At 50.8% G+C, this 60,948-nt stretch overlaps 1 protein-coding gene and 1 long non-coding RNA gene across 2 annotated transcripts; one reads left to right on the top strand and one right to left on the bottom strand.

Annotated features, from left to right (window-relative positions):
- Positions 1–2,661: 2,661 nt before the first annotated feature.
- Positions 2,662–58,988, bottom strand: LOC102921577 (uncharacterized). The gene is made up of 3 exons (XM_016008864.3): positions 58,048–58,988; positions 26,516–26,594; positions 2,662–3,404 (listed from the first exon to the last, which is right to left on the bottom strand). Exons 1-3 carry the CDS (start codon positions 58,986–58,988, stop codon positions 3,312–3,314), a joined length of 1,113 nt encoding a protein of 370 aa, XP_015864350.2. The 3' UTR covers positions 2,662–3,311.
- LOC143274186 (uncharacterized) lies at positions 12,036–14,976 on the top strand. The gene is made up of 2 exons (XR_013052626.1): positions 12,036–12,138; positions 14,176–14,976. It is a non-coding gene; the product is annotated as an uncharacterized LOC143274186 (long non-coding RNA).
- Positions 58,989–60,948: the final 1,960 nt, after the last annotated feature.

Below are 60,948 nucleotides of genomic sequence, written 5' to 3'. Positions count from 1 at the left end.
CCCTGCCACTGCAGTGTGACTCAGTTTCCTGGAGTGCTGGGCCCTGCCACTGCAGTGAGACTCAGTTTCCTGGAGTGCTGGGCCTGCCACTGCAGTGTGACTCAGTTTCCTGGACTCGTGGGCCCTGCCACTGCAGTGTGACTCAGTTTCCTGGACTCGTGGGCCCTGCCACTGCAGTGTGACGTGGTTTCCCGACCACCTAGCCTCTTTGATAAAGATGAGCACTTACATCAGATAACTGTGTGAAAAGAAAATGTGTTAGTACAAGTGAGGTGGGGGTGCTGTGATTTATGAGGCTGTCATTAACACTACTGTCATTCAATCATCACACCCACCCTGAGACAGGGTGACCACCACTATCACTGTCCCCACAGGCCATGACTCAGGCTCCAGCAGCACAGCTGGCGTGAGAACTCAGGTCCACCCTAAAACCTCGCTTTCCACTAGATGTTTCATCTCCCTAGAATGTTCTAGCAACTGCTCACAGAGAAACCAAGGCACAGTGTGCTCACACAGCCCTGTAGATGGCTAAGGACTAAATGCAGACCAGGCCACCAGGCCAGGCAGGCCTTGTTCTTCTGGTGGGAAGGCTGCTCTGGCCATGTCCGTTAATGTTGTGAAACCATGCAGGGCAGGGCTTGGTGGCTGGGTCAGGGTGCCCCAGTGGGTGAGGGACACACACTCACACCATGCAGACACGGCCCCACGTGGAAAGTTTAAGGGGGGAGGGAGAATGGAGAGAAAGAGGAAAGGAAAGAGAGGAAAGGAGAGAAGGGAAGGGAGGTGCACAAAGCCTCATGAAGAGGGAAAAGAGGAAGAAGAAAAAGGAGGGGAGAAGTTTTTTCTTACAGAGGGCTTTTACATAAAATGATGTCAGGAAGCTGGGCGGCCGGCCCCAAGGGGCAGTTCAGAATGTTAGCAATGTCTTCAAGACATCTACTCTAGGAGCGAAGAACCTGCCTGACTCCATTTTAAAGGCAGGAGCCCTTACGCTGTATTTTTAAAAATAAGTTTCTATTTACCAGGAGAGTTGAGTTGCTCTCTGTTTCCTGGAACCTGACCTTCCCCAACCCAGGACCTTGATTTGTTTTTGAGAATACCCTGACCCTCCATGACCCCTCCTAATCACATGGTGGGTGATCACATGATTTAAGTGTTTTGTTTTTTAATTTCCTTATTGCCCCCCATTTTCTCCCTTCTGTAAAACTATTCATAATTTTACTCTTTAAAGGGGTCCAAGAGATGGATTCAGGACTGCTTTCTTAAACCCAACTTAGGAGGCAGTCGCTGGCCGGCTCTTGAGTGCACCCCAATACAAAATCAAGGTTGATTCAAATTCAGCTCTAATTGTGGTAGTGGTTGTTAGAACTCTGCCCTTACTCCAGCTACACATGCACAGTTCAGGGTCTTGCATGTTACCTCATCAGTGTGCGCTGGCAACTACATGCACATGGCCTGGTCATGCAGTCAGCGCATGTATGATGTAGCACCGTAAGCCCGCTTCACGGGGAGCCCTTAAAAAGCCGGATACAGACCCCACCCTCTCTGCTCTGCTCTCCCCCGACCCCACCATCTTTCCCTCTGTTCTCTGCGAGTGCTCCTTCCCAGGCCTGGTTCTCTTGTACCCCGCCCCCTCCTCCTAATAAAGCTCTCTGTAACCAGGTAGTCGTGGCCGTGGCGCATGACCTTTCCACGAGGAAGCCAGTGCCGCCACCAGCACCGCTTATCATTCATTACAGTGGTTTTATTGGGATTAAACAGGAGGAGGGGACAGCCAGCAGCTTGGTGTCACCGTGGAAAACAGGAAATGGCTACAGGACCTCCCTCCCACTCCTGGTTGAGCAGGGCCTTGGGGCCAGGCACTGAGGCTCAAAACAGAACCCTAGTTCCCCCCACTTGAGAGCTTTTAGTCACACACTCTGCCAACCTCACACCTGACGACTGTTGAAGCAAATCTCTACACAGGGCCACTGACACTTGGGGCAGGGGGTGGCATCAAGCCCCTCACCCACATAGGCACGTCCAGATCTCAGCTGGAGTCTTTCATTTTCTCTCCTGGAAAGGCTCCCTCCAGTAGTCTCCAAATATCCAGTAACATCTGTGCTGTCAGCTCGTCATTAGCCACTGATAGTAGGAAAGCCCTTCCCTCCTTGCAAATCTCTCTGTAATCAGCCAAGAGACACCCGTGGAACAGTTACCAGGGATCTGACTTCCAAAGAGGCAGCTCCATCAGGCACCAGGACCTGGGAAGCCCGCTGCTGGAATAAAATGAGGCTCAGCCAATTTGCATTTAAAACTCGGTTGGAATGCCAAGAGCCTGCATCCATCAGCTAAGAACAAAAGCTAGCCTGACCTTTTACCACTCAGAATTAGGGTGTGTTGCCATTTGCAAATATAGCATCCAGCAGGAAATGCTAACCAGCCAGAAAGTGTGTGTGGTCATATGCCAAGGAGAACTCTCACTTTGCTAAAGAGGTCAGTTAGCACTCACTTTGCCCCTAGTCTCTAGACTTCCTTCTCAGGCTTACAAAGACCCAGTCAAAAGACATCATTTTCCTGCAAGTGTAGAAGAGGAGCAAGTGAAGGGGGAGGTGGAAACAGCCCCAGGCAAGGGGAAAGAGACAAGGCCCGAGCAAGGGACACAACTAGATAAATACCCAGTTTAAGACTATTATCTCCTTTATTCAAAAAATAAATATTTCACTTTGAGTTAACATATTTCAAATCCCATCAAGCACAGAGAAGAAATGCTGTCCCCTGTAGTTGTGAATGGGAGCAGGAAAGCATGTTGCAGGAATGGGAGGGCGGTGCTGATTCCAACAGCCTCACCCAGAGAGTCCTCCACTCCCCGGGTGCAGCTCTGCATCGATTTCAGGGGGAAAGAAACACACGCACACACATGCACGCACGCACACGCACACGCACACACACACACACACACACACACACACTCGGCTTTGAAGTCTGAAAGGCACATGAAGTGGACCATCAGGTGTATGGCACATTCACTGATAAAATGTTCCCTATTCCCTCCCCCAAACAAGTAGAGAAATTTTAGTCAAGTCAAAGACCAGAGAAGACAGGGCACTCCTGCTTGGAGCTCGGCACTGTAGACATCTCTAGAGGAGAGCTGGAAGGGAGGTGCTCACTCGGTGACGGCCGGGCGCGTGGCCACGTACACAAACACTACGATCAGGAGCACCACCACAGCCACGGTGGGCAGCACCACCGTGGTGATCTGCTGCCGGGCCTCCTGCATGGCCTGCTTGCGCTCCTTCTTGTCCTTGGACGTCTCCTTCTTTGGCTTCCCCTTAAGCTGACGCATCTTTGCTGGAGGATGCTGGGAAGATACGTCCAGAGAGGTCTCGAGGGAGGGCCGCAATCCTCTGTCCAGGCAGGGACCTCTGTAAGGAGAACAACTGTGATCAGGGAGGAACGGAACAAAGGAAATACAGGAAATCTTAGAGCCGGGGAGATGGCTCAGGGGGTGAGTGATAACACCACATAGGTGAGGACTTGTGTTCAGGTCCCCAGTACCCCACGTGTCAGGCCGGGAATGGCTACACATGCCGCATCCCCAGCACTGGGGAAAAGAGACAGGCAGCGTAGTCAAACAGTAAGCTCCTGGATTGGTGAGAGACACTGGCTCAAGGCAGGAGGAGAGCAGCAGATAAGGACACCCTGCTCTTGCTCTGGATCCTTCTGTGCAGCAAACATCCCCCCGCCCCCCCCCAGGGAAGTGCTGTGGGATGTCCTGCATGTCTGCATGTTAAATGTGTTGCTCTGATTGGTTAATAAATAAAACACTGATTGGCCAATAGCCAGGCAGGAAGTATAGGCGGGACAAGGAGAGGAGAATTCTGGGAAGTGGAAGGCTGAGGCTGAGAGATACTGCCAGCCGCCGCCATGAAAAGTGAGATGTAAGGTACCAGTAAGCCACAAGCCACATGGCAACTTAGAGACTAATAGATATGGGTTAATTTAAGATATAAGAATTAGATAACAAGAAGCCTGCCACGGCCGTACAGTTTGTAAGCAATATAAGTCTCTGCGTGTTTACTTGGTTGGGTCTAAGTGGCTGCGGGACTGGTGGGTGAGAGAGATTTGTTCTGACCGTGGGCCAGGCAGGACTGGAGAAAACTCCAACTACAGGGAAGCTCCTTAAGACTCAGGAAGTTCTAAGGGAGATCCATGAAGACTTGGTCAGGAAGTCCCCCAAACCGACCAGATGCACAAGGCTATATTCCAAGGCGCTATAAGCAGTAAGGACTTCTGGGGAGACCCAGAGGAGCTGAACTGCCTGAAGAGACTGATTGACCTTAATTGTGGCAAGTTGGCAAAATAAAACAACTCAGCACTCATAGGGAGGCACTGTGTCCCAGGGGAAGCAAAAGGGGAATGCTCTAGTCGGTGGTGGGTGTCAGGATTCTGTATGTGCACAGCTCGATACCCACCATACCAGACTGGGGTCCTAGAGCGGAAAGGAAAAGTGAATACATGCCACCATCCCTAACCCAGAAGTTATCTCAAATTGATAATCCCTTTAAAATGAAGTTGGTTTCTTCAAGGGAATCTCACTGGAGAGACAAACTACTCTTAAGCATGTAGGCTGCATTCCAGCAGTAGATGGCCAGCAGAAAACAAATTCAACGGCACCTTTGTTTCTTGTCTCTTAACGTGTCTAGGGCTTTAAGTTTTCATCACTTTTTTATTTATATATTTTTCTCTCTTCTTAACCCTATAGGTCCTTTGTGTATATATTACGGCTTTCAGTTTAGTATTTTTACGGGATTCCTGAGTGTGCAAACAAATATTTTTCTGCATCTATATCTGTTTCTTCACATCTTTTCCTTTCATTTGTTTGTTTTGTCTTATTCTTATGTGTTAGTTTTTGATATTATAATCATTTTTTAGAAGCCTGTTTATTTCTAATGAAAGATAGAAAATGGGTGGACCTGGATGGGAGAAGTAGCGAGGATCTGGGAGGATTAGATAGAGGGAAACCATAATCGCGATATATTATGTGAGAGCAGGATCCTAACAGTGGGTTCGTGGATGTGGGGCAGTCAACACGAGGAATAGGCTGCATTTGCTTGCCAGAAGTCCAATGGCTAGGCCTTATTGGCATATCAGATGTGGCCGGTGAGGACCTGGCAGAGACAATGAGGAGGACCCCATGGTCTGGAGACACTGGGTGGACCACCAGCTGGCTAGTGACATTATCATGAGAGAACTGACCAGAGGAAGGCCCAGTCTTTGGAAGAACAGATCCTAGGAAGATATTACAGCTCTGTTCACACCTGCCCATGTGTAAGGATGCCCACTGGGTGTTTCTGTGGAAATATCCACGAGACAGCTGAGAGTCTGGAACTGAGTCTGCCCACAGATCTTCACTGGGACTAGGGGAGGTCACTACAGCATAGAAGACAGAGAAGAGGACCTGGGACCGATCCTTGCTCACACACCTGCACCCTGGAAGCTGTGGGTCAGTAGATATGGAGAAGAGAAAAAGAAACTGAAGAGAATGCTCATCACAGGGCTCAGGAAAGCCAAGGTCACTGCTGAGAAGACCACTGAGACAGATATAAGCTGTGCCCATTAGTCACTGCACTGTGTCTGCTGTGGAGGATTTCAGTAGGCATGAGATGGGTTGAGACCAACAGTTGCATGTGGCTGCTGATGTCCCAAACTTTTTCTTACTTGTCTAATTAATATTATATTTCGGAATATAATTGAGCATGCTGATTCCTTCCCTGAGGGGATTTTGCCATCAAAAAAAAAAAAATTGGCTAAACACATTCAATGCATAGCTGATGTCCATGTTAGTATGAACACTTTTATAGTCTCCCAAACTGTAAAGAGAGATGGCAAACATTTTGAAAAGCAAAGGGCAGACAGCTACCTTGAAGTTCTGCTAGAAGACTGTGTGGCCAAAAAGGTTTTCTGATTTTATTTTAATAATGAGGGTGACCAGAGGGCGTTTTGGGGTCTAGCAGAATGGAAGGGAGTCCTCTTGCTAAAGATAGGTATGGGAAGGAGCAGAAATGAGAACACACTTGCAAGGGGAGGGGAAAAAGCAGAGTAAAGAGCACAGGGAAGAGCTGATAAAGAGAAACAGGATCAAGGGTCTGCCCTGGGAGCACAGGAGGGCCAGGTCTACACAGGAGGAGTGAGTCCACACTGGAGGACAGGAGGGTGAGTCCACACTGGAGGACAGGAGGGTGGGTCCACACTGGAGGACAGGAGGGTGAGTCCACACTGGAGGACAGGAGGGTGAGTCCACACTGGAGGACACAGGAGGGTGAATCCACACTGGAGGACACAGGAGGGTGAGTCCACACTGGAGGACAGGAGGGTGGGTCCACACTGGAAGACAGGAGGGTGGGTCCACACTGGAGGACACAGGAGGGTGAGTCCACACTGGAGGACAGGAGGGTGAGTCCACACTGGAGGACACAGGAGGGTGAGTCCACACTGGAGGACAGGAGGGTGGGTCCACACTGGAGGACACAGGAGGGTGAGTCCACACTGGAGGACACAGGACGGTGAGTCCACACTGGAGAACAGGAGAGTGGGTCCACACTGGAGGGACAGGAGGGTGAGTCCACACTGGAGGACAGGAGGGTGGGTCCACACTGGAGGACAAGAGGGTGAGTCCACACTGGAGGACAGGAGGGTGAGTCCACACTGGAGGACACAGGAGGGTGGGTCCACACTGGAGGACAGGAGGGTGAGTCCACACTGGAAGACACAGGAGGGTGAGTCCACACTGGAGGACACAGGAGGGTGAGTCCACACTGGAGGACAGGAGGGTGGGTCCACACTGGAGGACAGGAGGGTGGGTCCACACTGGAGGACAGGAGGGTGGGTCCACACTGGAGGACACAAGAGGGTGAGTCCACACTGGAGGACAGGAGGGTGAGTCCACACTGGAGGACAGGAGGGTGAATCCACACTGGAGGACAGGAGGGTGGGTCCACACTGGAGGACAGGAGGGTGAGTCCACACTGGAGGACACAGGAGGGTGAGTCCACACTGGAGGACACAGGAGGGTGAGTCCACACTGGAGGACAGGAGGGTGGGTCCACACTGGAGGACAGGAGGGTGGGTCCACACTGGAGGACACAGGAGGGTGAGTCCACACTGGAGGACACAGGAGGGTGAGTCCACACTGGAGGACACAGGAGGGTGGGTCCACACTGGAGGACACAGGAGGGTGAGTCCACACTGGAGGACAGGACGGTGGGTCCACACTGGAGGGGACAGGAGGGTGAATCCACACTGGAGGACAGGAGGGTGGGTCCACACTGGAGGACAGGAGGGTGGGTCCACACTGGAGGACAGGAGGGTGGGTCCACACTGGAGGACAGGAGGGTGAGTCCACACTGGAGGGGACAGGAGGGTGAATCCACACTGGAGGACACAGGAGGGTGAGTCCACACTGGAGGACACAGGAGGGTGAATCCACACTGGAGGACACAGGAGGGTGAGTCCACACTGGGGGACAGGAGGGTGGGTCCACACTGGAGGACAGGAGGGTGGATCCACACTGGAGGACAGGAGGGTAAGTCCATACTGGAGGGGACAGGAGGGTGAGTCCACACTGGAGGACACAGGAGGGTGAGTCCACACTGGAGGACACAGGAGGGTGAGTCCACACTGGAGGACACAGGAGGGTGGGTCCACACTGGAGGACAGGACGGTGGGTCCACACTGGAGGACAGGAGGGTGGGTCCACACTGGAGGACAGGAGGGTGAGTCCACACTGGAGGGGACAGGAGGGTGAGTCCACACTGGAGGACACAGGAGGGTGAGTCCACACTGGAGGACAGGAGGGTGGGTCCACACTGGAGGACAGGAGGGTGAGTCCACACTGGAGGACACAGGAGGGTGAGTCCACACTGGAGGACACAGGAGGGTGAGTCCACACTGGAGGGGACAGGAGGGTGAGTCCACACTGGAGGACACAGGAGGGTGAGTCCACACTGGAGGACAGGAGGGTGGGTCCACACTGGAGGACACAGGAGGGTGGGTCCACACTGGAGGACAGGAGGGTGAGTCCACACTGGAGGGGACAGGAGGGTGGGTCCACACTGGAGGACACAGGAGGGTAGGTCCACACTGGAGGACACAGGAGGGTGGGTCCACACTAGAGGACACAGGAGGGTAGGTCCACACTGGAGGGGACAGGAGGGTGGGTCCACACTGGAGGACAGGAGGGTGAGTCCACACTGGAGGACAGGAGGGTGAGTCCACACTGGAGGACAGGAGGGTGAGTCCACACTGGAGGACAGGAGGGTGGGTCCACACTGGAGGACACAGGAGGGTGAATCCACACTGGAGGACAGGAGGGTGGGTCCACACTGGAGGACAGGAGGGTGAGTCCACACTGGAGGACACAGGAGGGTGAGTCCACACTGGAGGACACAGGAGGGTGAGTCCAAACTGGAGGACAGGAGGGTGGGTCCACACTGGAGGACAGGAGGGTGAGTCCACACTGGAGGGGACAGGAGGGTGAGTCCACACTGGAGGACACAGGAGGGTGAGTCCACACTGGAGGACACAGGAGGGTGGGTCCACACTGGAGGGGACAGGAGGGTGGGTCCACACTGGAGGACAGGACGGTGGGTCCACACTGGAGGGGACAGGAGGGTGAATCCACACTGGAGGACAGGAGGGTGGGTCCACACTGGAGGACAGGAGGGTGGGTCCACACTGGAGGACAGGAGGGTGAGTCCACACTGGAGGACAGGAGGGTGAGTCCACACTGGAGGACACAGGAGGGTGAGTCCACACTGGTGGACACAGGAGGGTGAGTCCACACTGGAGGACAGGAGGGTGAGTCCACACTGGAGGACACAGGAGGGTGAGTCCACACTGGAGGACACAGGAGGGTGAGTCCACACTGGAGGACACAGGAGGGTGGGTCCACACTGGAGGACAGGACGGTGGGTCCACACTGGAGGGGACAGGTGGGTGAGTCCACACTGGAGGACAGGAGGGTGAGTCCACACTGGAGGACACAGGAGGGTGGGTCCACACTGGAGGACAGGACGGTGGGTCCACACTGGAGGGGACAGGAGGGTGAGTCCACACTGGAGGACAGGAGGGTGAGTCCACACTGGAGGACAGGAGGGTGAGTTCACACTGGAGGACACAGGAGGGTGACTCCACACTGGAGGGGACAGGAGGGTGAGTCCACACTGGAGGACAGGAGGGTGAGTCCACACTGGAGGACACAGGAGGGTGAGTCCACACTGGAGGACACAGGACGGTGAGTCCACACTGGAGGACACAGGAGGGTGGGTCCACACTGGAGGACAGGAGGGTGGGTCCACACTGGAGGGGACAGGAGGGTGAGTCCACACTGGAGGACAGGAGGGTGGGTCCACACTGGAGGACAGGAGGGTGAGTCCACACTGGAGGACAGTAGGGTGGGTCCACACTGGAGGGGACAGGAGGGTGAGTCCACACTGGAGGACAGGAGGGTGGGTCCACACTGGAGGGGACAGGAGGGTGAGTCCACACTGGAGGACACAGGAGGGTGTGTCCACACTGGAGGACAGGAGGGTGAGTCCACACTGGAGGACAGGAGGGTGAGTCCACACTGGAGGGGACAGGAGGGTGAGTCCACACTGGAGGACACAGGAGGGTGGGTCCACACTGGAGGACAGGAGGGTGAGTCCACACTGGAGGACAGGAGGGTGAGTCCACACTGGAGGACAGGAGGGTGAGTCCACACTGGAGGACACAGGAGGGTGAGTCCACACTGGAGGACACAGGAGGGTGGGTCCACACTGGAGGACAGGAGGGTGAGTCCACACTGGAGGACAGGAGGGTGAGTTCACACTGGAGGACACAGGAGGGTGGTTCCACACTGGAGGACACAGGAGGGTGGGTCCACACTGGAGGACAGGAGGGTGGGTCCACACTGGAGGGGACAGGAGGGTGAGTCCACACTTGAGGACAGGAGGGTGGGTCCACACTGGAGGACAGGAGGGTGAGTCCACACTGGAGGACAGGAGGGTGAGTCCACACTGGAGGGGAAAGGAGGGTGAGTCCACACTGGAGGACAGGAGGGTGAGTCCACACTGGAGGGGACAGGAGGGTGAGTCCACACTGGAGGACAGGAGGGTGAGTCCACACTGGAGGGGACAGGAGGGTGAGTCCACACTGGAGGACACAGGATGGTGGGTCCACACTGGAGGACAGGAGGGTGAGTCCACACTGGAGGACACAGGAGGGTGAGTCCACACTGGAGGACACAGGAGGGTGGGTCCACACTGGAGGACAGGAGGGTAGGTCCACACTGGAGGACAGGAGGGTGAGTCCACACTGGAGGACAGGAGGGTGGGTCCACACTAGGGGGGACAGGAGGGTGGGTCCACACTGGAGGGGACAGGAGGGTGAGTCCACACTGGAGGACACAGGAGGGTTGGTCCACACTGGAGGGGACAGGAGGGTGGGTCCATACTGGAGGACAGGAGGGTGGGTCCATACTGGAGGACACAGGAGGGTGAGTCCACACTGGAGGGGACAGGAGGGTGGGTCCACACTGGAGGGGACAGGAGGGATGGTTCTGCCTGCCCTGAGTGGACACAGGAGGGTTAAAACTGCACTGGAAAGAAACAAGGCTCCTGGGCTTTTTAATGGTTTTATTTTTAAGTAAACTGGAAAAGTTAGCTGCAGTTAGGAGGTAGGTCTAAGGAAAGGAGCCTTGAAATAATTATACTAAAAAGAAAAATAGGAAACATGGAAAAATGGTCCACATGAATGGCATTCTAACCATGTACTTCCTATTCTTTGAGCATACCGAGGAGCCCGAGTGCTAGCCTGAGTGACGGAATCATGTGTTCTGGGCCAAGGCTGTACCTTGCAGACATGGCAAGACTTTGGAAATGGATCGTTTTCTTCATAAAGACGCTGAGCCAGCTGGCCTGCGGTTCTGAACTCTGAGAAGCATGAGGAGCCACTGTGGTTGGACAAGCTTCTGCCTATGAAATGAGTAGCCCCTCCCCTGAGGCACACAGAAGACAGATCTACATACTACTTGGTGTCCCTGTGACACCAACAGGAGCAGAATACGGTGGGGTCAGGAACAGAGGCAGCCTTCACCTCTGGGAGGACCTAACTTTCCCAGGCCTCTGTCCTGAGGTTACTGGTATCTGTTTCCATGGTGATAAATGCCTTTCACCCTGATCTGGCTCTGATGTTCTCTGCACTGAACATGGAATAGCGCCCCAATTTAAATATTCCCCCAGAGCCCCAGCTTACCCAATGAGGGACTAGCACAACCCACTGCCAACCCACAAGCTTTGACTATAAGCCTGCACAGACACCACTCTCTGGACATACTCTCCACACCTTGCTGTCCTCAGCTCTCTTTAGAGCCACGTCTAAAGAGATGGACTCACCAGCCCCTTGCGGAGAAGAAGAGGCTAAGCGTGCCATTTCAGGAGGCTCCCCAGCAGCAGCTCAGGCCTGTCCTCAACCTTCCCCCAGCAGCAGCTCAGGCCTGTCCTCAACCTTCCCCCAGCAGCAGCTCAGGCCTGTCCTCAACCTTCCCCAGCAGCAGCTCAGGCCTGTCCTCAACCTCCCCCTGCCCCCCGCAGCAGCTCAGGCCTGTCCTCAACCTTCCCCACAGCAGCTCAGGCCTGTCCTCACCCTTCCCCAGCAGCAGCTCAGGCCTGTCCTCAACCTCCCCCACCCCCCAGCAGCAGCTCAGGCCTGTCCTCAACCTCCCCCGCCCCCCAGCAGCAGCTCGGGCCTGTCCTCAACCTCCCCCCCCAGCCCCGCCCCCAGCAGCAGCTCGGGCCTGTCCTCACCCATGCTCTTACTAACTGCTTCTCCACTAGGATTCGCTACACACATGCAGTTACGCTCTTTAATCAACTTTCTTTAGCTTGGAGATCACAATGCACATACCTGATGTACGCAGTAAGACAGAAGCTGATGCTCCCAGTTGGTTACCCCACAGCCTCTAGCTCCCCTAACCAAGGAAACGGAAACATCACAAACACTGAGTTCTACCAGATTCTAATGGGACTTCATAGGCTATGTCCCACTCCCACCAATAGAAGCGCATGGCAACTGGCCGACCCTGGGACCTTCTAAGTGGCCAGTGGGAAGAGACTGGAGGTAGGGGTATATGGATTGTTCTCTGATTATAACCATGCAGTCTCCCACACATGTGCACATTGATGGGTAAATACATATATATACACACACACACATAACATATATATATATTTCTAAAATGACCCCTTTTCCCCTCAACCGGAGATCATAATGAATCCTAGTAGAGAAACAGCCGGAAATAAGAGCCTGGTTGAGATTAGGGCCGAGCCTTAATTCTGCCGCATGCAGTTACAAGACCCCTGGCAAGGCACTAGATTTTTCAAGACCTGCCTATCCTCTGTACATGGGTATGAAGGCTGCTTTGCAGAGTTCCTGAAACACCAGAACCAACCTACTACCAGAAGTGTACCCAATGGGCCAAAGCAGCACCCAGAGAGCAGCACACGGAAGCTTACTACCCGGAGGGGCTGTCCTGTCCCTGAGGCTGGGGGAAGCTTACTACCCAGAGGGGACGTCCTGTCCCTGAGGCTGGGGGAAGCTTACTACCCGGAGGGGACGTCCTGTCCCTGACGCTGGGGGAAGCTTACTACCCGGAGGGGCTGTCCTGTCCCTGAGGCCGGGGGAAGCTTACTACCCGGAGGGGACGTCCTGTCCCTGAGGCTGGGGGAAGCTTACTACCCGGAGGGGACGTCCCCGAGGCTGGGGGAAGCTTACTACCCAGAGGGGACGTCCTGTCCCCGAGGCTGACACTGGGAAGAACAGATCACTGCTTTGTTCTGTTTTGTTTTGTTTTGTTTTGTTTTTTAATTCACCACATAACCTATGGGAGACAGAATCCTCAGTGTTTTCTTTCCCCCTTCTCTGACCAGCTGCTGGGCAGATGTGTTCAAAGGCAGGTTCCTGCTATCAAGAGCAGGCTCTGGAGAACACAGGTTACTCCCAACTCCCTCATCCCAGACCTACTAAACCCACTCCGCCTAATACTGAAGCCTGAGCATTTAAAATGCTGCCGAGGGACCAAAGGGAAAGCCCCACAGTTAAGAGTGAGCAATGCTCCTGCAAAGAACCCCAGTTTGGTTCACAGCACCCACATAGGGCAGCTCCAACTGCCTGCAACTCCTTCTCCAGGGAATCTGATGCTCTCTTCTGGCCTCCACACACATGCACACATACCATACAGAGGCACACGCACATAGTTTATAAAACCTTAAATGTGGCAGATCTCCAAAATGAGCTCTGCTGCTTAATACAGACCATATTTTAGTAGATTAGTGCCAAAATAAGGAATGTACTTTCATGTTGAAATGATAACATTTTGGATACCCAGGCTTAGATAAAGTTAACATCACCTGTTTTCTTTCTTAAATTGGCTCCTAGGAACATCTGAATTCCCTCAGTAGCTTGCACAACACTTGTCACAGACACTGCTATGCCTGAAAGATGCTATAAGGAGTCCCATGCTCTACCCCCCTGGAAGTGTCAGTGACAGGGGCTTCACCCACAACAGTGACAGCACCCCAGGGCTTTCACAGCCCAGTGCCATTGGCTCTCCCTGGCCTCCTCATAGCAGCATACCCACGACCGCCGGCACACTACAGCACCTATGCTCACAATTAACTCAGTACTTCCCTTGAGCACCCATGGCTGCCGACACACTAGAGCATCTGTGCTCACAATTAATTCAGTACTTCCCTTGAACACTCATGGCTGCCGACACACTACAGCACCTATCCTCACAATTAATTCAGTACTTCCCTTGAATACCCATGGCTGCTGACATTCTAGAGCAACTATGCTCACAATTAATTCAGTACTTCCCTTGAACACTCATGGCTGCTGACACACTAGAGCATCTGTACTCACAATTAATTCAGTACTTCCCTTGAACACCCATGGCTGCTGACACACTACAGCACCTATGCTCACAATTAATTCAGTACTTTCCTTGAATACCCATGGCTGCCGACACGCTGGGGTACCTATACTCAGAATTAATTCAGTACTTCCCTTGAGCACCCTCTTCTATGCACTGTCAGCTGCTACAGCCCTTCCCACGCTTGGCCAGCTTTTGCTCATAACCTTCCCAACACTCTCTAGGCAGAAGAAATGGCTACTTGTCTGTGAAACCTCAGGACTCAGTTTATGCCTTTATGACAGTACTCGCTGGTGGCCACTGCCTAGCTGGCCAGGCCTCTGTCACTCACCCTGGACGTCTCTGGGACTGCAAATGAATCTTGGTGGCAGTCAGGAAGCCCTGGGTGTAACAGGCACTTAGCAGACACGTGCTGGATGGAGGATCACGGCTGAAGTGACACAGCTCTTCAGCGAGCTATCAGAACGGGAAGAGCTGCAGGAAGGAACTAGGCGCCACTCACAAGCACGTTTTCATAATTACCACAATCCCACAGGATCGCCACTTCTACTATGTTACATGATGAAAGAAATCAGATCAGGACAATGAGTTTTCCAAGTTCAAAGATGACAAGGGAACAAGCACAATGCCAAGTCCAGTGAACACCCACAATAAACATGTATGAAATATTTAATGAGCAGCAACTGACCAAGGATTTGAACTCAGTGTGGGCGCCATGGGCCCTGGCCCCCAACTGTGAGTGGCTGCGGCCTTGCTTGCTGACCTCGATCAGATGTCCTCCCTATTCAGATTCCCTGCCGGTATCCACCCTTCTGAATGCTTAAGGGAAGTTCCTTGTTTGTGTATCCTGCATTTTGGGTGTTACCAACTTAGATGCAAGAATGTAGAACATTGGGTCTGGAATGTAGACCATTGGTAGCGAACTTCTGCCCTCCGGGGGTTCCTCCATTTGTGCTGTAAGCCTGTATTTAAGGTTTCTTCCCTCTTTCAATAAACGGCATTCGACATTCAGTCGTGGCGAATGACTCGCTGTCTCTTGTCTCTATTTTTAATCCGCAGCCCTTTGCTCAGACATGGTGATCGGGTATCGGTAATGCGGGCGTTACCGCTACAACTCAGAACCTATTCAAGGCAGCCAAGCCTCTTTGTTATCCGTGGGGCCACCAAACCACCAACTGAGAACAGTAGGTACTGTTTCCCAGGCACGCCCTCCATATTAGCACTCCACAAACATGCAACTGTACCATGCAGACAGAGAAACTGAGGCTAGGAGCTGCAAGCCCCAGGTGCCAAACAGGCACAGCTGTGTTTCCAACCTAGCTCTTATGGCTCAGGTGCTGCTCCATGTAGCTGCCCCAAAATGGCCAGAAGCATCATCTCCATAAGACCATGGACCACTTTTCCTGTACATCAGATTTCAAATCTGAGGCCACAGGAAGAGTGTGAGACCTGCAGGCTGTCTTACTTGCTACTGACAGAGGCCATCTCAAGGCAGGCTTGCCCTGATGTCTAGAACAATGTACCAGAAAGCTCTTTGCAAGCTTCAGTTTCTAAAGATATATCACTTTACTCATTGCGCGCCCCAGCTTTCCATGTTGGGGCTCAGGCTGCACAGCTGTGCCAGGTAAAAAGCTGGGCCCCATCCTAGGAGAATGAGCATGAGGGCTGGGCAGCCCCAAACCCCTGAGGGTCAGTGCAGCTTTCTCTGCCCATCACTACACTGACAGGGGCCAACAGCATGGAGCCGGCCAAGAGTTGGAGTTGTGCCCACCAAGCCCAGCCTGGCCTGGGGTCTATGTTACGATGCTGAGGACCATGGCAATTGTGTCTGGCCCCTCAACACATGAAGAGTCCAGGAACCAGGCCCGGGGCAGATGGCGAGCCTGTTCTCAGCACAGGTCTCTCGCACCAAGAAGGTCGTTTATGGAGCTGCCTGAGACTAGGGCAGCCTTTTTCTCCTACTGTGACGCTTCACTCCACTCTGCCACAGAGTAGGGGTGAGAGGCCAGCAGGCTACTGGGGAGACTGAGAAAGATGGGGCACCAGACCCCCCCAGCACCTGCTGCTGACAGAAGTGCTTTCCTGGGAACACGCACAAGAACAATGACAGCCATGCAGGTGCCCACTCCTCTGTCCCCTACTGCTAACAGGCCAGAGGTCTGCCAAGCACACCCAGACGGGAGTGTGTGAGTGTGTGTGTGTGTGCGTGTGCGTGCGCGTGCGTGCACACATGTGGAGGGGATCAGAACTACAGACAGAAGCACACCTCACAGTGAGGGCAGAAGGATCAAGGAAACATAAAATTGGACAACACCAAGATCAGTCATGCCTAAAAGCAAATCCCAGAGCACAACAGAACCTGGGGGCGGCTGAACAGAACCAGCATGAAAATCCAGGGTTCTCAATAACTTACGAAGGTAGTATTTCTTAGCAACTGGGGTTTGCAAAATGCTTTCCCATGCATTATTCCTCTCATCCCCACAGGCACTCTGTGTGGCACTTTTAACAAGAAAAGACAGCATACACAGAGCAATTAAGGGTATGGCAGGGTCTCAGCCCTATCCCAGTAATTCCAGGGATGGTGGCCTCTTAGACCTTCAATTACTACATTGTAAATCAGGGATAAAAATGTCTCTCATTCAAAGATTTCTTGAGTTGTACTATACATTGGGACAATGGCAAGGAGCCACCTATGAACCACACAGGCAGAAAGGCTGCCCTAGGTAGGGAAACAGACTTCATTCACGGGAATGTGAGAAGACCAGACAACCAGCTTCCAGGAAGCTGCTAACTTTCCAGTAAATGGTAGCGGAGGGATTCGGAAGAAAGTGACGCTGGACCAGAGCCTGGAAGAAGGCAAGGAATGGTCTGTCGAGATTTCTGGGATGACCTTCCGGGTGGGCAGCAGAGCAGAGTCGGCCCCTCTGGTGGGCATGTCTGGCACACCTTAGCATGACCCAGAGGCCACTCAGGTTGCAGAGGGCAAGAAAGCATCATGCTGAAAGATCAGAAAGTGGGGGCAGGTCAAAGGCAGGATGAGCCCCACGAGCCGTCTGCTAACATTTTATAAGAACTCTGGGGAAAAATTCTCCAGAGGCGGAGAATGGAGCTAGGGCCTCAGCTATGAAACTAATGGAGCCTTCATGCATGGGATGGTGACTCGGTCTAGGGGAAGGGCAGATGTGGTCACATGCTTGGTGCACTTGGAGAGGCCAAGAGATTGGGAAAGTGCATGAAAGACAGAAACGGACCAAAGACTAGTCTGAGCAACAGACCTCAGAAGGGAAGACACAGGAGGTGTGTGGATGCAAAGAAATAGGAACCTGGACGTGTGAGTCAGCTCTGAGATCCTGTTAGACCACACCAAGACTCTGAGTAGGCAGCTGGACAGGGCCAGCCTGCAGTTCAAGAAGCTTTCAGTTCAAGAAGCTGGTCTGGATTCAGAAGATAATGGGAGATGAACTGTGGTTACAGAAAGCTCATGAGTAGGCCAAAACAGGGTCTGGGAATCAAGCCCTGCTGTCAACCAATGCTTGGATCTTGAGGAGTTTAAAGGAACCAGTAAGAGATAAAAGAGGATCAGGAAAAACTGGGTAAGATTAGTGTGCCCTGGAAGTCAACTGAAGAAGGCGTTTGGGGGAGAGGGACTGCTCACTTGATGTGGCCACAGGGGGGTCATCAGAGCCTAAGGGCAGTTGTGGTGGGGGCAGGGCAAGCAGGAAGGAGCAGGGAACATGCAGCCCTTCACAAAACCCTCAGCAGGCAATTACTCAGTGAGGACTCAGGGCACAGCCCGGGTTTTGCCATTTGTTATAAGCTATAACAGGTATAAGCAGGTCACTTGATCTCTCTATGCCCCAAGCTTCTCACCTGAAAAAAATGGGGTGATCAGTTGCACCTGGAGAGCTAAGTGTGCAAACACCACCTGCTGCATATTGAGTACAGTGCAAGCATCCACCAATCGGCTCTCATCATGACAGGGCGCATTGATAAAGCAACTGTGCATGAAAAAATAATATGCATGGAAAAATAATATGGGAGGAAAACAACCAGCCCAGCAGGCAGGGAGAGGAAGTGGGGAAAAGTCACAAACACCTGTTCAGGTAGGGCATGGAATTGCTAGAGGTCTGTGGTGACTGGTGCGCGGCACAGGACTCAGCTGGTTACAGGCCATACATCTCCAAACAAGGTGAGCCAGCTGCTACCAGCTAGAATAGATTCTCAATTCTACTATTCCCACTACGTCACAGTCCTCCCTTTTCAGCTTGAGTTATTGTCCCATTCCCCAGACTAACTTCCAATTGCATGCCTCTCCTGCCCAGGAAAAAATAATCTTGGCTCAGAGGTGTCTGGATATTGAAGGGGACCTCATGAGCACAGGTCTGTCTCATACACACCTCCTATGATCCAAAGCTCTGTGTACTGATGAAGGGTGAGCCGAATGTCAAAGCCGGGGCTCCTGAAGCAATGAGCAGAAGTTACAGGGAGCTAGGCTGGGACCCCAAAGGCAGGGAGCTCTCCATCTCTAGCCGAGGCCTAAGGAAGCAGAGGATGAACAGCAGGCTGCAAAGGAATTCTACAGTTGGGTCGAAGAGATGGCCCCCACAGTTGCTGCTGTCTCCTCTACCCTGGAGCAGTCTCTACTGATAAACAAGCTCCTCGGAGCCAGAAAGGACGTCACGTGTGTGAAGGTGCCCAGGAGTGTGACCAGCTCTTCCACACTGCCATTCTTTAATGACACCCTCAGCTTCACCCACTGCTCAGTTAGACACTCTAAGACGCAGGCACGCCAGGAAGACCGACTCCTCCCTGGCTAGTGACAGCTCAACTCTACAGCAGCTTAGAACCAAGGATCCGGGGAGAATCCATGAAGAGGTGCAGACCAGTCAGCTGCACTCAGTTTAAGACAATGTTTCTCTAATTTCTCCATCTGAAATGGAAGAGAGTCATCATCCTCCTTAAAGGCCAGGTTTGGAGCACAGTCAGCCAACTAACGAAACTTCATTTTGTCTGCTCTATTGTCTTCAGATGTCAAGGAGTCATCTGTAACATTAGCCTTGTTTGTGTAAAGTGTCACGCATCCTGATGAAGCCATCTGTGGCTCTCACTGACCCCTGACAACATCCTCAGGCCTCCAGCTCTTCCTGGGCACCAGGCCCTCATCCCAGAGACAAAAAGCCAATTTAAAGGTTCTAGAATTGGCCCAGGCCCCAGAACACAAGTAGGTAGTGGATCAGTGTCAAACCAGAGCAGTCTGGTTCCATAGCCTCTTCTTCGCTAATAAGCTTGTTAAGTTCTCATCCAGAAACTATCTCCATGTTTAATAGTCTTTATATGTCATTTCCCCCAGATCAAAACATGGTCCTCAAGAGGGCAGGACACATCACCCAGGGCAGATGCACTATGGTGCACCCCAGATAAGAATGTAATTTGATCAGAACCCACCAGCCAATCCCTGCATTTCTATGGACAGATCTGGGCACACTCCACCATCCTTCCTAGACATGAACACAGCCCTCATGTTCTTACAGGCACAGACTTCATCAATAATCAAATGCAAGCATCAGTGTCTATTGAACCTTTAAAATGAAAAATCCATCTCTAAGCTAAAGTACAGTAAGTAAATTACAGGGCCCAGCTGATGGTAGATACATCAAAGAGAGAGGGCTTCCTGCATCGTTCAAAAAAGAGTAGAAACTGCCTGTCCCCAAAACTCTGTATGTGGGCCTTCCTCTCTAAAGAAACCGGGGCTCAATCCCCCTGCAGGGCTGGACCTGAAGTTGAAGACGGAGAAGAAGTCCCATTACATTTCATTTATTCAACAGCTATTTGCCATGCACCACTGTGCTGGGACCCACATGTACAGATTCACTCATAAACTCTATCCATTGTCTGGATGCTACCCAGCAACATCCCTCACGCCTGGTGCTGATTAACTGTGGTGACTGCGATGTCTGCCTGACAAGTCTAGGAAACAGTCACTAGTCAGCAAATACAAAGCAGCCTTGGTATGCAACAGGTCTGATCCTGGTGGTGGGACCCGGTCTCTTGGAACTCCAGTTCTAATTGAGGAAGAAAATAATTAATAACGGTGTGCTGTGTGTGAGAGAGGAACAAGCCATGAGCACAGGAGGAGCAGGAGCAGGCAGTGATGTAGGACTGACTCTGATTACAGAGGAGAAAAGGAGGGAAGAGGGGGTCAGGAAGAAACAGGAGGTAAAGGACCTGAGGCAGGGGGAGTCTGAAATGTGTCAGGTTCAGAAAGATGGCCACAGCAGCCAGGGCAGAGGGGCTGAAGCGGCCAGTGGCCGGGAAAGCAGCAGGACTGGACAGGTGGGTTCAAAAGACTGTGAAAGCTGAGTGTAACATCTTGAGGCCTATTATCTGGCTTCACTGTAGGCCCAGACTCCTGACAAAGTTAAAATATTCTGCAAAAGGCAGGCAGTGAACTGGGTGCTATAAATGTTTACCAGATAGTGTGTGTCCACAGGGGCAGTGGTGTGTGTCCACAGGGGCAGTGGTGTGTGTTCACAGGGTGTCCTAGAGTGGGTCTTGGGCTGGGAGAAGGAAAATGCCCCATCAGGCAATAACCTTGAGCTACTAAAGTTCATCTGTCACTAACAAGTTGATATCTATTTGGTCTTGAACTGAGACACCATCTTTAGGGTTGAACTTGATGCTGACTTTCTGAAGTGGACGTCGAGGGTGGGTGGGAAGTGGCATGAGGAAGCCACACAGAACAAAAGGCTTCCGAGCACCGAAGGTGGGTTCATCTCAGACGTCCCCGTATTCCAGGCTGGCCATGGCCTCGGTCCACTCAGACCTCTGTGGAGTCACTACCAATAAGAACATTCCAGCAGCCTCAGTCAGGGAGCTGTATGGTCGCGGGCCCTGCCACTGCCACCCCACTCACCGCTACACACTAAGCCTGGACTCTGAAGTCACTGCACCCCGGGTTAGGTAAAGCTGCAATCCTCACTGACTTTCAGTGCCTATCTGACCCGCCTCCCTGCCACTCAACTCCCGAATGCCAGGATCTCAATGGAGCAAAGGGCCATCTTCGCACTCAACCAATCAGCCCCTGTGACTCCCACTGCCGGTGCCACATGGTGCTGATGTGGCCCTGGAACAGAGCTCCTCCACAGTCACCTGTCTGCACGGAGTGGGAGAACATTGCTACTTCAAGCTGCCCCATCTGACTGGTGTCGGCCTGCTCCTCTTGTTACCACAGCTGGAGCCAAAAGCATGGGCTACCCTGGCCCCACTTCCTACCTCACTTCCAACACAGAAGTTCTCTTCCGCCGGCTCCGCCCTCCCATACTGCTTTGCATGTCCCCTTCTCTTCTCTATCCCCACAGCCTTGAATTCAGGCCTGAACTTTGTTCCCGAAGGTTGCCGAAACCATTGTGTAACCTGTGTTTTCTCTCAACTCTCAAAGCCCTCGGTATGAAAACATGCCTAACCTCATCTAAAACCACTGCCCATACGGGCAGGGTAAAGCGTGCTATACCTGCCCATCCCCTCACTTCCCCTGACCAACAAAAACATACGGCAAGCTTCAAAATCACTGTGGCAGCAGATATGGAGATGTGAACATCTTCAGTCGAGGGGCACAGATGACTCATCTAAACCTCATGCCTGCTTGAAAGTGCAGTCATTGGAAACTTTTTCAACACAAAAATATTTCTGGCATAAATATCCATTACTCGACATGCAGGGTTAAAAACCAACCTGTCAGACTAATAACAAGAAAGCCAAGTGAGCGGTAACTGATCATTAGACATCTAGATTCCCAGCAGCTAGAAATTGTTACAAATTCAGGATTTTGCTGACACGGCACCATTAGAGTACTGTTTCCAAGACCTGAGGAAACTGGAAGCCAGAACGTCCAGGCGCCGCTGCAGGGCCCTCCCTGGCGAGCAGTGTTGAGAGCAGAAGCTCTCCCATCCTCTGGGCCCTGGCGAGCAGAAGCTCTCCCATCCTCCAGGCCTGACAAGCAGAAGCTCTCCCATCCTCCAGGCCTGACAAGCAGGAGCTCTCCCATCCTCCAGGCCCTCCCTGGCGAGCAGTGAGGAGCACAGGAGCTCTCCCATCCTCCAGCAGGGCACTCACTGGGCCACTGCAGTCCAGCGGCACAGCATCGTCACGGTTAAGTCACTAAACTGGATTTGGGCCTCACAAAGGGGAGTCCAGAACTCTGAGTCTCACACCCACAAGAACAGATGAAATGGCTGGAGAGTCAGCTCAACAGGTAAAGGCGCCTTCCGCCACGCCTTACAACCTGCTTTGACCCCTGAGAACTGCCCAGTGGAAGAGAACTGACTCCCTCACACTGTTCTCTGATCTGCACACATGCCATAGTACACCTCCACCACAAACACACACACACAATAAAATAAATACTTTTCTAAAAAAAGAATGGATTAAATGACACAGGATGGGAATAAGACCTCTGCCTTTAGGGGCAGGGTGGGGGGATTTTAAGAAGGCAGTCATATTCCAAAGAGGAATCTGACCCAGAACTCCCTAGCGCAAATTCTGTAACAATGTTCCTCTAGCTACAGAATTAAACAAGCCAAACTCCTTGTTTAACTCTGTCCCCAAGTAAGGTCCTCCATGATCTAGCTCCTACCCACATGCTGGAGCTCATGCCCCATCCCCAACATGTCCCCAACAACCTACTTTGCCATCAGGACAGCCCTACGGACCTCCTACTGTCTGAAGTGGTTGCCAATGCCCGGTAAGACCCACCATAAAGATCACATTACTTTCTGCTCTGAAGGTGAGGAAGGGCCCATCTCTGACACACACTCCACCATAGCCCGTGGCACCTGTGGATCTCCTGGGAGGCAGCTCACCGTCATTTTTTTGCTATGATTCATCAGTCATATTTCAAATTTAAGATCACAGAGCAGCTGTGTTCCTTAGAGGCCACACTGCACCAAAACTCCAGCTGTAATTTCACTATTCCTGTTCCTTACCTTGATCAGGAAGCCTGTGAGAATGAGGTGTTAGAGCAAGAGATGTGCAGGGAGACGTAAACACCCACCAGAGAAAGTTCAAGGTCAGATAAGACCAGCAAAGCGGCAGGGAAGAGTGTGAACAGGAGGGTTGTATGGCCAGCTCGAATGTTCTTCCTTCCCTGCAGGGCGCTGGTCTTTTCTGCCACAAGCCTAGACATATTCATGAGTTCCTGAGTTACAATGCTGCTCAACATTCCTATGCCAAGAATATTTAGGGGGCAGGACCACTCGGGAGGGAAGGAGGTGTTAAAATATCTTTTCACTATGTATCAGCTGTGAACTTATCAAGGTTCCAAATGAAATAATGATTCACCTCTGAGTTCTAGGAATTGAAATTCTGGGGTTCCTGGGAACAAACCACCCCCTGTTCCATGTCCCATAACACAACAGCCATCCTACTTACACCTTTGAAAGCCTGACAGATACTTTATTGCATTTGGAAAATCAGAGTCATTGCAATCCTCAGCCCACACAGTCCTCTCAAGTCTACAGGCTCCGTCCAAGTTCAGTACTGTTCAAGATACTTCTCAGCACAAGGGAGGACTGGAACAGAGACAGAGGGGTGCCAGGAAGCCAGCTGACAGGCCTTGGCAGGCAGCTAGGAAACAGGAAGCTGGTTTGGATATGGGAAGGTGTAGATGAGGTTGAGACTTACTTTGAGAGAAGCACTGAGACCTTCAGGATTTGAAGGAGAAAAGGTGACCATGACCAGATGACTCTTCAAGTCTTTCTTAGCTTGAAAAGCAAAGCAAGTCAACTACTACACATCTGGATGAGATGGAGGGGAGAGCAGAGATCTGCAAAGAGCTAAACCATGACCACACTGAGTTCGAGGTGCCCTCGCCATACCCACGTTTGCTAACTGTTGAACAAGAAACAGAAAAAGCTATGGAGCACAGAGGCGTCATGGGGAATGATGGGCACCTGGAGGTGGTCTCATTGCCGACCCCTTCCTGTCGTCCTCTCCTCTCACAGTGACTGAGTGTGTCCCTGCCACCATGCCAGCTCAAAATGGAGTGCAACCAGTGAGACCACTTCACCCAGGAGGTGCACAGGCTGCCTGTTACAGCCCCAGCATCACGGGCACCCAAGCTTGAAAGTTAAGAAAACAAAAACCCTTAGCTAGCTAACAACAAGAAGAATGGACAGAGAGAATTCATATGGAATTTCCTTCAACCATAAAGGACAAAATTATGTCATTTGCAAGAAAATGATTGCCACCAAAGATAATCATATTAAGCAAATTAAGTCAGTCTCAGAAAGACAAATTTCAGTTTTCTCTCATTTGTGCTTCCTAGATTTATTTCATAGAGATATTTAAAGTGATGTCATATATATATATGCATGTATGTATATGTGTGTGTGTATATATATATATATATATATATATATATATATATATATGACAAGAAGTAAAATTGTCCATGGGAAGAAAGGGACTAAGGGACTAATGGGTGGAAGGGGACAGTAGAAAGACATGGGGGTGGGGGTGGGGGTTTATATACTCAAAGTACAATACTTGCATGAAAATGCCTCTATGTAACAGTATAATATATGATGGAAACATACAATAAAACCTTTTTAAAATTTGCTTTAGGGCTGGAGAAACGGCTCAGAGGTAAGAGCACTAAGTGCTCTCCCAGAGGTCCTGAGTTCAATTCTCAGCAACCACATGGTGGCTCACAACCATCTATAATTTGATCTGGTGCCCTGTTCTGGCATGCAGGCAGAACGATGTATACATAATAAATAAACAAACCTTAAAAAAAAGGGGGGGGGGCTAGAGAGATGGCTCAGAGGTTAAGAGCACTGACTACTCTTCCAGAGGTCCTGAGTTCAATTCCCAGCAACCACATGGTGGCTCACAACCATCTGTAATGAGATCTGGTGCCCTCTTCTGGCCTGCAGTCACATATGCTGTATACATAATAAATAAATAAATCTTAAAAAAAAAAAAAGTTAAAAAAAAAAAAAAAAAAAAAGCCTTTAATCCCAGCACTCGGGAGGCAGAGCCAGGCGGATCTCTGTGAGTTCGAGGCCAGCCTGGATTATCAAGTGAGTTTCAGGAAAAAAAGGCGCAAAACTACACAGAGAAACCCTGTCTCAAAAAAAACAAAACAAAAAACAAAACAAAACAAAATCTGCTTTATGCTACAACTGGAAGTGTACAGCCTGATACATTCACTATTCAGATACAGCATCATGGAAGGTCTGCTGATTTCTCAAGTACTCCTAGTAACGAGAGTGCTGATCTTGGTCATGGGCCCTGCAACTTACACCTTGCCAGCATGGTCCTGTTTAGAGGACTCCTGTTCAGTCCCATGGGCAACTGGTATCACATACAGAGGAAAGCCTTCCAACAAAAAACCGGAAAGGTCAGCCTATTTCAGGAAACAATGGTTCATTGAAACTGCATCCTGCTCTTAAGCGAATCTGCCTCCTTCTGGACCACAACCTGGCCTCGCACCATGGCATCTGCTTTCCAACTTCCTCATCAAAGGACAAATCAAATGTCAGTTGACAATCTGCTTTCTAATTAAAAGTTGATTCTTTTCTTTTTTTAGAAATTGCATTTAACTAAACAATTCCACATGGCAATTCGGTGTGCAGTGCCACCCTGATTGACAGAACCATTTGCAATTATTTAAAAAAGGAAAAAGAAAACACTGTCAAATGCAGCAGGATCAAGTTGATTGGACACTGACTTCCAGTTGACTTATGAAGTATGACTATGCAGCATTCATACAGAACATCTATACTCCCAGCATTTAAATAAGCCCTATGGGAGAGGGCACTTTCAAGGCTGATTGGAAGGTATCAGGGGGAGGACACTGGCTGTGGAGGAAAGCTCAGGCTGGTGATGAAGAATAACAGGGTTAACAGAAGAGCAACACTCCTTGAAAGGAACCTGAGGCTGGGAAGGGTGGGGCTCCAGGTTTCTTGACACAAGCAGCCTGCCATGGTTTCCAAAGAGAAGACTAAGATGCTCCAGGGAGGGAGAAAACAGACTACATCCACATTGTCTTGTGCCCTGGAGCAAGCTTTGAACTTCTGAGCTTGTTTGCTGTCTTGGATTGAAAGGCTACCATATGCCTGCCTGTCCTCCAAGACTGCTGGGAGAAGGAAACTGCATGCTGTGTGTACAATTACCTGAAGTGGGAAGGCACTTTAGCCCCAAGAGACTGCTGTGATCACCACAGAAGGGCTGGCACTTGTCTATCCGAGGACAGCAAAGATAGGATAAGCCAAAGCCTTCTTTGGAATAATTGCAGATACAGAAACAGTTTGAGAAATGGCACCTACTGGCTGGTTTAAAGTTAAATGTTTGGGTAGGGAGACAGTTACTGCAACTGTCCACTGAGCCACCTAGAGGCTCCCACGGACAAGGTTGGGGTCGGCCAGGCACAACCACAGTGACATTAAAACCTCAATTCAAAACCAGCCTCTGGGCAGACATTTGAGGAAGGGCTTTGATGAGCGAGAAGAGGCCAGGCAGCAAGGAGGCAGGCTTGCCATCTCCCCAAGGATGGGTAGTTTTTACCTTTTCTTCACACTCAGGAGCTGCTGCTTCAGTGATGGCGACAGTCAGCTGACTTCCCGTCAGGGTGACCTTGTGACTCCTGTGGAGAAATCAGAAGTGAAGGAGTAAGAGGTGTGCGGAGGTAGGCCACCCATCCTGACTGCCACCCGTGCTGAGAAGGCAGACGCGTGCTCGCCTCTCCAGCTGCCAGGGGAAGGACGGACAGTCCGCTGTCCTACACGGACACAGCCCAGGTGGGAGCACTCCGTTAGCACTCCCAGCAGACAGCTGCACTCGTCCCCTGCATTCCCGAGAGTCCGCAGCAACCTCCTGCCAACGGCAACGGTGTGAGGGCATTCCTGTTTCCTGCGACCAACACGGTAAAACGAGAGGCCCAGGGCTGGATCCAGGAGAGGGAGTAGAAGTGGACAGTGAAGAAATAGCGGCTTCTGAAATAAAGACATGAAGAGAAGGAAAAAGGAGGGAACAGCATGGGACTCACACCACTGTCCCAAAAGTATTAAAGGAAAAAGATGTCTGGGGACCCAGAGCACAGAGCCGAAAAATAATTCCTGAAATCCAGAGACATGAGACCTCAGGATGGAGGCCCAGACTGCAGGGATGAGGGGCAGTGTCAAGGAGGACCTGTAAAACACCAACCAACGTACGAGTTCCACTGCAAACAGAGTTGGGAGCATCTGAGAAGAGTCTACACAGAAACCTGGAACCACCCTGCCGTCAGCATGCGCTCTCTACAGACACTCATCCTCACTGACCTCAGGAACTCCTAGGAAGCTTTCAGTCTTTGAAACAAACAGACAAGGACTTTGAGACAGAGCAGAACAGGACATCATTTCAAAACAGAAGGCCACTGGTCCCTTGGCAAACTCACACCCCAGCCTTAACTGCACACAACTTCAGAAGACCCGGGAGTGTCTAAACGTTAGCTCTAAAGTGATAGTGTTCCACAGGCCCTCTCATATCTCAGCTGCCAGCAGGAACACGGCAGGTGTGAGTCTTCTGGAAGGCTGCTCACCACACTCTGAGCAGCTGGAAAATCACATACACCCTTTGAAGTCACAGTTCCATTTCCCCAAATCCATGGTAGGGAACTGATCTGAGACAGAACAAAACTAGACAGTCAAGTGTATCCACAGTAGCCTTATGTGTGAGGTAAAAACAAAAAGACAATATTAGATAAATGTGGTAGATCATAAATAAAATTTTATTAAGCCATTAAAATAAAAAATCATGTTATGCAGAATTTTTAATAAAAACAACTGCATTTCTTAAGTGAGCTAGGCATTCCCCTAAGCATGTATTGTATATGTCCTCTCTCTCTCTCTCTCTCTCTCTCTCTCTCTCTCTCTCTCTCTCTCTCTCAACACACACACACAGAGACACACATACACATACACACCATCAAGGGTTAGACCAACTCAGGAATGCAGGTGTTTTATTTCAACTTTACAATCAAAAAATGAGTGGTTGAGAATCAAGATACATGCTCAAGGTTGTCTGGCTTGTAAGAAGGGGCTCTGGGATTCGAACCCACACAGTCCAGCCTCAGAGCCCCTCTTAAGCACTACAGATTGAACAAGAGCCCTAGAGATGGCAGGACCCATCCTGAAAGTTGTGAATGTAACCTTACATGAACAAGCACTCTGAAGATAGCAACAACCTTGGGTTCAAGCTGGGATGGACTCACGGCCAATAGAGGCCACAGAGTGAGCACAAACCCAGTCTGAGTGATTTAGTGATGGCCTAGCTCAAAACTGAAAAACAAGTTTTTGGGGATTTTTTGTTTGTTTGTTTAAAAGAGCACAACCTGGGGATACAGTTCAGAAACAGAGTGCTTGCCTAGGATGCTTGAAGCTCTGGGTGTGGATTCAAATCCTAGTACTACATTTAATTTGCAATAATCTGAGTAAGACCTGAACACCACAGCTAACAGAAGCAAGAGAGCGAGGAATAGAGCCCCATAGCTGGTTGAGGAATCAGTCCGGCCTGCACCGATTTGGCACTCTGTCTCTCGCAACTCCAGGGAATAAACACATACTGTTTAAAGGCCTCCATACACAGGAAGTCATGACAGCAGCTACAAGAAACCCATGCAAACACCTAGACTGTGCTGCCACCAATCAGGAGAGAACACTCATGCGGTATGCAACAAAAAACGAAATCAAAATTGATACACAATGATCTTAATTATGCATACAAAACACAGGCAAATACAACAAATGTTTTTAGTGATTATCCCTGAATAGAAACATGTTCAGCATTATGCTTTTTTTATATTTTTTCCAATTTCTATAATTAGTGTGAGTTATTTTCACAAAGAAAAGAAAGGTTTTTTAATTAGCAATTCATGATCTTTCTGCAAATCTAACTCAAATACAAAGACTAAAAACCAGGAGGTCCAAAATTTCCTGATAATCATCTTAATTCAATCTCAGGCCACCACCTGAAGAAAATCAGCAACTGAGGCCCACCACGCTGTAAGAGAACCACCCAGCCCTCAGTTTCTCAAAATCTAACTTTTCAGACTCTGGTGGGAGCAAAATGTGGCTTTGGATACCAAAGAGAGCAGAGGGTGGCATGTTTTCCTCCATCTATCCAGACTTGTGGTGCCGGGGAAGCCAGGTCAGCCCGAAGTCTGCGGCCACGTGCCAAGAACAGAGAGCATCAGTGAAGGTAAATGTTTAATTCTCCGTAGAAGACGTTCCAGAAGGAGACCTTCAACAGCAGCCTCGCCTCCTCACCCACGCCCCGACTCCAAAGCTGCTGTCACAAGGCTCTCGCTATCAGCTGTGCAAACAGGCACAACAGCCCAGGTCGCTTCCCCGTGTCTACACCTGTGCTTTGATCAGACAGACTCGAAGTGCACACGGTTTCCCCCGGTGTGTAGGCAGTCTGGACCAAAACAGACAGCAGGGTGTGTCTTTCCTACCTGCATGTTCTCACAAGATGGTGGAAACCAAGAGTAGCTGGTTCCCTCTACACTGAGTCAGACCAGTTTCCCAGAATACACTGAGCACGTTACCTGATTTCAGAGCATGGGGACAGAGCAGGAAATGAGACACTGGTGAGGGCATAGGAGATGGGGGGAGCATCCTACAGTCCAGGTGTTCCTAAGTACATTTATGAACTGTCTGATTGGCTAGGGTACATCACCTACGTCACATGCCAAAAAGACAAATTCAACACACTGCCCTAGAAGCTGACTCAGCCTGGCATACAATTGACATCATTATCTGGATCAAAAGGATGCCAGCAGCAGTATCCAGAGAAAGACCTATGGGCAAGGCAGAGCTCTAAAAAACAGGGTAGTTGAGAACAAATAATTTGGTATGGTATACCTCCTTACAAAGCATTCCCCCACCACCTATGTGGTGACTTCAGTGACTAGCCAATGTGTGTTGGGGTCTCCCACTCAGCCATCCACTTCACAGTGTACCAGTACCTAGTAGTATCTAAACCCGTAGGATCAGGCAAGAACAAACCCAGGCAGTCAATTTTATCATCTGCTAAAACGGAAAGGCAGGGCCTAGAGAGACTGTTCTTCCGGGACTGGAGTTTAGTTCCTAGCAACCATATCAGTTCACAGCTACCTGTGACTCCAGCTCCAGGGTATCCAATGTCCTCTTCTGGCCTACATGCTCATAAATAAAATATTTTTTCCCAAATCCTTCTGTGCTTAACACCTGCTGTTATCACATACACCACCCCTCAAAAAAAAAGTGCTAAGAAAACCCTGGAATACCATCCTAAGCTTTTCATCTGTTCAAAAGCCATCTATTCAGGCCTTACCACAAAGATGAGGAGGAGGAGGAGGAGGAGGAGGAGGAGGAGGAGGAGGAGGAGGAAGACATCTACTTTCTCACACAGCCCAGGTTCATTTGCCTGGGGACGATGCCGCTCACAGTGGGCTGCGCCCTCCCACATCAATCTTAGCCAAGACAGTCCCCCACAGACATGCCCACATGGCAATCAGACAGGGTAATTCCTCAGCTGAGGTTCCCTCTCTCCAGGTGTGTCAAGTTGTGGCAACCAAGATGAACCATCACAGGGCAAATGACCACCAGGTGGTCCTGAAACAGGACAAATGAGAAGCCTTGAGACCACAGCAGATTCCAGTCAAACAACCAGGCTCAGTAAGAGACTCTGCCTGAGTAAAGAGTAGAGAGTGATAGAGGAAAAGACCCAGCATCAAGTCTCCACATTCTCTCTCTCTCTCTCTCTCTCTCTCTCTCTCTCTCTCTCTCTCTCTCTCTCTCTCTCCTCTCACACGCATGCACATGCGCACACACACACAGGTGTGCAAACATGCATACACATCATGCAAACACTGCACACACAAAGAATGTCTAGATATTATGAAATCTGCTTATTATTACATTTAACTTAATATTTTTAAGTCATTTCAGATTCTAGTTTATAAAAGTTTCTAGAAATGGTCTGTGTACATGAAAGGTATTCAGATGGCTTAGTTGGGGAAAGGCCTTGAAAACATATGGATCCCCAGAACTCAAGTCAAAGCTGGGTACAGTGGCAATGCGAGCGGCATAGATAAGCAGACCCTGGGAAGTGTGTGGGCCAGCCTGGCCTACAGACTGTCTTAAACAGAAGGCTAACGGGCACCTGAAGAAAAGCCAAGGTCACCCTCAGACCCGTGCACACAGACACTGAATACACAAGCCCTCTGCCGTATACATTCACACACACACACATTCACACACACACACACACACACACACACTCACATTCACACATACATTTACATTCTCAGATTCACACACACATGCACACCTTGTTCAGGAAAATCTCACTAATTTTAAGACACTGGTCTGGTGTTGCGGGGTCAGAGAATGGAGGATGGGGGCTAACACTGGGGTGGGCACTCAGACCTGCCAAAAGGCCAGAGAGAGAGTGCTAACCACCACAACCGCCACTGGCAGACTTGCCTCCGAGCAAGGAACACAGAAGCACTCTGTTCCACAGACATATGATCTAAGAACAAAAATGATGGGAAGTCAAACTGCAGGGCACCGAAGACCCATTATTACATCCTAAAAAATGAAATACAAATTTCTATAAAAGAACAGAAATGGGGAGATATTGAAATTTAATGATGGAAGAAAGAGGAAAAGCCAGGCCTTACAAAGCAGACTTGTATCCAAATAAAATCCTGCAACATGAAGGAAATCACGGCAACAAAGTGCAAGGCTTTAAATCTCTTAAGATGCATTTCAGGCATGTCTGGAAAATAAAATTACAGGAGCCAACAAAGAGCAGTAAACGGCACAGTCCAGACGACAGAGAAGCTCCCAGCTGCTATCCCAACTCTCAAGAGGCTGAGCAGTGGGACCACTGAGAGCTAGAGGCTAGCCTGGGCTACAGAGTGAGCGAGACTGTTTCAAAAAACTAACAGATGACAGGTGGGTATATCAGTATATACACAGACAGACAGACAGAACTGGCCAGAGAAGACAAACAGGAAGAAAAGGCGGTGAGGAGAGGACACTGGCCTCTGCTGAGAGAGCTTGAGTGTGAGCTGCAGCCAATCTCTGCACACTGCACCCCACTGCTGGAGAGGGGAGAGGAGGAACAAAGGGATCCTTTTCAGAGTGAAGAAGAGCGAGCCCTGCAGAGTCAGGTCCAGCTCACCCCCTGAGCAAGTCCATCCCCTGGGAAACATCAGCTTACTCCAACCCGGAGCAAACGCAGCAATCTCGCTCTCCAGCAGCTCACACAGCTATCTGCTAAGTCACAAGAGCTATTGGTGGAAAACAATGGAAAATTGTTGGAGCTCACTGGGCCTCGGTTTCCTCTTCTGCACAATGAGGGGTCCGTCATCTCTTCCAGGGTGGTGGGCAGAGGTGCCACAGCATGGTGACCCTGTGAGCCTGAGTCTGGTGCAGAGCAGGCCTTCCACAAGCAGGCCTGAGATTATCAGTGCAGCTCCTACTTCACAGCCAACACAGAATCTAGGGCTTTCTGGTTAACACCTATTGGAGGCCAGAGGGCTCCTGGAGGCCGGCTCCGGTCAAGGTTCCAAAATTCACTAAAGTCTTAGGTGTGGAGAAGGGGTTTGAATGGGTTTGGCCAGGATCACACATGCCCAGCTGACGAGAGCTGTCCTTGACCAAAACCTGGGGCTATGTGGCCTCTCTGGTGCCTGGCAGCCTGCATCACAGAGGCACTCTGCCCAGAAAGAGACCCAAGACAGGAAAGGTTGAAGAAACAGCTGGCTTCCGGGACAACAGGATAGCTAATGCCAGGCACCATTTACAGTCTGCTCCCTCCCCGGGTCAGGATCACCTAGAGGTGAGCTGCCAAATATTACTATGAGCATGAGGCTGCTCCACTGCTCACGTGTTCTTTTTCTGGATGTGCGTGTATGCATGTGCGTACGTGTGTGTGTGTGTGTGTGTGTGTGTGTGTGTGTGTGTGTGTGTGTGTGTGTGTGTGTGTGCAGGGGCCAGTGGTGAACATCGGGTGTTTTCCTCAGTCTCTACCTTGTCTTTGATACATGATCTCTTATTTTCCATCCAGAGTTCACCACAGAGATTTGCCGTTTTGATGTGGGTACCGGAACTCAAACTCAAGCCTTCATGACTGCATGGCGAGCACATCCAACTGAGCCTTCTCCCCAGACTGAACTGCTCTCTCCATCTAAGGTCTAGGACTTTCCCTAGGCCCTGTCAGAATGGAAAGCCCACCCAATGGGTGTGGGCCAACAGCTCAACATCCAGTTAGGGTAGATATTGGGAGTCTAGTAAACAAAGATAAAACTCAAAAGATTTTCACCTAGTTTATGTACTAAAGATAGCCAATTAAATACATTCTGGAAAAGTCAGGCAAGAAGACTGAAGACTATTTTGACAGAAATGATCAATTTGACTCTTGCCTCTTCTTTACCTCCCCCCAGATAATGGAACAGTCAGTAAGTATCTCCTTAGCATGTGAGGTGCTGTCCTCGGTGCCCTTGGACGGACACTGCGTGAACAGGAAACTTACTTTATGGCTGTTTTAAGCACAGTCAACTTGTAATGGTAGCAGGTCACAATGAGGCCTAAGTCTGGGGTGACCAGTGCAGATGCAGAGGGCCCCGAGGTCTTTCAAAGCCCGGTTGATCTAGGTGCTGAAAGACCAGTGAGTAAGGAAGATTGAGTCACAGAGAGGAGCTGGGAAGCAGGCACTAGGCCTTGTGACCACACAGATTTCATACTCGGAAGCGAATGGGCTCTTCAGCGGATCCCCAAAGGCAGGCACTGCTCCATCTGCATTTCTAGAAAGGGAGGCTGCACCGGACTCTGCCACACAGAACCATTCCAACTTTTCTTCTGTGGCAACATGCAAGTAGGATACTTTACACCAGAAACATGCACCTGCTCACACACACTCGACCTGCACTGGACTCCTGGCATTACCTGTGACCCTGGGCCAGCTTCTCAAGTTCCTGCGACTGTTCCACCACCTCCAGGCTGTTGCTGGGGACAGATAAGTGAGTGGTACAAAGCCGATGTCAGCTGTGGTTTGTGAAACCACTGTTACATATGAGTCTCACCAACTAAATCAGTCTCACCACATACAGAACCTCCGACATTTTCCATTCCACCTCTTCCGTCCTGCATCTTTGAAAAGCCGATTTCAGAATCTAGTGGCAAGGGTAATGACCTAACCTGAGAGATGCTGGCTTGGAGCCAGCGGATGAGTGAGGGCAGCAAAGTCCACAGGACTTGGTGAGCACCCGGTCACTAGTGAGGGACATGAAAGGGCAAAGACCCTCGGAAGTGCCTGCAGTGGCGGTGTCCTTAGGTTGGGGAGTGGTTTCAGCCTGTGGGATCAGAGGAAAGTGATACTTTCTCCCCCACACCACTGTCACCCCGCACGGAACGGCAGCCAGCAGCAAGAGGCCAATTTTTACAATGACTAATTGATTAGGTCCTGAATATCACATTTTCTAGACTCCCGAGGCCACCGTTCTTACAGCAGTGGTTACATGTGTTAATCACTGCCACGGCTAAGGACTGTGTCACCTCCTGCCATCCTCAGCCATTCCTGCTGCACAGGTGACACTCGGAACCATGCCGGTGAGTAAGAGTCATGCCAGCACTCACACTGAAGCTGGCATAACTCCAAAGCCAAATCCACGAGCAATTATTCTGAAATCTGCGGACTATTAGCCTTGTCACAGAGGCATGGAGAACACCCTGCCTGACTTGGAGATGGCACTCTCTGCTCCCCAGGACATAATTAACTCAGAAAAAGCCTTCTTTAGGCTCAGAAAAGACCACGATTTATCAAGAGCTAGCCATTTGTTTCCTACAGCTACACAGGTCAGGTCAAGCAACTCTGGGATTACAACTTGAAAGATTAACTGTGCTCACAGCACATTTTGTTTAGAAAATTAATGGTATTCAGGACAGAGGACTCATTAGTGCCAGGCACTTAATAAAACAATATTGGAAGTTGAATTGCCCCCCCCCATCTCCTGCTATATAGTCACTATGAAAAAGGCAAGCCCAGGGAGTCACCAAAGGTCACAGTGCCTACAACTCTTGTGTTAAGTCACAGAAGAAAAAAAGTTGTGTTCATCTGGGGCAAAGGAAAGGATGTAGCTGAGGGAGATGCATCAGTAAACTCGGTACACTCCCTGACACAGACTGCTCCCCACTGAACTCTTCTCTGCACCAGCTCTAACCCCGGCAGACACCAGCCTGTCCAGCACCAATGGCGACGGCACTAACTGTGCAGCTGGGGTGCTGGGAGAAAATAGGATGAGAGCAGACAGACTGAGAGGACACAGCCACAGACAAACAGCAGCCCAGAACTAGACGGCCCACTCACCAGTGTGGGCAGAACCGGAAGAAAGCAAAACGACTTCTTTACCCATGAAAGTAGCCTCAGCGCTCCCACCTTAACCACCCTCTCCTCCACCAAGGACCCAGGGGACCTTCCTCAGGCCGTACTAGGCTGCAGGGTCCACCAGGGCCAGACAGCAGGGGTAGGAGTGGGGGATATGAATATGGGTGAATGTGTCGGGTGTGTGTGTGTGTGTGTGTGTGTGTGTGTGTGTGTGTGTGTGTGTGTGTGTAAGAGAAAGAAAGGGTGTGTAGTTGGTGAGTGTTTATCTTGTTGGGTGTGGGTGTGTAAGAGAGAGAAAGGTGTGTGGGGGTGGGGGTGGGTGGGTGTGTAAGTGCTGAAAGCCCCTTGGGAAGAGAGACAAAGGCACTCACCCTCTTCTTATCCTTTCATAGGTTTCCCCTTCCTCTTTTCACTATATAAACAAGCTGCCCTTGGTCTCTGGATCTTCCTGCCTCAGTCTCCCAAATGCCAGGAAAACAGACACGTGCCTCCATGCCTGGCTCCCGGCTCCCTTAACTGTCGAGTGTCTGCCTTTTCTGTTTGACTTGGTCACTTCTGGAGAATGCAGAGTACCAAGTACTGTCTTACAGGTATTCCTCTCACACGCGCCACACGACTACAGTGACTTCTACAAGTCCAGAAAGCAGGGCAGTTTTGACCCTTTTCCCTAGGGTCGAAGCGTGCTGGATGCTAATGTCCACGCTGGGTCTCTAGTGTTCGCGTCTCTCCAGGTAGCGCCTGCTCTCTCCTCGTAACCGGACATAAAGACAGACATCTGTAAACACCTGCAGCACGCCCGGCGCTTCCCATCCAGTCTCTCTCCTGACAATCCTAATGGACACACTAATTTTAGGCATTCTTTAGACATGCTGAGAGGGCAAAGACCACTTACAAGACTAATTGGCCCACAGCACAGAGTGACAGACCAGGATTGCAGCCTTGCCACCCAACTCCACACTTCCTTCTGTACCCTCAGTGAGGAGCCTCACCCACGAGCAATCCTTGTGCAAGGTCACTGTAGAATCTCACCTTCACGGAGACAGGTTTAGCTGCCTATCTGATTTTTTTCAAGGATGAGGCAAGGGCTCTGTTCTGCCAGTGGGAGCGTAACCCAGTACAGCCATTAAGGGAATAGGGTAAGGGGGTGTCTTAGTTACTGTCCTATTGCGGTGAAGAGACACCGTGACCAAGGCAACTTATATGAGGACACATTTAATTGGGGGCTTACAGTTTCAGAGGGTCAGTCCATTATCATCATGGTGCTGGAGCAGCAGCTGAGAACTTACATCCTGATCCACCAGCAGAGAGAGAATGAGACTGGGCCTGGTGTGGGCTTTTGAAACCTCAAAGCCCACACTCAGTGACATACCTCCTCCAAGGCCACACCTTCTAATCCTTCCCCAAGAGCTCCACTAACACAGGACCAAGTATTCAAACAAACAAAGAAATGGGGCCATTCTCATCCAAACTACCACAGGATGTTTCTCAAAACATTAAAAACACAACTATTACATGGCTCAACAACACCACTCCTGGGCATATACCCAAAGAATTCATCTGGGTTTTTAAGCAGCAAAATGTCACCTAAGCCATAGTTTCACCAGGAACCACAAAGCTGGCTCTGGGACATTTCAACCAAGGAAAACTAGCAAGGGACAGGCTGCAGACAGGGCAGCATCTGTGGTTGGGTTGTAGTCATTCTCTGCCCACATTTTGTTCTTGGTAAAACCACATTTGCCTATGGAATGGTATGGACCCAAGATGTCTTCGAAGTCTTTAAAGCCTGTCTTTGCTGCACCTCTTCAGAGGTCAGGCCTGAAGCAGCAACAGCAGCTTAAGAGAGACTGGGTCAAAATGAGGCCACAGGAAAGACACACAAGCGCAGGAACCCATGTGGAACACACTAACACACCCTCATTCTACATCTCTCGGCAGGCAGCTTTCACAAGCTTTGGGGTCACCAGTGATCACAAGGCTGACGGCAAGGTGGGAACACAAGGGTGGTCCCAGAAGAGCATGCCGTGCACCTCTAAATTAACAACAGCACAGCAGAGAAACTTCAAAAGACAAGACTGACACTTCTGATAGAAGCAAGAAACTAACATGGCTGGGACAGCTGGCCAATCAGGTACGAGGCAGGGGAGCTGGCAGCATTCACCACGCAGGTGTTCCGTGAGGCAGGAAGAGGGATAAAAACAACTCAATTAATTCATTGTGCATTCCTGTCCAGCAGAGATGGGAGATAAGCCGGAAACATCAATGGAGGGCCAGAGACTCACTCTGCAAATGCTGGGGTTGACAAAGGAGCACGTGTAAAATATAAAATTACACAAGACTGACTCTGACAACCTCTTCCCAACTGGAGGCCCAGAAAGCCACTACCTTCTAATCAGGGGCTCTTCTAGGGAAGCTGAGGGGTGGGGAGGATATGGAAGCATAAGGAGAAAGGGGGGTGAGGTGTAAAAGCCAAGAGCAAGGCAATGGGGTCACCCTCGTTTGTAACCTCCCCTAGGTGTGAGACTCGGCCAAGCTGAGACTGGACAGAGACGCAGCAGGCAAGCCAAGAGTCAGAACGTGCAGACGCGAGAGGTGCAGCCGCAGAGCCGGGGAAGGGAAAGACACTGGGAATTTAAAGTGAGGTAGGAAGACACAAGGGTGATCGGGGTCAACCCGTGACGGAGCAGCTGTAAGGCCTTACTGGAGAGGGGACCCCACACACTGCAGCCAGCACCAAGCACTCCATCCAACAGGACAAGACACTTGGCAGCGAAAGGCAGAAGAAGGGATGCCTGAGGCAGCAGGGGCCCACTGCAGATGGACCACACCCTTGTCTCACAGAAAAGATGCTAAAGAGGGGATAAACTGACGACATGACCGCCCCATGCTACCTATGGTCAAGGGGAGGATTTTTATTGTAGATATGAGGGAGATCAGCCACAGACTTCTGGAAGAGTCCAGAGCAGGAAGAGAAAGTAGTAGACTGAACACGGCCAGCAGACTGGGCCTGGCCAGGAGAGAAACAGGAGCGGAGGTGGAGGACGTAAGAGACAAAGACAAAGAAGGGACCAAGAGAGCGCACAGCCAAAACAGCGGGGTGCTAAGGAGAATGAGAAGCTGGGAAAGCCGAGGGGAGAGGGGTGAGGAGAGCCAGGGTGCCAGCATGGACTCTAACATATGTAGCAGGTATGTGTGATACGCGGGAGCCTGGAGACCAGCATACATTTGGGATGATAAGAGTCACCACAAATAGTCATTTGTCCCTTCTGCCAGTGATAAGGGAAATGACTCCTTTGGTAGAAGGGAACCATCTTCACAAGTTCCTGAGGAATACTGGCTTTTGTCTAACTGCCAGAATCTGAGGAAATGGAGTTTCCTTTGGACCTGACAGGGGCTGGGGAGATCACTCAATGGTTAAAACACTTGCCACCAAATGTGACCAGAGTTCAGATGCCCAGAGCACATGGAATGCCAGATGGGTGTGGTGGTCCACAAGCTGGCCAGCAAGACTAGCCATGTCAGAGCCCTGCCTCAACAAGGCTGGGATTGATCAGGGATGACTCCCAATATCAGTCTTGGGCTTCCATATTCATGAACCTTCATATGTATTCTCACACACATGTATCTATAATCATATATACCACACACACATGCACATGGAAAAGAAAAGGCACTAAGGTACTCACCCAATCACAGAACTGGAGCCCGAGCCTTAGACTGGGAAAGTCTGCAGGCTGAACCATTAGCTTGACTGTAGGGACATCACTGGGGGAGAGATGCTATTTCAATTAAGGCTCCAGGTAGAAACCACCTATCTGGCTAATTCTCAGCTTGTACCACTGTTGCCTCTTTGAGGTAACACAGGCATGTGCGGGCTCGTGCAAGTGCACACACACACAAATCAAAAGAAGAAAAGAAAGGAAAGGAAAACAGCGCTTATAAAGAACAGAACTATTTTAATTTCGAGAGGAAAAGTTCATGACACTCAAGCCTAAACTACAGAACTGAGCAGACTGAGACTTGAAAGCAAGGGTTGGATGCTAACACTCAGCACATAGGCCCTCAACAAACCCTGTGGGAGTATGTGTGGGTGTCAGTCATGGCCTTGGTTCACAGCAAGACTGCTAAGGTCAGAGAATGACCTCAGAACCTTGTTTGCCAGACCCAGAGAGTCCACTAAAAGCATCACTGGGCTGGATACAAAGCCACCAGGTTCCCTTACACTGCTACATTGTTTTAGAAACTAAAAAGTGCCTGCTGCCCCAAGCAGCTTCATGGGGTCTCCGATTCCAGCACAGCCCCACTTCCCCACCTACAGTATAAAGCCAGGAAATTTCTCCAGCGCACACCTGCTCTACCGCACCAGCATTTCCCTTCACAGCCACAATCAGACTCCAGGGGAAGCTTCAAGTTTACTTCCAGAGTTCTGGAAGGGGCCTCCTGTGGGGGGCATGGCTCCAGCTGCACCCTGAAGCCCGAAGTGAGTCCTATCATCCTTTTTAGTACTAAACACAAAGCCAAGAGCAGCAGGCCATGCTTACGGATGCTAGGCTCTGCGCCAAGGCTTTGGGCCTGAGCCATCTCATCTCATCTTCAGTATCTCTGAGGTGGGCATGTTTTCATACCCAGCTTCAAGATGGAGGAGTTATCCAAAGTCTCACAAGAATTCAAACCCAGGATTCTCAAGCTTCACGGCCCAAGCTTCTGTCAGAGTGAAAACACCACCCTTCGCCCTCTGAGGCATCAGTGAATGAGTTCACAAAATAAACTGACAGTAGACAGGTCCCCCCCCACCCATGTTGAAGGACCAAAGTGGTGGGCGCGGCGTGGCGCAGACACGACCAGGAAGCAAAATACCCAAGGAGGAAGAGAAATGCAGGTGAGCGAGAGAAGAACCGACCTCTGGGAAAGAACAGTGGTCCTCACGTAAGCAGGTGTATCCTCGGACAAAGTGAGTGTGGTGTGACTCCCCCTCCTGTGAGAAGAACCGATCTCTGGGAAAGAAGAGTGGTCCTCACGTAAACAGGTGTATCCTCAGACAAAGTGAGTGTGCTGTGACTCCACCCTCCTGTGACATCCATACATCATCGCTGGCTGCAGGATGCATCTTTAGGCAGACAGTGCAGTTCAGCTAACACACCTTCTTTCGTGCGCTGTGCCCCATTTGAAGTCCAAATTGACATATTTGAGGTGGTTTTTTCCTGATCCCCACCATTTTTCTGTTTTCTTTATTCATAACGCTAAGGCAAGATCCCCTTTCTGATCCCTTGTGGGAAGACCATTCAGCAAACTGGCCTGCACATTTCCCTGGCTGTTCTTGCAGCTCTCAGGGGAACACATGAGGAATGCTCGCAGACAGACCTGCCGATCAGCTGGACAGGCAGACAGGTAAGTGGTAGCTGACGGACACAGGTGGGTAACAGGTTTAGGGAGTCAGAGGAGGGGCTGTCTTATACTAGGACACCCAGTCCTTCATCCCACTGCAAGCCTATCAGTAGAAGACGAAGCTTGCAGATGATCTTGTTTTCAATGAATTAAGACTCAAAAGTCACCACCTCCACCACCATCTCACCAAGGCTCAACCTCTCATGGAAAGAATCCTCATGTGACTCTCGGCTTATTCACATGATCAAACTTGAGGCCCTCTGCCCTACAGGATTGTGAGCTCCTTGAATTAAGGAAAATAACTCAAGACCAAGTGGCAAATGTATAAAGCACTGGAACCCCGAAGACTAAACACTGGGCTGGTTCCCTGGCTCCCTGTACTTGTCTCCACTTTATGAAGGAGGGTGAGCAGCCTGGGCAGTTCTCACTCGACAGTAGGAAACGGAAGAGTGAGTCCACTAGCTGCGTGGGAGGTGTTCTGAGAGGAGGCCAAAGGGCTTTTGAAGTGAGCTCATGATGATTACTTAGTAAGTGACCGTGTTCAAAGTGCAGGTGACCGATATTCACATTTTAAAAACTGTTTCTAAATGCTGTTTTGCCTGGCATCTTCGCTCATATCTGCTATCCTAGCACTCAGGAGACTAAGGCATGAGGTTCACCATGAGTTCAAGGCTAGCCTGGGCGACAGAGTAAGAACCTGTGTCAAAGAATAAATAAAACTGAGGCCAGCAAGATGGCTCAGCAGTCCAGAGCAGTGGATGCTCTTCTGAAGGACCAGGGTTTGAGTCCCAACACCCAGCTTACAACTGTCTGTAACTCCAGTTCCAGGGAACCCAAGGCAGAAACTCAAGGCAGGGGATTCAAGCAGAAGCTATGGGAGAACAGGCCAGGCCACCTGCCTGGGGATGGTGCCGCAGGCTACCCGGATGGAGGAAACTCTATAGCTGAGGTTCCTTCTTCCCAGGTATGTCACGTTGACAACCAAGATCATCCATAACAAACAGGACGACCGGCCCCCAAATCAGGGTTCTCTGCAGGGTCTCCCTGCCAAAGTCTGCAGAGTAGATCACTCCCACTCTCCCTGGGGAAAGGAGAGGGTCTCAGGTCTCAGCTAATAGAGCAAAACAGATGGGTTTTCTAAGGTAAGCTGGTGACAAGGAAACTAAAGACAACAGCACCCCAGGAGCTGGGTTCTGACTCACATACAGACATCCGTCTCACCGTAGCTTTTTATCGCTGGACATTTATAGGATACGGACACTGAAAGAGTGTATGGCCAGCTCCTACTCACAAAGCCAGGAAATGCTGGAGGGGACAGCTGCTCCTGGTGGAGACGCTTGCTGGTCCCAGCAAACCCCAGGCAGCTTCTGAGGAGGCATTCTCATTGACAGCACAAGTCGGTTTTAAACAGACACCTCTTCAGATTTTCTTTAGGAGAAACCTTTTTTTAACAACTGTTACTTCGCTTCTGTTTCAAGTCAGTAGGAGCTGCTCCGAGCTGACTTGCTGTGTGCCGAACCTAAAAAATAGTTTAGAGGAAGCTGCAGCAGAAGGCAAGCATGCTAAGTGCTGGGCTACCATAAAAAGCATCTGTAAATGGAGACAGGCCATGGTGGCTCTGAGGAACGCTGGCCAAGCCAATCCCTGGGCAGACTGCCTCAGGTTCTACTAAGACGACCACCTGGAACAGCAATGTTCCCTTCTGGACTTTGCGACCTACTGTGAGACAAAGCTAGAGAGCAAGATTAAGCACACAACCACCTACCTCCAAACTCAGATCTGCTCCTCAAACCTGCAGGAAGACAGGAAGACAGGGAGGAAGGAAGACAGGAAGGCAGGAAGGCAGGAAGGCAGGAAGGCAGGAAGGCAGGAAGGCAGGAAGGCAGGAAGGCAGGAAGGCAGGAAGGAAGGAAGGAAGGAAGGAAGGAAGGAAGGAAGGAAGGAAGGAAGGAAGGAAGGAAGGAAGGAAGAGAGGGAGGGAGGGAGGGAGGGAGGAAGGCAGGAAGGCAGGCTGGCAGGCAGAGAGCAGGCAGGAGAGCAGCAGGACTGAACAGTCTGGTCAACACTGGAGTTCACACTGGGCTAGTGTGAAGCCAGCGATGTCACATCTGAACACACTGCCCTCACTCAGGAGGCTTAGACGAGGACACCAGGGAACACAGCAGAGCGAGAGAAAAGTCACTCAAGAGTGAAGGAGCCACGGCGTCACCTAACTCCAGGTAACAGCACCTCTCCCGCCCGGGGCAGGTCCCCAATACCCAGAGCCGTCCTTCCTTTAAAAAAGGTCAGAACAGGCCACAAAGCCTCAACCAAGCACCCATCCCACATAGGATATCAAAACTGTTCACGCAAAAACAGGCTGACTCTGACTAGACGTGTGGGTGTCTTTGGCCCCACTGTTTCCACACAAGAGTGTGAGCAAAGGGCTGTTCCACTCGGATCCCCTCACTCCTCCAATCTCACTTCCGGGGTAGCTGTGAGGGTTTTAGGAGGGGAGCCACAGGAAAAGCTCAACATGCACCATGTCCACAACAGAAGCAAGCAAATCGCTACCAAGATGAACCTGATTTCTCAGAAGGCAGTTTCGTGCTCTTAATGAGGACCAAGGCTTTTCCGAAAACTTAGGAGAGTGGGTAGGAAGACCCCAGAAGGGTTCCACAGCCTCTGCTGGTGCTCCCTAGAAGGCCTGGAGATTTGGTGTCTCCTACTCCAGGATCTTTACACTATAAATACACCCTGAAACCAGCCAGAGTGCTTACGGCCAGTCTCCTGGGCAAATGAGGCCAGCCAGATTTGCTCTGGAAATTAAACATCCATGGAACGTAGCCAAACTCAGCTCAAAACACGTATCCATGACCTACTTAATCTGCCAGTACTAAACCAGTCTCAAAGCAGAAACCAAGTGGATAGTGAGATGGGGTCGCTGACATCAGCAGTCTTGCCTAGACCGTCCTCTGTGTCACATAAAGCATGCAGCAGAGATGACTCAAAAGTCAACTCAAGGTGCTGAGACAGGCACCCAGCCAGCTACAAACCACTGATGCGCATAGTTGCTGAAAAGTGAATAGTGGCAGAGGCATGCCAATTGCTCATGCCCTCTGACTCTCTCTAGCAAAACACTTCTGCCTATGCGGACCAAGGGTCATCCGTCTTCTGCCAGTGCCTGTTCATGCTACTGAAGCCTTCCCCCTTTTAACTGTGACTTTCCTCACGAAACCAGGGCTTCGGTGAGAGCTACGCCATCTTCTCCCGGTGTTCTTCAGTGTCTTACACTTGGTGGGTCTACCAAGGTGAAGAGAGAGAGAGAGAGAGAGAGAGAGAGAGAGAGAGAGAGAGAGAGAGAGAGAGAGAGAGAGAGAGAGAGAAACAGAGCATAGCTCCCAGCCACTCCCTCAAAGGGTTAGAGAACAAAACAAGACTGGGCTTCAAACAAGACAGCTAGCCAGAGAACGACACTGCACACTAGTACGTTCGAGAACACAGGACTGCAGGGTGATCTAAATGACAAGTCGCTTCAACAAGGGAAGTAGGTCTTGTAGAGCAGATCTACGGAACTTGCCAGGACCAACTGCAGAGCACTTAGCACCAGGCACACAGTGCTAAGCACACAGAGGAGTACTCCCCCTCACCAGCTAAGTAAGCAAGGGCACAGTGAGTCTGCCAATGGCAACGCAGAGCAAAACCAAGCAAGGCCTTTTACAACACTTCAGACCCGATATCCTCCTCCATCTCTGGGCACAGCCCCCTTCCCATCCAACATCCTCCAAATCTCTGGGCTTGGGCCAGAACACTGCCTAAGGTCTATGTGCCCGAATTGCCATTACAGAAACTACAGAGCAGAAATTGGGTGGAGATGCTACTTGGTTCATAGAGTCCTTGCCAAGCAAGCATGAGACCCTGGGTTCCATCTCCAGCATCACATAGAACTGGGCATGGTGGCACATGCCCGTAATCCTAGCACCTGTGAGGTGCAGAGGCCAGAGGATTTCAAGTTCAAGGTGAACCCAAGCTATATAGTGTGTTTGAGGCCAACCTGATAGATACAAGAAATCTATCTCAAAATAAAATAAGATAAGGGAAGGAAGGAAGGAGGGAGGGAGGGAGGGAGGGAGGGAGGGAGGGAGGGAGGGAGGGAGGGAGGAAATGAGACCAAGCATAAAGACTGAGGCACAGATCTTCAAACTCCAAGTTCAATGCTTGCTCTCTGAAATCACCCAGACTCACTGAGCTCACATATTTAAGTGCCAGGCCACTCTTCTGCCCCAGGCCACTCTATCATTCTGCACACAGAATCCCAGCAGACAGCCTACACACGTCCATCTTCTCAGCAACGACAGAAACACAACCACCAGCAGCTTCAACACCACAAATCCAGGCTGACCAACACAGCCCTAACCAGTACACAACCCCACTGCTGGAAGTCTCAAGAGAAACAGGCACGGGTGAACAGCTTTGTACAGCCAGTGTGGGGCAAACGTAGGATAAGACACAGAGACCCCCACAGTCACAAACCAGAACACCCAGTAAGTAGTTATCAGTGCTACACTCAAGTGTGACCTCTGGAACTTACACTGTGACCTTCATCAATAACTCTGCTCAAGTCTCAGCTTCCTCAAATACAAAACGATAAGTTCAGGAAAGGATCAAACAGCAAAGATACAGGCCTGAACTGCACATATGAAAACAGTTTAAAAGGCCAGGAGTAGGAATCCGAAGAGATGGCTTAGGGGTTAAGAGCACTCCCGCTCTTCCAGAGGACTTGAGCTCAGTTCCCAGCACTCCCATCAGGGAGCTTACAGCCACCTGTAACTCCAGCTCCAGGGAATCTGACAGCTGTGCACACACATAGCTAAAAACAAACAAACAAATAAATCTGACAGCTGTGCACACACATAGCTAAAAACAAACAAACAAACAAATAAATAAATCTAACAGCTGTGTACACACATAACTATAAATGAATGAATGAATAAATAAATAAATAAATAAATACATAGAGGCTAGGAGTGGTGGTACACACCTATAATCCAAGTACTCAGGGTGGTGGGGGCAAGAAGATCACAAGCTCAAGGCTAACTTAGACTATTTACAAAAAAAGATTAAAAGGGTAAGTTTCATGCTATTTATACTTTATCGCAATAATAAAATAAGTTTTTGTTTATACTTTTATAAACAATTTTAGTAGTAGGATTACATAAGATACTATAAAGGCATATCTTACAATATCTGGTACCTATTAAATTCTAGTAAGTAGCAACTTGTTATTAATATTGATGTTTTTACCATGTACAACATACAAGAAACGATATCTGGGCTAAAGATGTATGTCAGTTGGTAGAATGCCGCCCAGCATGTTTGAAGTCCCATAAACTAGGCATGATGGGGCACCCCTATAATGCCTGCAATTGCAGGGAGGAGGCAGAGGGATCAGAAGACTGAGGTCATCTTCAGCTACATAGCAGGAGAGACTAGCCTGACATACACAAATCCTGTCTCAAAAAGAAAACAAAGATGCAAATTTCCAAGAATACAAAATATAGGGATAACCAGGGAAATAACGTTTTAGTATTTCCCCTTTGCAAATGTATTTCTCAACAAATTTACAATGTAATATATGTACAATCTTGTAGTCATGACCCATTTTTTCCCTTACTTGAGTTATGAAAACAATCCCCAGAAATAAAGAGCCTTTGTTCAAGGCAGGGACAGAAAATTGTGTGAAACTTGAGAGAACACGGAGATTAGCTGAGCAACTGGAGGTACCTGCCTCCAAAAGCAGTGTGTGGGTTCAGCCAAGTCCTCCCCTCCCACGCCTCCCTCCCAAACATCACTGCCTAGGAAGCAAGGACCTTGGAGGGCTGTCATGGAATACTAGAGATGCTGGCCATGACTTCTGGGGGAGTCTGGATGTGTCAGGTTCCCAATACAGAACAGCCCCGCCCTCAATGGGTTCCCACACAGGGAGATGAGGCCAAGGGCTGCCCAAGCGGGAGAGGGGGCACTCTAGTCCTCTCATCCAGGTTAAAGGTCAGACAAGCACAAAAGCAGTGAGCTTCAGAGCTCTCTAGCGGCGTTGCCTGCAAATCATTCAGGGAGCTCCAGGATGGGGCTTTTGTGCCATTGCCCATGACGGGGTGGGGTTTCCAGTAATGTGGCTGCTTTTGAGTCATCCATGCCCTGGCAAGTAGCCCCAATAATGTCTCCAACTTGAGGTCCAGGGTAGCAAGTGACTTCCCCAAAGCAGGAGGAATAAGAACAGAATTTAGTATTACAGTCCCAGTCTGGGGACTCTGAGCTCAGATCTCATATCATGCAATAAGCCTGGAGCCCCCAAAACATGTCAGAGTCCACACTCAATACTATCTTGTCTATCAAAAGTTACTTACCAAGTGCTCAGGACACAATGACAGAGACAAAAGCCATCCCCAGGCTCAGAACCAAGCTGACTCATAGGTACACTGGGATTGTCATCCGGCTATGAGACAAGGGTTCCCACTGTACATATAACGCTGAAACAACACTGGCCTTGCGTCATCAATAGGACACCACCAAGACCATCTTCCTGACTGGCTCTAGCAGAAAAAGACTGCATTTTAAAAAGCACTTCTTCTACGGGAGTCGTTTGATGTGCTAAGAGATACACCCCCAAAATAACCCTGGGGAAGGGATTACACTCTCACAAAGTGCATGAGGGGTCTACAACTTTCACTCTGTAGAGTGCTTTGCTCAGGAGGGAGTTGGGGAGTAAGTGTGTATCTCCCCAAAGCTGCTACTCCTGACACAGGCAGTTCTACTCCCTTCTCCACTTAGACATAATTATCATCTAAAACCATGCTCTTCACAGGGGCCTGGGCAGCAGCACCATCCAGCTAACCTCCAAACATGGCTGGCCTCTAGGACCCCCTCCGTGGGTGAAGGAAGCAAGCCCACCCCATGGCCCACCTCTCGGGAGCCTTCCTCCCACAGTACCAGGCCCTTTCCTTCTGCGGCTCCAAGAGGAAATTCCTTGTCAGTTAGACAAGGCGGCTTCCGATCCAGCGCTACTCTGTTTCCTCAACAATCAAGCAACTGACCCCACAGGCCTCAGGCAGGCCAGCAGGCTGAGGCAAGCTTCATTTTCATGACTGAAACTTGATGTTTTTATGAAAACCTTGTGAGTTACAGAGTGAGAAGGCCCTGGGCTTAGGCACCAAGAACACAGAGCAGATCAGCCCTCTTCACAGGTCTCTGCAGACATTCCTGCATTTTCAAGGCTAACCGTGGCCCACTCACCAAGGGAGCTGACTGGACTCTTCACTGCACTGTGACTTTACAACCTGCAAAGGTCTGGATGCTGAACTTGCACACTGACCTCAGCATTTCCAGCACCTGCCTGGAACAGAGGATGGAGCCCACAGGATCAGGGAGTGGAAGGCCATGAAACGCACAGCAGGGTAGCTCTGCATGCTTTTTCCATGTACACATGTCACCCAAGCCTCAGGCTCATGAATGTGGCATGTGTGAGGGAGGTGGGTGGGTGAGGGATCAGGAAAGGGCCGAGGATCTGTGGTGAATGGAAAACTAACTTCTTCCTTTGAAAGGCGCACGCACACACGGACACGCGTGCACACACACACGGAGCACATGCATCACCACAGCCATCTGAGCTTAGAGAAGTCCTGCTGTCATGGTGGATGCAGCTTTGACAGTGGCTGACACCCCTCTACAGGAAGACCAGCATCTCCAATAAGGACAGGACAGGACCCCTGATGTCCTTGAGCCCTCAGAGGCCTGCCTTCTCAGAGGTCCCCACAAAACACACACTTCGCATTTAACACGCTGACCCTGCACCATCTGTGGGAGGGCGCGCCCACCTCAGAGGCTCTGCCGACCGCCCTTCCTTCATGACAGTTAACTCCAGCCCTAACAGAACAGTCCCTCCTGCTCCCTTCCCGCGGGCTGAAGTGAGACCCTCCCCAGCTCTTTCAACACCACATCTTCCCTCTGCCTGGCCCTCTCTCTGCCTTTCGGCCATCACTTCATCTCACCCACTAGCTGATCTGAACAACAGCTCCCAAATCCCCCACCTGGAACTTCCAGCATGGGACCTCATGTGTAAACACGGTATGCGCAGTTAGGTACAGCCTAAGTGTGGCAGTTAATTTTATGTGTAGACTTGACCAGCTCGAAGGCATCCAGACATTCAGCCTGTCACATGTGAGAAGGCAGAGTGAGCAGAGCAGACTTCTCTGCCCAAGGTCGGTGAACCTATCAATCAAATGAACCCTTGAACAGAACAGCCTGTGTAAATGAGAGTTCCTCTGACTGACTGCTCCAGGACTTGGACAGCACTGGTCATTTCCTGCCTTTGTTCTTGAACTCAAAATCAGGCTTGGGGGTCTTCAGCCTGCCAGCTCTCAGCCTGCGACTTCTATTGTTGGCTCTCCTGCTTCAGGCCATAGACTTGGTCAGAACTCATGCCTCATCATGCTGGGTCTCCAGCTTCCGGAAGACAGATCCTAGAATATTCAACACATTACAGTCACGCACGCACGCACACATTCACACACACACACACACACACACACACACACACACACGCACACGCACACGCACACGCACACGCACACGCATGCGCACACGGCTCTAGCTCTCAGGAAGAGCCCTTAAAACAATGAGCCTAACTGCTTGTTCTGTGCCTCTGGAGAACCTAGCACAGAGGGGTAAGGACAGCCCCAGGGGATGGCAGACGACGGCAGAGCCAGGAACACCAAGCAGTTCACCACAGCTAGGATGGGAACACGGAGCCGATTCCCGGGGAGCCTGAGAACTGGGGCAGAAGAAACTTCTGTTCCTTCAGCCGCTGCCCCAGGTGCTTTGTCTCGGCAGCCACAGGACACCAGCACACGTGCAGGGCCTCGGCTTCTTCCCCTCACTGTACGGTCCAAGCCCACTGGAGAGCATCGCTTTAACAGGAGGAGGGCTGCTACCTTGAGCCTAGAGACAGCCATGCAGAGAGACTAATGTGCTAACGTCCCTCTCCCTCGGAGACAGCCAGCCAGCTGGAGAAGCGGACCGGGAACTCACTCATCCGATTCACAACACCAACTTCCCACAGGCGGTGACCTCGCCTCCAGGAGAGCTGCCAAGTTGATGACTGCCGGGCCGGGGCAGGATCCAGTGTGGCCCTCCTCTCCATCAGACTGTGACCTTGAACAGGCACCTCACCCCTGGGGTCTCAGTGTCTTTATCTGTCAAATGCGGTGTGTAATAAAAGCCCAGGCTATCTGCTCTCTACAGGCTAACTGTGGCTCGTTTTAATTTGTGCTGGTTCTGAAAAGCCGCCCAGACCTCCAGCCCCAAGGTGAGACCTTGATTCTGCGGACTTCTATTCAGGGCATACCTTTGGTACCTACTGCACACTGCACTCGAGTCTCTCTGTTAGTCCACTGTACCATTAACTGTCACACACACACACACACACACACACACACACACACACACACACACACACACACACACACACACACACACGGTCCAGACTCATGTCACAGCTTCTGTAACTGCAATTCTGCCCACTCCCTAGGACCTCCTGCATCTGTGCAGGGTGCGCTGGGACCCCGCAGCTTCCAGACCACATGCTCATTCCCCAAGCACGGCTTGCAGGAGCACTGCTCTCTTCCCAGGTAGATACCCGACCCTGGGTGTTCTGCAGGCCTTGGGTACAGCCTTCTCCGCATTCTACCTGCAGTGACCTCAGTGCATAGGCCGACCCTGATCATTAGAGCCTCGGGCAGTAGATGACACAGCCAACACTGTCCATGTCTGGAAACAGGTAACACATGGCAGTGTACAGAAGATGGGAAGAGTCTCTACTCTCTAAAGCCTGAGACCTGGACTCCCTCTGTCCTGCCAAGTGTCTGTCAAGTGTGACTTGAAACAGACACGTTACCTCTCAGGGCCTGAGAAAAGTTCATTCTAGGTCTTCCAGCATTCAGTCTCTCTAAATAAAAGTGGGAAGGCCTTTGCACCTGGGGTACTGATGTGCACGTGAGAGTTGTTCACTGGGAAAGCATGGGGTGAGAGTTCCTCTCCTGCCAAGGCTCCCTGAGAGCCCCCCACCTGCACCCCTCTCTTTTCCCATCTGTCTCTAAGTAGCTACTGATCTCCAGACCGAGCCCCTTCAATGTTAGCAGGCTATATGCATTTTCATATGTACAGTCAAATGTTCAGTCATTCACTTAAAAACATGGACTGGAGATGGCTCAGGAGGTAAAGGTTCTGGCCACACAGGCCTGTCAAACAATCCCTGCAACCAATATAAAGGTGCAAAGAGAAAGCCAACTCCAAAAAGTTGCACTCTTACCTCCCCAAATGCATGCCTGCGCATTCACACATGCACACACACACACACACACACACACACACACACACACACACACAAATCAATTAAAAGTTTAAAACCAGTTACTAAGGAAAGGAGTGTGCAAACAGAAGAAATTACTTCAGTCACTGAATACCTGCTGGGTAGATGTCCAACTCTATAAAGAGCGTTCTGGATCCTCACAATCACCCTGTGAGTTAAGTCCTAGATGGGCCTGGATCCCTAAAGAGGAAACTGAGGCTAGAATGAGAACTAACCCTGTTCTAGTATTAGAACATAAGGGCTTGGCTCTCCCCTCAATGAGGACTGAGCAGGAGCTGAGTTCCAAAAGAGCTGGGCTCCCAAGTCCCTTCCTCACCCCTCTGCCCCAGCACCCCCACTGCGGGACCCCTTCAGCAGCGAAGACTGAAGTGCTCCAGTAAGCCAAAACTTCCCAAAGTCCACGTCTCAGGCGGTGCAGACAGCCCAGGAGCCAACCTGCAGGAACCATCCGGCTATCGGTGTGCTGGCTTCCTGGTAAGGCTGCAGTTTCTCCTAAAGACCCCGGTACCTGGCAAACTGTCACAGTATCCCACAGCAAGCAGGGAGCAGGGGCGATGGCCACGCAGCTGGAAGAAAAGCCTGCCCCACAGAGGCTCTCTCCTGGGCTTTGCGGAAGCCACAGCATCTGGTTTTCAGGTGCGTGGTCTCCACATGCTTTTCACCATGTCGGAGGCCTCCTTGGCAGACCAGTCTCAACTGGTACTTACACACACCCAGTTCCTCAGGGAAATACTCCAAGATATACTCAGGGACCCTACACCAAATCCCGAGCGTCCGGTCACCGTACCTAGACTCTGGCAGAAGTGGAAAGAATGTGAAACCAGGAGGTCTGGCTCCCAGGTGCCACGCCACCACCCCTGGTGCCACAGTGCTTCCGCCACGCTGTGCAGAGCCAATCAAGATCCTTGTGTGCTCTACTCAGTGGCTACTATGGCCTGCCCACTCTGACAGTAAGCTCTCATCACTGAGATCTGGAGACTGAGAAACGAGTGCCAGGACTTTACCGGGAATCGACAGAATGCTGATAAAACACAATCTATGTATAATGTCAGCCAGTAAGGAAAGGGGCAAACTTGTAAACTGTAGTAGAAATCAGGACATCTAAGAGCACCGCGTGGGCACTGCTGTGATGTGCTAAATGAATGTGAACATCCAACAAATCAATTCCAGTTTTAGAGAAACACAGGCATACTAACACACAAACACTGCGTAAGAGAAAACTTCATGCGCTAGCAATCTGTCCATCAACAGGAAACCAATTCACAAACTGATACACCTACAGCACACTTTATAGACAAAACAACAGAGAAGAGATACATGCATGTAAATAACTTCACAATATCTTACAAGAACAAAGAAAGTAGTGGAATGGTGTGTACAATAAGATCTAGGCTTGCAAAACAAAGAAATCCTACGTGCGTGTGTCTGAATGGGCTGACAAATGGCTTCAAGATGATCATCCAGCTGCTAAGACTAGTTGCTGCTGAGGACTTGGCAGGGAGGAGGTGCCGGGAGAGGGTTGCTGGGTGTTACCACGGCTGCTCGCCTCTTCCACACTCCTTCTGTAGGAAGGTGGGGGTGTGGAAGCAGATGCTCACACGCCACCTGTACGAGCTAAGAAGAACGCCACTGGCCTGCCTGTAAACACCACCACCAACAGATTGTCCTGCTGCCAAACTGCACCACACATCAGTATATGTTTCCATGCCACACTCCAGGAGGAACTAAAAGATTCAAGCCGAATTTCTGACAACAGGCCAAACTGGGATTGACCGGGTAAGAGGGCAACGTGGAAGCAAGGAGAGCCATGAGTTCCTGAGAACACACAGGCCTTTCCTACCCTCAACCTGCCAGGCCCGAAGGCACCAGATCTGGGCCTTTCCTCACACAGATGTCAAAGGAGAACTCCCCTTCCTGTAGCAGAGGGGAGGTCTCCCTCCCGCACCCACTGAGGATCTGGCCAAACTCCACCTGCCCAACAGACGCACGCACGCACCATGTGCCAGTGCCCGTGTTGGTGAGAGGGCCAAGACTGGCAGAAGAGCCTGCTCAGTGGATCCCGCCACTCCTGCAAGCAGCCCGGGGATCTTTCCCTCACTCCTCAAACCCAAACCGCATCAGTATACAAATCCGACAACTCTGCCCACAGAGCAGCGTTAGCACAGAGAGATAACCCAGCGTGTCCTGGCCAAATGTGTATTTACTCTCTCTGCCTGCCAGAGCCACAGCGCTGCTGTAGATTTAAACATCTGATAAATATCTTCTCTGATTCTGAGTAGTAACTAAAACAAACAGACCCCAACACACACACACACACACACACACACACACACACACACACACACACTCCTCAAAGAGGCGGCTCTGCTTTGGACCTAATACTCCGCGGCAGCTGCGATCTTCAGTAAGAGCACTCACTCTTCCACAGCCCGGGCCCCACCCAGACAAGGATGCTATTGCAGTCGACAGTCTGGGGGACCAAAAGGAGGCACCTTAGGACCATGATGTGAGGTCACCCCCGCAAAAGAGAAAGCAAGCAGTAAGCGTAGGCGCTGAGGTGGGTCTACACTAGTGTCTTCCAGCAGAGACCGTGAGACAGGCTGAGAAGCTGTGCAAAGAGGTCCAACCTCGGCTGCCTCCTCATCCTCACAAAGAACATAGCGCAGACAGAGCCAGAACCTGGCCAAGCGATCCCCAGCCTGACCAGAACCAGAACAAACAGGAATGCAATCTGGAAATGGAAGGCAAGTTTCTTACAGTCTCCGGCACAGACTAAGGGAGCTGACCCAAGATGCGTGAACAGTGGATTCCATGTAGGAATTCCAGTCACCCAGGGCTCATAAGCTGCTCCACCTGAGTATGCCAGCCTCTGCTGCACAGGCTACAGCCCTTAAGGCAGCGGCTCTCAACCTATGGGTCTTGACCCTTTGGGAAGTCACATATCAAACATCCTGCACGTCAGATATTTACATTACAATTCATAACAGTAGCAAAATTACAGTTATGAGAATTTCAGAGTTGGAGGTCCCCACAACATAAGGAACTGTATTAAAGGGTCGCAGCATTAGTAAGGTTGAGAACCACTGCTCTAGGGGAAGATAACCTCTGTTCCTCGGAGTTGGCCACTAACCACAGTAAAGGCGTCACCACGCTTTCCCCGGCAATCCCACACGGGCAAGCACAGAGACCTGAGCACTGACCCTAGCATGTCTGCTTGGGGACCAGCAATTACTGGGATGCCAACCGCTTTGAAACTAGGCTGCATCCTTCTAGCACTTTCCACTTAAATGCTCACACCGCATCTTCCTAAGTGGGGTCTAAGGAGCCCGACTTCAGTCCTGAAAAGCCTCTGGAAATGATAAGGTCAGAGGGCGACCACAGAGAAGGCCCTTCTGGTCCCACTAAGACACTGTCTCTAGCTGGCAGCGAGACACCAGCAGAAACCATCCCTGCTACTGCAGATTTCCGCTCAGCATCACCAGGCTCGGAACTCAAAGCTGTAGAAGGAAGAGGAGCAGGAGGAATGGATTCTCTGAACTCCATCCTCCAGAGACCGAGCTCTCCCATTCACTGTGCGCCTTTCCCCCATCAGAGGGCCACAGTGCGTGTTCTTCATGCGGGCTGTGTTTTGAGCCCACTATATTAATGGACTCTTTTCTACTAATTTCCCTTTGCTGTGCGTAACACTCCTTGTACAGACTTGCCACTTTCTACTGAGGAAGCTCCCGAACTACAAGACAAAGGCCCTATGCGATCCTCCCCAGTGAGCACAGCCCCACTGGCCAGGATCGACGTAAGCACAGGCCATCGTCATGGCTGACTAGCTGTTGGACACGTGTCTGAACCATCACTACATCTGTGACAGTCTCTCCAATTCTCCGAGCATGCTTCTGAGCACTGGAGACAACACGACCAGCCTTTCATGTCTGCAAGACACACGTCTGTGAGCCATCACTACACCATGCTTTGTGGACTGTGCGATGGGTCTCTCAGGTGTACTGTCAGGATCATGTCCACGCCATAACACCCTAGCTCTCCAAGAGTGACCAACTCTATGGCTGTCCCCAGCCTGGTTCAGTATCCGGTGCTCTTTATTTCCTCTGCACAATCCATGGGCAAGAATGAACCCAAGAGAACAGAGGGCAGAGGCAAGCTCTAAAGTGTAAAAGCTAGGCTATCAAACTGGAAAAGAAATGGAAATTAACTCATTATTAACACAACGTAAGAACAGGGAAGGAACAGATGAAAATATAAATTCCTGGGATGCTCTGGACTTCAACTGTTTCAAAAATTTAGGAGGGTGGCATTTTAAAGACTTATAGTGGAGATATTTCCACGGTTTAAAAACTATTTTTTAATAAATTTCTTCAGGGAATTAGAAGGCACTTTTATAGACTGACTAGATCCTAATGAAAATCCCGGCATCCGTCACAACAAACACCCTCTTGGAATTTAATTTCCCTTCTGCACACAACTGACGACAGAAATTCACTGATGTTGCCGCTAAGACAAGTCATAGTCTGCCTAGAGTGCAAAACTTCAAAGCCAGCAGGGGCAGGCGGGCTGGCGGGAAATGATTCCACATCTACCTGTATTCCTCATCCACCGTCAGCCAGTCACTTCCTCCATGACCTTCCTGCCCCATCCCTTCCAGGGCCTCCAGAAGCCCCCAAATTCAGCTATCCTTTCCTTGTCCAAAAAAGAAAAGAAATCCAGAAAATAAGCCAAAGAAAACTAACTATAACTATCCATCTCCCAACACATGGTTTGCCCTTTCTGGCTTCTGATTTTGTTCAGTTCCTTCTTGAACCCATCCCCCCAAGGCCCTGGAATGTTCTCTGTGTACACTGGGACTGGCGTGAGGAGGCAAAAGCCGGAGGAATTATTCATAAGGACAAAAATGTTCTTTAAAAAGCCTTTCTCCCCTGAGGACAATTCCTCCTGGAAGACTTAATCAATCCCATTATCTGGAGTGCCTGGGCAAGGAGAGAGAGGAGGGGCCGGGCTTCGCCCAGCCTGGTTCACAGGTGAGGGAAAGCAGCATGGCCCCCATCTTACACAGGCACACCCCAGGTCAGAGGTGAGGCAAGGGCTCGGGACTTACACCTGGGCCCACTTATACTCCCAAGACTCATGGCACAGGCGGCTTCCAGTGTCCAGTGCTTATGGCCCAACATCCTGAGTAAGACAGCATGTTGATTTTCAGGTTCATGACGTCACTTAGAGATGGCAACCTTTTAGACAGATAAGAATTGCTTTCCCATCACTACAAAAGGCTATCTGCATGCGGAGAAGCTGCTGGGACCCAGAGTTGTGCCTCTTGGCTTTGCTTCCTTACCCATGAACCGAAGCCCATTCCTCTTCACCAAGTCTAAAAAGCATCAAGGGGCTCACGTGGTAACTATATTGAAAACATGACCTTTGTTCATTTACCAGTCTCTGTTAAAGTCATATTCACAGATGCACACACTACAGATATTTTAAGGGCTGGATGTAATTAGTCAAGCCCTCACATTTTTAAGATACCATTTTACAATATCTTAAAGTTGTTAACATCTACCATCACTCCCAAGAAACTAGCAAAACAATTTTAAGGATTACTGAAAATGACATGGTCAAGTCAAAGCCAATGTGGATTTGGAAAGCTGAAAATGGAAGTGGACAGGAGAAGAACATTCAGTTATGACAGAACAAGAAAACCCTCCTCACCTCCCACACCTTAGCTCGACCATTAATACACTGGTTAGCCCCGGTTACAGGGATCTGTGACTGCCCTCAGCACCCAGAAACTGTTTCCCCAAGTTCAGATGAGGGGTTGCCCTGGGGGGACTGGGGAATATGGTGTAGACGCAGCACACACTGCTACTTGGAGCTATTTTTTAATGACTGCACCCAAGCATACTGCATGCCTATTTATTTACTACTTTCACTTGAAAGCAATCAGCTTAGTTCAGAAACACCACATGCACTAGGAAATCAGCCCACTACTTCTAAGCCGGGATGGAAGAGACCGCAGGGCAGCAGTTGCACGCGCCTCAATCAGACAGAAGGATAATGAGATCTGGACATGTCCATCAGGGAGGGCTCCATCAAGCCAACTGAGCGACCACCCTAGGCTTGAGGGCTAAAAAAAGAAACCGTTCATGCCCATGGGTGATATGTTCAGTATGTTCTCAGCTTGAGGAGCAGCTTTATAGCAAAGACCGGGACCACCACTGCCTGCCTGAACACAGCACTCACAAGGCACACTTACCACCAATTACTTTTTTGCTTTGTGTGGTCAATCTCTTCAGCTTCTGTTTCCCTTTCAAGCTACCCTAATTTTTTCCTGAGAGCAAGTAGAAACATATGTGCACACGGGAGTCTGCAAGTCAGACAAGGCTACACTCCAAGTCTCTCTCTAAAACCTATTCCTGCATCCCATTGCACAGATAACAACATTGAGGTCCGCATGGCTCACCCAAGGTCATGTCCTACGGACACACTGAGATTCTCCCAAGGCCTCAAGAGGCCCCTGACCTGGGCCCACAGCTGTATGCTACTGCGCTGGACTTGGCATAGTGGTGTCGTGAATATTAAGTTTATTCGGGGGTGGGAGTCATCCGGTTTATCAAAGGGCGCCACATAGGTTGTTCTAATAACTCACGGGCATCCGCTGAAACCTTGTTTGGGAAGTATCCAACGGCAGACAGAAAATCAGAGGCCATGTCTTCTATCCACACACCATGTGTGCATGTGCTGTGTGGCTCTGGGCAGCTGCTGGCCCAGCCCCGGGAATCTCTTAAACGCTAGGGGGCCCCGACTTTCGCAGCACCGAGCAGGGAATGAGAGGGTGGGTGGGTGTGCGTGCTCCATGCGGTCCCATCCCACTCTCCTCGGAACACCCTACACGTACCGTTCGCTCGGCGGCCGGCTCAACTTCCCCAGGACCAACGCACCGCAGGGTGCGGTGAACGAGGCACCGGGAGGGGCTGTCCTGGAGCCCGCGACGCAGGAAACCACACTCAGTTCCTTCCCCACGGGGGCCCCGGACGCCACGAGGGGCCCCCAACTCCGGGCCGGGCCCCTGGGCCGCAGCGGGGAAGAGGCCAGTCCGTCCCCGCCGCCTGCCTGGGTTCCCCGGCCGCCCGCCGCCACCTGCAAACGCGCGCCCCTCTGCGGGCCGCGCGTGTGTCCGCGTGTCCGCGCGGGGCCTCGGCCGCCCGCGCCGCACTTCCCGCCCGGCCCCCGGGGCCAGCGAGCCGCCCCAACTTTTCCCGGCCCGGCCCGGAAGGCAGACGCGGCGGGGAGCGCAAAGCCGTCCCGCCCGCCGGCGCGCGCCCCCCGCGGCGCCCCGGCCTCCCGGCCCCGCTCGCCGAGGCCCCGCTCGCAGCCGCGCGCACCCCGCAGCCCCCGCGCCCACCTGCCGCCGCCGCGCACGGCCGGGTACGTGGCAGGGGCCGCCGCTCGCCCGCCTCGCCTCTGCTCGCGCCTCGCGGGCGGCTCCGGGGCGCGGGACCGCGGCGCCAGGCGCCCTCTGCCGCCGGGAAGCCGAATCCTGCGCCCTAACCCTAACGCGGGGCCGGGCCCGGCGGCACCCTGCACCCTGCAGCCTGCAGCCTGCACTCTGCACCCTGCACCCTGCACCCTGCAGCCTGCAGCCTGCGGGAGCCCGCCAGGCCTGGACCCCAGCCCGCCACATGCAGGGGACGCACGTGTCGCTGTCTGGCCCAGCGGAGGCAGCCAGGCCTGAAGCACCCAGAGTCCAGGACCCAGTGAACAGGAGGTGGGGGGGTCTGTCTTGCCAAACGAAGTGCTACACTGCATGGCCAGGTACACCAGCTGCGCCTCCGCCATTGTTGAGGGGAGAAGGGAAGGTTCAGGGTTTGCGGAGTGTTAGGTTCTACATGGCGGAGGCTTCCTCAGGTGGCCACTCTTGCAAAACTGTTTTCAGGTGGCCCTTGGGTACGTTCAGAAGGCTGCACAATTTCATGTCCGACACAGGTCAGTTGCCCGATGGCAGAAGTTTGTGCAGTGTGATCTGTGCCTGGGGTTTATGAGGAAGCAAAATAAAAACACAAATCTTCCCCTCCATCCAAGTAGACTTTCACACCTCAAGGGGATGATATTCTGACGAGGGTTTGTTTCTTATGAATTATACATGTGCACACATGTTCAGCTTATCATAAATAAAATGGGATTGCTTGCACCTTATCTCATCAGTATTAAAGCCCCACAAGGCCCTAAGCTAAATGTTACTAAGGACTTGTAGCCAAACACACAGGTTTTAAATCAACCACTCAAAAGCTGAACAGTCTCAGGAAAGCTAATCTCCTTTTGCCAAAAATGAACTCGTCCATAATAGTCGTAAAACCTACTTCCTGGTGTTTGGTTTGAAGATCCGCAGAGATCATGTACAGCACTTAGCCTAGCCATGGCGTTCTTATTTGTTTGGTGACTGGTCTATTGCAGGATGAAAACACACATGTGTATAAGAAGGCTAGTTTGAGGTCTGAGGAGATGACTCCGGTGCTGACCACTCAAGCCTTAGGACCTCAGTTCAGGATCTGCACCCCATAAAGCTCAGCATAGTGTGCTCCCTCCCTCCCTCCTTCCCTCCCTCCCTCCCTCCCTCCCTCCCTCCCTCCCTCCCTCCCTCCCTCCCTCCCTCTCTCTCTCTCTCTCTCTCTCTCTCTCTCTCTCTCTCTCTCTCTCGGTCTGTCTGTCTGTCTGTCTGTCTGCTTAAAATCCTAGTGGGGGAGGGGAGACATTTACATCCCTGGAGCACTCTGACAGACGGACCAGCTAGCCTAGCTAAAAGGCTGAGATCGAGGTTCCATGAGAGACCCTGTCACAAAAAACAAGGTCTCAACCATAGAGGAAAGGCCACGGTGTTGACCTTTGACCTCCACGTGCACATGTTCCTGCAGGCGCACAGGGACACACACAGGAAGTAAAGGCCAATTTTTAAGGTTTACTTTTTACTTTATCTATGTGTGCCCGAGGAGGCCAGAAGAGGGCGCCAGATCCCCGGGCGGCTCAGTTACAGGAGGTTCTGAGCCATCTCGCCCGTGCTGGGACTAAAACTTGAGTCCCCTGGGAGAACAGCAAGCCCTCTTAACTTCCATGCTCCCCACCCCCCAAAAAAAGGCTGTTTTTTCACTTGAGGACATCTTTGCATCTTAGGTTTTGTTGTTTTTTTAATTTTGTTTTGTTGGTTTTTTTATTTGTTAGCTTCTTGGTTTTTTGTGTTTTTTTTCCAAGACAGGGTTTCTCTGTGTAGCTTTAGCTGTCCTGGAACTCATTCTGTAGATCAGGCTGGCCTTGAACTCACAGAGATCCTCCTGCCTCTGCCTCCCGAGTGCTAGGATTAAAGGTGTCTGCCACCGCCACCTTAAGGACATCCTTGAGACCCTGGGTGGTGGCTCTGTCACTTGTGTAGGAACAAGGCCACCTCTGTCTCTCCTCTGAGTCATGGTAACGCATTGGTTTGTTAAAAGCTGTGACTGTGGCACAGATTTCCTAAAGAGCTTCTGTGACCAGCCCTTTAAAAAGGAATAACCGGTCTCTGAGGTGATCTCTAGAGCACACAGGTATTTCATAGACGCACTATCAGTGTAGTTGGCAAGCACATTGGGTGAGTCTATCTAGTGTTGTGGGTCCTAGATTGAGAGAAACAATTGTGTGAGGTAAGGTTCTTGTGCTTTGACAGTTTGAGCTCTGGGGGATGAGACATGCACGGTGTCCTCCATCAAGGGCAAGGCCCAGTCTGCAGCACTTTTTCCTCTAAAGGTGATGTATAGAACTTCCCAAGGCC

Source organism: Peromyscus maniculatus, chromosome 7, assembly GCF_049852395.1.
Source record: "Peromyscus maniculatus bairdii isolate BWxNUB_F1_BW_parent chromosome 7, HU_Pman_BW_mat_3.1, whole genome shotgun sequence".
Classification (NCBI taxonomy): Eukaryota; Metazoa; Chordata; class Mammalia; order Rodentia; family Cricetidae; genus Peromyscus; species Peromyscus maniculatus.
The sequence above is the reverse complement of the archived record's forward strand: the minus strand, read 5'-3'. Positions and strand labels throughout refer to the sequence as shown.

Bases quoted from the DNA above. Each gene is read 5' to 3' on its own strand.
- LOC102921577 (XM_016008864.3), bottom strand. From the start codon at position 58,988: ATGGCGGAGGCGCAGCTGGTGTACCTGGCCATGCAGTGTAGCACTTCG. The intron at 26,595-58,047 runs GTACGTGTAGGG...ATTTCTCCACAG, and splicing joins AGCCGGCCGCCGAGCGAACG to GAGTCACAAGGTCACCCTGA. The intron at 3,405-26,515 runs GTAAAAACTACC...TTCTCCTTACAG, and splicing joins CTCCTGAGTGTGAAGAAAAG to AGGTCCCTGCCTGGACAGAG.